Consider the following 72,089-nt stretch of genomic DNA (forward strand, 5'->3'; position numbering starts at 1 on the left):
CACATGATGGAGACCAAAAGGAAAGAGAGAAAGAGAGAGAGAGAGAGACGAATGAATGTATGATTCATACAACATACAACGGAAAATACATGAGAAAATCATCAATAGTAGAAAATACAACAGAAAAATCATCAATAGCAGTAAAAAAACTTCAATATAACTCAATGGTTTTTCTTGGAGATGCAACAGAGTGGGCAACTGATGGTGGATTGAGTAGAGGTCAGATAACTCAGCGGCTGGCATGGTTCCCTTTTCTTCTCTGAGGGCTTTGAGATAGCTCAACACCTCACTTTTTACGGCTTTCAACTGGTGTGATCCTCTTTCTTCTCTAAGGGGTTTAGGGGCTCTTTGAGATACCTCAGCAGCTTACCTTTTAGGGTTTTTTTGTTGGCGAGAGGGTGGGTGTTATTTTCATTGAAACTTGTCGTGTGAGGCCACCCATGATCGGCAACTTTCCTTCATAGAAATAGTGATTGGGGAAAATTTTGGTTCTGACTTTCCTCTTTTTCTCGGTTTCCAAACGAGTTCAATGAACAATACAAGGGAAAGTCAACAACTTTCTCCCCTATTATGTAGTTATCAAACGCCGCATTAGGAAGGTGATGACTAACATTTAGGATTTATTTTCAATTTTGTAAGAAATTATTAGTTCTCAATACTTTAATCAGCAATTATTTATAAAATACTTATGGTACACTGTTAACTTATTACAAGAAAGGAAATCAACATATGTCCATGCTATTTTGATTTTGTTTTACTCATGTCTTGGCACTAACAAAGTGGTATTAACATTTCGATTCCCATGAGATTAAAAGTTAAGATTGAGATGGATTATTGTCATCAAGGGATTAGGATATACTTCTTAAATTGATGGGAGATATCTTTCTCTTAGTCTCTATGGGGTGAGAGTTTATAATAGATATGGATGGTAATAGCTATATAATGCCTTTGTCTATAAATGACTTATTCGCTAGTGGCTTTAAAGGATTGAGATTCTAAGGAAATGTAACCCTCCCATTGATCAATTAACATGGTAAAAGTTTTTTCTTTCTTCCATGAAGTACGAGACAACCCTGGTTTTTGCCTAACTTAGGACCCAAATGACTTTCTAAACTTCTAAAATCTAATTCCTTCTCAAATTCATGAATTTGGACTTTTGAAAATTGTGTAGAATTGTAGATAAAGAAATTCCTATTAAAAGTTTTAAATCTATTAGGGTTACTTAGAATCAATTCAGGACAAGAACAATCAGAACTCATATGAGATTAGAACTATCATGAATCCAAAACACGTTAGAAATCTATCCAAAATACATCCGTGTCGTGATAGAATTCATGCTTCCCACAAAATGAAGAGAGACGTAGGAGCAACACAAATCGCATTGCAAGTGCCAGAGAATCGGTGATGCAAATTGCATTGCTATCTATCCGACAATCCTGATTAATTCTAATAGTGATTTGAAGAGTAGTTTAGTCTTCAAAATGAGGCCCAGCCTATGAGATTGGATAGTTTAGATGTAATAAAGGTTGAACTTGTTATAATATGAGCAGTGCCAGAGTTTTAAAAATTGGACCGTCACCCACCGGTCCGAGTTGAACTGGATGGGTCATTAAATTGGACCAAGGCAACTTGGCCAATTTGAAAGAAATAAACAAAAATAGAAAAAGAGAAAACAAAGAAAGAAGGCAAGAAAAAAGGAAAAAAAGAAAAAAAAAAAAAAAAAGATATAATAATGGATTGAAAGCCAAATATTTAATACGATTATATACAACGAGACCATTACTTTTGGTATAGGGAGGTCACAATTACTTACAACCATCCTATGTGAAATCTAAAAGCTTGGGTATGTCACAAAGTTTCAAAAAATTTCTTTTGCACTTTGAGCTTGGTCAATGAAATGCATCCATCAAATTTCACATCTAATAGTCAAGATTAATTGTGACTACCTTGTACCAAAGGTAAATGGTCTAATTATATACTTTTTCTTTAGATAATTACAGTTTGGAGATTGTATACTAGCTATTAATGTGAAATCCAATACCAACCCATAAATTTTACTTTGTACTTTGTGATCAGATAATGACACATCCTCAACCGCTGGTTTTTAAATCTAACGGTCAATGATGATTGTGACATCTCTCTATAAAAAAAATATGATATTATTATATACCTTTCTATTTGTAAAACTTGAAATTAATTTTTTCCTACTTCCAATGAGATTTGTCTTTGTGGGTTTGGGAGAAAGAGGTCCAAAAACCAGCTAAAAACTTCCAATGAGATTTGTCTTTGTGGGTTTGAGAGAAAGAGGTCCAAAAACCAGCTAAAAACTCTTAATCGATCAAGAGATAAATATGTGGCTTGTGGTTGGTGATTTAGATAGATTTGAGGCAGGCGATTCCAAAAGGAGAATAATGGTTGATGGTGGATCGAGAGAGAGAGATGAGAGAGATTTTTTCCTACGCGTTAGGTGTTGGTACGTATGTGGCCATGGCCTTTAAACGTGTTATTTTTCTCTATCTTATAATTTAATGCTTATCACTAAAATAAATATGCTTATTAGAGAGAGAAAGTATCGTTATCTAACGAGTAGAAAATAACCACCCACCTCCCAGGATTATAGGGCCACGTTTATCAGAAATTTCAGGAGGAAAGCCGAACGTTAAAGAACGGCCTCCTGCCATCCCTCTTTATGAAGGGTTTCATGATCATGGAGAGATAGATCACGAAATCAATTTTGAGTTTTCATTGTTCTGGGAAAAGGCCTAATCTCTGCTATCTCAAGTCTCGCGACACCGTCAATAATCTTGGGAGAGGGGTCCATCTCTTCCCTCAAGATTTCAACATTGGTATCAGAGTGAGGCAGCTGTAAATTTTCTACTCTCAATTTTGGCTCTCTACTGCTGTCACCTGAGTTGTGAATCACGATTGCCTGAGTCGTAATTTTTTCCATTGTGAGTCACAATTGCCTGAGTCGTAATTTTTTCCTTTGTGAGTCACAATTGTCTGAGTCGTAATTTTTCCATTGTTAAGGATTTTTGGTGCACGGTACTTTACTACCCCTATCTTGACGCTCATATATATTGGATGATAACTTTATTGATAATTTTACAATCTTGATGCTCTTATTGATAAAGTTATTGATTCATATATATATATATCTTTTTTGTTTTTTTTTGTGCATAATCCTCTACTTTATTTCACCTTCTTGCCTACGTGATTCATATATATCTTATTGATAAAAATTATTGACACTCATACATATATAGCCATCATATCTGAATAATTCATTGTTCCCATATGTATTAAGTCGGTGACTGATAGAGTTATTGCTAGAATTTTTAGAAAGTCAAAACTATAGATATTTTTAGAGGCATTGAATTGTTGCTGGAATTTTAGAGACAAGACAAAGACACATGTAACTGCAGCCAATAATTTATTTTTATTTTTATTTTGCTGCTACATTTTTTTTTATATGCTTTAACTAGGATTTAAGGATATTTCTACATATTCTATTTGCATAATAATTGTTATTGTTTAGCACAATTATCATATGCTTTGGTCTCTTTCAGTGATAAAATTTTATGATTTAGTGAGCACAAGTTTTTGTGATTATGTTATGTCATATTTTTGTTGAAAAATATTAAATATTATTGTAGAATCTCTCTCTAGAGCTAAAACATATATTTATTAAAATTAGTCTTTTGCAAGATTTGAGATAAAGTAATTGTTGCCTTTATTGATTTTTTGTTGCATCACAGCAATGCGAACATAAACTATTCGAGAAAATTTTTCTTTGAGGTTATTGCTCACTAAGAGTCGACAAACTTATTGATTTAGCTAGCAGATAACCCTTTCTTAAACATAATTAAAATTTTGAACTTATGTATTGCCTAAAAATTCAAAATGATATCTAGGCTAGTCATGTCAAAACTATCCAAACTTGAAAAACTCAATGGGGCCAATTTTTCTATATGGAAAAGAAAAATTGGATATATTCTTTTTCAAGATAGGGTAGATTACGTCCTAGAAACATAACCACGAGTTTTAGAGCCTAATGCCAATGATCAAGCCAGAAGGCGACTTGAAAAATGGTTAGAAGATGACAAAGTAGCTAGGACTACTATGTTGAGCTTTATGAAAGATGATTTGATTAGAGTCTTTAAGGATCACACCACAGCTCAAAGCATGATGGGTATTCTATCTGAAAAATATGAGGCCACTACTGAGACCCATGTGCAATTATTATTAGAAAAATACAATTCTTGCAGAATGAAAGAATCGGACTCAGTAAACAAGCATGTCAATAAAATGACAATGCTCGCAAATGACCTTGCTGCAGCCGGGAATCCAATCACCGATCGCATGCAAATGTCCATTGTCCTCAACAGTCTCCCTCCATCTTGGGAGTATGTTGTAATTGCATTGAACCATTTTGCACAATGGATAACCATGTTGAATATTCTCATGCATCTTTGTATTGAAGCTGAGAAAAGAATGAGGAAGAAGTCAAATGAGCTGCACTTTTCCCAAAGTTCATCTTCTCAGATCCTCAGGAAACCTTACAATAATAAAAAAAATAATAGATATAAAGAAAATGGAAGAAATTTTAAAAATCAAAAGAATAAGGTTGAGAAAGCATGTTTTTATTGTAAAGAAGTTGGGCAAATCAAATTTAATTGTCCTAAGAAGAAAAGCAAAAATAGGAACCAGAATAACAATCATGCTCGAAATAATCAAAATACGAGAAATTACTTGATATGCGTAGTCTTATAATCAATAGTTGCCGACCATGACTTGAGAAATTGGTAGGTCAACTCAACCTCCACTCGACATGTCTCGAAGACTACGGATGGATTTACAAAATTAAAGGAGATTGCAGTCGGTAACCAGCGGATTTACATGGGAAATGACACCTACTGCGATGTACTAGATATCGGTACTTTCAAGCTGTGTTTACCAAGAAGAACAAATCTCTTATTGACTGATACATTGTATACGCCCAATATGAGGCGTAATTTGATTTTTGTCCCTAGGCTAGACGACAAGGGTTATGAAATAAGATTCAGGTCTGGTTAGATTACCATTAAGAAGTATTATAGAGCATTGATGTACGATACTAAAGTTGACAATTTACACCGATAGAATATTAATAAAAGTTCATTTCTTTGATGCCTCTTTTAATGCTTATGTATGTATGGATGATCCATATTTATGGAACTTAAGATTACGACATATAAAATAAAGACAAAATGAACCAAATGGTTAAAAGAGGCTTGCTCCCTAATTTAGGAGAAATTGTGTTCAAAACACGAGAGTCATGTATTTATGGTAAATTAACTAAGAAGCCTTTCGCTGAAGGGAAAAAGTCTAGTGAACTACTTAGTATTGTTCACTCTGATATATGTGACCCATTAAATGTGAAAACACATAAAGGTATGGAATATTTCATAATATTTATGAACGATTATTCACGTTATGGATATGTATACCTAATTAGTAAGAAATTAAATGCATTAGAAACATTTAAAGAATATAAACCTGAGGTAGAAAATCAGTTAGGTAGACATATTAAAATTCTTCAAATAGATAGGGGAGGTGAATATTACTCCGCCTTATTTAACGAATTTTATAAGGAGCATGGTATAATTCATCAAACAACTATGTCATATACACCACAACAAAATGGCGTAGCTGAAAGAAGAAATAAAACTCTAATGGACATGGTTAGGTCTATGATGAGCCATTCAAATTTATAACTTCGTTTTTGGGGTGAGGCTCTCAACACTGCAATGTATATAATTAATCATGTTCCAACTAAATCTATAGACTTAACCCCATATGAATTATGGACAGGTAGGAAACCTGACTTTACTATCTTGAAAGTTTGAGGTTCTTGGGCACATGTGCTTATACCACCACAAAATAGAGATAAATTACAAAGTAAAATTATAAAATGCTCTTTTATATGCTATTCAAAAAGTTCTAAAAGATATAGATTCTATAACCATGATACTAGATCATTAGTAGAGAGTCGTGATGCTCATTTCTTAGAAAATATAGATGAAAAAAATATTTTAAATAAGCCTGTTGACTTACATGAAATTTGATAAACATAAGGGTATGGAAAACCCTGTTACTCAGACTCCCTCTACATTTAGTGATAATGATTCAATTAAATAAAGTATACCTGACAGACTTAAAAGAACTAGAGCCTCATGTACGACTTTAGAAGAATTTTATGTATTTATGAATGAAGATAATTATTTTCCTTTGAGTGAAGATACAATAGATGAACCTCAAAGTTACAGTGAAGCTATTAGCTCACATGACTCAGCTGAATGGACTAAAGCCATGGATGATGAACTTGATTCTATTGAAAGAAATCAGTTTGGGAGTTGGTTGACTTCCCTAAAGATAGAAAAGTCATTGGTTGCATATGGATCCTAAAGAAAAATCTTAATGTAAATGGATCCATTGATAAATATAAGGCTAGGTTGATAGCTAAATGATTTAACCAAATTGAGGATATAGATTATGTAGAGACTTATTCTCCATTTATAAAATTTTCAGCTGTTAGGATTATCTTGGCATTAGTTGCATATTATGATCTATAATTATTTTTTATGCATGTCAAAATACCTTTTTTAAATGGAGAATTAAAAGAAGATATATATATGAAACAAGTAGAATGATATGTAATTAAAAACCAAGAAGACAAAGTATACAAACTTAAAAAATCTTTATATGGTCTAAAAGAGTAAAATAATCACTGAAATTGGTCATATAGCCAAAAAGTTAGACCATTGTGTATATGCCTAAAATAGTGGGAGCAATTTTGTTATATTATCACTATATGTGGATGACATTTTGATAGCCGATAATGATATTGGCATGATTAATCATACCAAATCATGGCTAAGTTTCTATTTTGAGATGAGAGGTATGGGAGAAGCCTCACATGTATTGGGCATTAAGATAACAAGAGATAGAAGTTCAAGGCTTCTATGTTTTTCTCAAGAAAATTATTTAGAAAGTACTTTAAAGAGATTTAAGATGGAAAAAATTGCAAGCCCATAGATACACCCGTTTGTAAAGGCTTGAAATTATCAAAGAAAATATGTCCATTAAATGATAATGATAAAGCTGAAATGCAAAGAATTCCATATGCTCAAGCTATAAGATGCATAAATTATACTATGTTATGTACGAGACTTGATTTGAGTCATGCATATGGTTTTGTAAGTAGATTTCAGAGTAATCCTATGATGGCTCATTGGCAAGCCAAAAAAATGATACTTAGGTATATTCAGAAAACTAAAAATTACAAATTGTGCTTCCAAGCTAACAACTTAGAGGTTCTTAGTTACTCTGATGCATATTTTGCAGGAGACCCAGATGATAGAAAATCAACCTCATGATTTGTATTCCTCTTTGAAGGTAGATGTGTTTTTTGGTCTAGCAAGAAACAAAGTTGTGTAGCTCGGTATACTATGGAGGCTGAGTATATTGCTTGTAGCATTGCTACAACTTATGTCGTATGGATTAAACGCTTCATAAATGATTTGAAGCTGGATATAATTGACAGACCTGTTAAAATTTTTTGTGATAATCAAACTGTTATTTCATCAATTAGAAATGAAGCATATAGTTCCATGAGTAAGCACATTGAAATTGATTATCATTATATTTAAGATATTATTGAAAAGAATGAAATAACTGTAAGTTATTTGCCATCTTCAGATATGATTGCAAACCCTTTAACAAAGGGGTTGAGTGCAGAAATATTATCAAAGCATGTAGCTTAGATGGGACTTAAGAATATTTAAGTCTGGAACTCACAAATGAGATCTTTTTTTTTGATGTCTTGGTCATGTGAGGAAAAACCGCATTAGTGTGAGAAACCCCATGATATGACTTTAGATATTTTTTGTTATGACATGTATAACCGCACTAGTGTTAAAAGCCTTATGACAAAAATATGCTCATAAATTTTAAACTCATTAAGTGGTAAAAACTTTATGATATTTCAATATATGTAGCCCTCATGGCCAAGTGGGAGATGTTGATACGTGTGTGTGCCCATGGGGCCTTTAATCGTATCATCTTTCTCTCTCTTATAATTTAATGTTTATCACTAAATTAGGGAGGCTTCTTAGAGAGATAAAGTATCGTTATCTAATGGGTAGAAAATAACCACCCGCCTCTTATGATTACAGGGCCATATTTCTCAGAGATTTCAAAAGAAAAACCGAACGTTGGAGAATAGCCTCATTTCATGCCACTGTAAGATGGGTTTCATGACCATGGACAGGTAGACCATATAATCAATTTTGAGTTCTCATTATTCTGGGAAAGGACCTGATCTCTACAATCCCAAGTATCGCGACACCGCTAGTAATCCTGAGAGAGGGGTCCATCTCTTCCCTCAAGATTTCAACATTAGGGACTAGTAAGCGGATGAGCGCCAATTGCATTTCTTTTTAATTTTGCTAATATTCTTCTATTGACATCACCTTGCACAATTTTTGTTTTTTTGTTTTTATATTAACCTTTAGAAAAAAGTTTATAAACAGTCGAGGCTCTAAACAATCAAATTAGAGCCCACCTCAAAAATTGCTTTGATGCCCAATGACCTCAAATTAATTATCTGAACATTAAGATGCATGGACATGAGAAAAAAAAAAAATGGATTTCAAGTTTTGGAAAAATGCATCTTATAATACATTTTTGGATCATCAATTTTCAAAATTTTCAAGGTTTCATAGATCTGCTCGATCTACACTATTTGTTAAGCTTTAAATTTTATAATTAAAGATGAAAATATATTTTAAGGCTATCACAAAGATTTCCAGTTTTGAAACTACATTTCTCGATACTTATTAAAGGTGCGCTTTACTTTGATTATTTATAGCCTCAGCTATGTACAAACCGCACATACATGTACATATGGACATAGAACTATAAACAAGTGTTCTATATTTATCCATTTCGCATCACAACAAAGTAGCTTTCAATGTTTCATCACAACGGTGTTTCTATCACAATAGAATATGGAATTACCAACCAAAAAAACTATTATATATATATATATATATATATATATATATATGAGTAATGATCCTATGATATCCTCCCACACCCATGTGTGTAAGACCTCAAAGGATCACCATTAAATGTGGCACAGATCTTTAGAAAAGTTATCACATGAGTGTGGCACTTTACTTTTCTAAAGATATGTGCCAATTTTAATTGGTGATCTTTTGGGGTCCTACACATATGGGTATGGGATATGGGAGGGTCTTACAAGGTCATTTCCCTATATATATATATATATATTTAGGGCAGTGATTTTATGCAACCGTTGTATAGTAATATGATGCAACTTTAAAAAACCATCTTATGGCCATTTGTTTGATCCAAATTTTGAAATATACACTTTTTTCATTCTAATGAACAATTACAAAAATAAATAAATTTGAAAACACAACATAGAAAGTATTTTATTATCCCAATTAACATAGGCCGTTCATTTTTGTGAGATGCTTAAATGTAGGCTTTAGAAGGGTTTTTTCATGTCTAAATTTTTTGGATGGCTTTCTTATTATTAGATGAACAATGTTAAAAAAGAAAAAAATGATTTTGAGTTTATAAAGGCTAAGATCTTGAAATTCACAAAATAAATTGTCTAAATTCGTTTTTTTTAAAGGGACTCATTTTGACCATATTTAGGGTTCAAATTGAACTTTTCTTTTTTGGGGGAATTGATTATTGAGATGAAGAGAGTGTGTGTACAAAATTTGAGGTCATACAAATACCATAAACATGGTTTTCTAGAAGTGTCGTTGCATTATACTATCATACAACTGTTGCATTGGATCATTGCTCATAAATATATAAACTCATATATATATATATATATATATATATATATATATATATATATATATATATATATATATATATGAAGGCCATTGAACAATAATTTTTTGGCCTTACCTAGTGTCATCAGAGTAATACTTGATAATTTTTTGTCTAAACTTTCAATAAATCCAGCAACAATATTTGTCATAGATTTATTGGGAGTATAAAATGAAACAACAACAATAATACTAAACAAAAAAATTGTATTAGTAAATAACAAAAACCATAAACCAAGGTATATGATTATTTAAAAAAAACAAAACAAAAGAGACCCTCAACGTAGGATTGCAGTTAACTAAAACAAAGCATAAAGACCAAATATATAAAATAGTGGTCCATCCAAAATGCTATGTTGTTTTCATCAATAAAATAAAAATAAAAAAATATGAAATTAATGAAACTCGTTTATCCATAAAGAACGCAACAAAACGTATACACAAATTCAAATCTCACATTGAATTCTTAGATGCCTAAATCTTTAGTGTCACCGGATCTCTCTCTTGCTCTTTATAAACACGCTATAGGTTTAAAGAGAATAAAACATTTTCTTTTGGGCTACTATTCTTCTGACTTTATCTATTGTTTTGAGATATAAGATTGTTTTGATATTATATTATTTTAGAGAATATATTGTTTGTATTTTTTCATACATTTTTTTAAGGGAACCTATTGATGAAATCTTTGATGAAAAGTTTTTGTTAAATCAAGATTCTTAGTTTTCTTCCATTGTTAATGTGTTTATCTTTTAACCCAAATTCAATAATATAAAATAAATGAAGAACTAAAGTTATACAAAACAAGTTCTTTTTTAATATTTTTTGAAAAAATAATAAAATACATATTTATATCAGTCCCATTCAAAAAAATTGATTATTTGAATTCTTATGAGAATCCAAAAAAATCAAACACTTCTTTCATAAAATCCTGTTGTAAATATAGACTTGTTAACTATGCTAGTGCCGCCTAGTACTCGATCTATAAGAGCCGTTATTTAATGACCCTAAACACATTTATTTTCTGAGACGTTAAAAGCTAATAAAGGAGGTCCTACCGGGAGTCGAACCCAGGTCGCTGGATTCAAAGTCCAGAGTGCTAACCACTACACCATAGAACCTATCAATATCAATGTTGAATACAAATAGATATTTGTATAAAAAACTCGATGCTGTATAACTTTTGTTCCTTTTTTAGCATTTCATCGTTTTGATTTTTCCACGAATGCTTAACATTGTTTTTAACATTTCCTTAATTTACTCATGATTATTTTAGCCATCCCGGTTTTTTCACTACTACTTTAGCCTTCGTTTTTTTTTTCAAACCCCATCCCCCTCCACCCCAAAAAGGCCAAACAGGCAAAAAAAAAAAAAAAAAAAAGATAAAAAATAAAAAATTTAGGCCCTCTTCCTTTTTTTTGGTTGTAACCTTTAAAAAGGTGAATGTGGCCTGTGTGTGTGTTTTTTTTTTTGGATGTCTTCATCGTTGTACAATTTTTTTTTTTTGGGAAGCTCGAGGGACCTCCAATGCACTATTAGTATTTCACAACTACTTAACTTTTAAAATGTCCACAAAAGAGGAGTATTTTGAAATTTTAATAATAATTAAAAAATATGTCACGACCCCACCCCCTACCGTCCTACCATACTTTTCGGAGGGTAACAGAGCGTGGGATTGCGACCAAAGGCAGCGAATGCCACTCAGGTGAGAGTGTGCTCAACGCTTTTAAGACAATGAATCAAAGCAAACCACGAAAGAAGAATAAAACTCCAATCACACGAACACAAACTAAAACTAGACAACCAAGCTCCAGACTTCATATATATACAAGGAGATCCAAAAGTATTACAAATAAATCCAAAGCTCCAAAGGCCCAATAACATTTACATGATTTAAAAAATGGACATTGACTATATGGCTACTGCCATCCAAAACGGACAATTGAAATTAAAAACTTCCACAAAAGCACGGAGCTCCAACCGCAGGCCACTATCGCTAAACTATCCATCTTCCACCTGCGGCTCTCACTCTACAAGGATGAAAGATGAAAGAGTAAGCTATAAAGCCCGTTAAATAGATCAAGTTGTCATGCCCTCTTGCCAATTAACATTTTCTTTTATAACAATACACAAGATGTTATGCAATTCTTATCAAACATGAGCCATGTGTCGAAATCAACTCTACTAGTGTGTAGTGCAAAATTCATACTAAAACAATGAAAAATCAGAGCAATCATATATGATACTAAACAGAGGTTCATAAAGTTATTCCGCCAAGCAAGTCTTAACAGAATCGACATATTTAGGCAAGTAACAACAATTTACAACAAACTCATTCCCTGGTTTCCTCTACTCCCGAAGTAGAAGCCCTATCCATCTGACTAAGCCAATCACATTGCTTAGGACTTCTACCATCACTCAGGAGAGAAAACAATAGGAAATGGTTTACCTATTTTGTAATATCTTCACACACACAGTCCCCTAGCGCGCTTTGGGGCTTTTGATAGGTTGTAGCCTTACAAGACACGACGTCCTCCTTACACCCTTTTGGTGATAGAGGTTATACTACCAAAGGATGACCCAATGTGTAGTGCCCACATAAAATTTGGGGGGTGCGACCCTCCCAATACACACCATCCCAACTCTCGTCCTATCATAGGGAGTCAGGAAAAAAAAAAATTCAATTGTCGGCACAAGGTCTGACCACTCAGGTCTTGTTCATCACATAGCACTTAGCACCTATCACTTATCACATAGCAGACCACACAGGTCTTATCACATGGAAATTATCACATATCACTTAGTGGGTCTCAAAATCATGCATACATATCACCATAGAACATGTATTATAATCATTTTCACATCTCATACCTGAGCATGTCTTACTATCATGCTCACATATCTCATTAACAACACATTGCCATGCTTACGTAAAACATCGGCGTGTCATGCATACAATCATATTATTATGCTTATTAGTTTGAGAGACATCATCATGTCGTGTCATGCACTTAATTGATCAACAAGCTCAGTAAAACGCAACTTTCGTGAAGAGAATAACCCTTAAATATTGGCCTAGCGTTTGCCGAACTGTTGGTGATTTCGAGTGAAACTTATGGTATTACACAGCAGCAAATATAGGGTGATATCTTAAATCTGACATAATTTTCAAACTACAGAGAATTTCATCATGCTTCAAAAACCATTTTTGAAATAGACTCGTTTATTTTTCATTTAAAAGTAATTTGACTCCATTCTTATATATTTGGTCAATAAACAGTTTCACACAAATACTTACAGAGTTCCTAAAAAATCATTTCACAATCCCAGCATACCACAGAAAATGACTCATAACTTTCAAACCAAAATAGATATTAGGAAGAAGTCTTTTTTATCTTAAAATAGACTCAAAGAGGTATTTTCCCACTAAATTTCGTGATCAACAGAGATATTTTTTATACTCAATTAATCACACAAAAGGGAGTCAGAGTTCTAGAAAATTTATGTCTTCACAGCAAAATTTTCTAGTGTGACATCCTAGTACAAAAATGGAAATAACTTCCAATCCATAAGAAATTTTATCATAGTTCCAAAACAATTTTTATATATTTCATTTAGAAGTAGTTTGAGCTCATTTTGATATATTTTGATTAGTGCACAATGGTACACAAAAACACACAAGGTTCCTAGAAATTTATTTCACACTTATGGCATACTTCAAAAATGACTGATAATTTTCGAACCAAAAGAGATATTCACATGAGGCCTTTTCCATCTTAAAATAGATTCAAATGGCACTTTCTCATTAAATTTCATGATCATCTGAGATATTTTCAATGCTCAAATACTTACACAAAAAGGAGTCATGGTTATGGAAAAACAGAGCACATACAACCAGATTTCATATTCTCTATCACATCCCTATTCTCAGTTACATCCCTATTCATGCTTGAAATTTCATACTTGTAATAAGGTAATTAAACAAAAGTATGGAACATAGAACTAGATCCACTTATAATACTAAATGAGACGCCCAAGTGCTTCACACAGGTTTCTCTTCAAAGGCCAAACTCCAAGAATGGCTCAAGCTCAAAGCTCTAACTTGGAGAGAGGGAGGATGTGTGTGAGAGAGAGCAAAAGTTTCATGGAGGGGTCTGAAGGTGAGGTTTAAATAAGCAAAGAGAGCTGGCGGCAGCAAGCAATAGACAAGTGGCAAACTAGGGGCATACAAATGCCATAGGGCACGCAAGAGGCATGCAAACATTCATGGACTGTCGCACACTCGGCAACGTCTCGAGCTCGGCAACGTCTCGAGCTCGGCAGCGTCGCGAGCTCAGTAGCATCACGCGCTTGGCGGCGGCAACGTGCACGGCGGCATCGCGCACGGCGGCAACGTGCACGGCGGCATCGCGCACGGCTGCAATGCGCACTACAGCGTCAGCGTGCTAGATCACCCTTGCTGATGACTCGCCAGCACACCACCATTACACCGAAAAAGTCCGGGTCCTTACAAAATACTTGTGCTAAATATTTGTTAAAGGGAGTGATATAATGAAACAATATTAAAAATCATTTTTAAGGTCATTTGTTTGACTCAAATTTTTAAATATAACTCTTTTTTATTCTAATGAATAATAGTAATAGAGCAAAATTTTAAAATACAACCTAGAAAGTTTTTTTTTTGCCCATAGCCCATCAATTATAGTAAGATGAATTGATCTAAGGCATAGAAGGATCACTTTCCTTTCCAAAAATTTTAGATAGTTTTATTGTCATTAAATTAATAATATTAACGAAGGAAAATTTGATTTTAAATTCGTAAAGACCTAGATTCTGAAATTCATCAAATGGATGATCTAAATTTATTGTTCAATGGGATTCATTTTGACCACATCTAGAGTGTATATTGAATTTTATTATTTTAAAATTTAATTATTGAAATAAAGAGAGCGCGTGTGCAAAATTTGGAGCAAAGCATAGAGATTTAAGTAGTTCAACAAATGTCTACATCCACGGCCAACAAACTTCTCTTCGACTAACTATATTTGCTGCATGGTTTCTTCGATCAATCTGTAGAGCATTGGCATCTTGCTCTAGAGACTAAATAAATATCACCATTTTCATTTTCTGTGGAAGATCATTTGGATGCAGTTACAAAGTTGCAGCACCAAGCAAATGTCTCATGTGCCATTAGAGCAAAATGATGCTTTTGAGTTGTAACCCCATCCTTGATAAGCAGCATGTACCATTCAAGGGAATTCATTTTTTCATGCTATTGTCAGGCATGAAATAATGGCCTGTTTGTGTATAAGGCCACCACATAGGTGGCTTGCATATAATCGAAACAGGCCCTTAGTTTTAGTTGCACCTACCTCTTGGATCACCTGGCAGTACCTTAAGGGTTTTTTTTTTTTTTTTTTTTTTAAGGCTAACAATACCTAACTTTAAAAATAACCAATTACATTTAGGATAAACCTATTGCATTTATGTGGATTACTTTTGCCTTGGTAATAACATAGTCAGGTAACCAAGTGCTACATTTGTAAGTGACATGTTGAAGCGACATTTCTCAGGCATCTCATATTATCCTATAGAATATGAAAAATATTATTAAAGGGATTAAAATGTTCCAATTAATATTAGATGATTTACTTTTTTTAGTTTCATTTTGCCCAAATATATCCTCAAAAATATTCTTGAAAGTAACCAAATTGCACGTGTTTAAGGTTGGTGAATTCTTAAAAAAAATAGGGGCATCTTAATATATTCTGATGCCAAAAGAAGTATGCAATGGACTTGATACACAAATTTGGAATGGAGAACTACAAAAGCAATCTCTGTTGAAGTTAATGGGAAGTTGAGAAATAATGCAGGAGAGGAACACGCATATGTACAAATAGCTGGTAGGGAGTGCAATATATTTGACTTGGACTTGTACAGATACCTAAAAAGCCTCATCTCGAAGTAGATCGGCATATTTTGCGGTACGTGAAAGGTAGGATTGACGATGGGATTCTCTACTACTGGGGTTTTGCTGAGTGAAGTAGTTGGCCTTTGTGATGCAAATTATGCGGGTAAGTCGACGATTCGGAAATTAACTACAGGGTATGTGTTCAGGCTGCGTCCGGAGCGATTCCTTTACACAGTAAGAAGCAACCTATGGTAACCTTATCTACGACAAATGTTGAGTAGTGAGCAGCATCTATGGCGATTCAAGAGAGTGTATGGTTCGTGCAGCTTATACATGACTAGCAGCAACATACAGAAGTTGGACACTGAAAATGCCATACGACATTGGGAGAATCTGGTGTTTCATGCATGGATGAAACACATTGTGGAGCAGCATCACTTCATTCCAGAAAAGGTGCAAATTTGATAGATTGATGGAGGCCTAGGGTTGGGAGTTCGATCGGATCAACCAATAGACCTGAGGGTTGACTGGATTGGGCCCTAGTTTGGACTTAGATTTTGGACCCGACGGGTCAGGTTTGGGTCTATTTGACTTTGATCCGACCTACGTTGGGTCCGTGTCTAAGTCTTCATCCAGCTTAGACCTTGTTGATCAGGTCGGGGTCAACTCGAAAACCATTTGTTTCTTTTTCATCATTGTTTTTCTAACGATAAAGCCATCTAAAAAATTTGGAAAGAAAAAAAATCTTTCTAAAGCATAGATCTAAGCGTTGTACCGTACTGGACGACCTATGTTAGTTGAGCTAAAAAAAATACTTTGTAGGATGTATTTTCAAATTTTAGTTTTTTATGATTATTCATTAGAATGGAAATTATGCATGCTTCAAAATGGCCCTAAAATAGTTTTCAAATATTGTTTTATTATATTATTACAAAACAATGCATGATATCATTTTCCAAATAAAATAGCTATATTTTTTTAAGGAAAGTATAGAATGAGATCATTTACCTTTTGTACAAGGTGAGATATTAATCTTGACCATTGGATGTGAAATTGGATTGCTGCAATTATTCCATTGACCAAGCTCAAACTTCAAAAGAAATTTTCTCGAAGTTCATGATACATTCAAGTAATTGTGACCATCTTATATCAAAAGTAAATGATCTCTTTGTATATAATCCTATTCTTTTATATCTTTAATTTATAGACCAAAAACCAATCCAACCCAGTGGGTCGGATCGGGTCAACCTAGTACCGACCAAACCCATTCCCACCCCTACCGAGACCGTCCCAAATATCTTTTGAGCCCACGAAGCCCAGCTCTCAGGTCTTAACATGGGGCCTAAGTCTGTGGGCCCTACCTCGTATACAGATCTTAGGACACGGACGCATTGCGTCGTGCGATCGCACCAAGCTCCCAACGGCGGCAAAAGGGGCACCATTGACACATTGAGCTACGTTAAGACAAACATAACCAACATATTGAAGAGGTGAAAATGAGATAAAATCCTCCATAAATTTGAAATTTTGGATAAGGAATTGTTTGGGGCCATTAGATTTTATCCTCTCATTGGAACATACTATCCATTTACTCCATCGGATAAAACCCAGGACCTCCATTGGATAAAACCTAGGACCTCGAATTTTGGGATGTAACCTCTTCGAACAATATTCTATAAGGTTACAATTATATTTTGAAGGTGCACCTAAAAAATCAATATGCTATAAAGTTACAACTATATTTTGAAGTAAGGTGCACCTAAAAATCATTATACTATAAAGTTACAACTATATTTTGAAGTAAGGTGCACTTAAAAAATCCTACTCGAGAGTATTTCAGCATAGGAGAACCCTCCGACTGATTATCTAGACCTTGAGATGAATGGACATGAGGAAAAAAAAAAAGAATTCCAAATCCAAAAATAGTGCATCTTGTAACAAATTATTTGGATCATCTATTTTTAAGATTTTTAAGTATTTCTTGATCCGCTCAATGTTATACCAATTTTTAAATTTTATAATTGAGGATAAAAGGAGATTTGAAGCCCTCATAAGGTTTTTTATGCCGAAATGACGTCTCTAACTAAATTTTATAGGTATACCTTTACAAAAATTTCTAACTTGTACTATATGGTCTTGAAACAAACAAGGAAAATGTTTATATAAACGTGAGGGCCCTAAATAATCAACTGAAGGCATACCTCAAAAATTCACTAGAAGAGGTTGTTTTGATGCGAAGAGGTTGTTTTGATGCCCAAAACTCTTCAAATCGACCATCTCAACCTCAAGGTATATGGATATGAGAAAAATTGGATTTCAAGTTTTGGAAATAGTGCATCTTATAATATATGTTTTTTACTGTCAATTTTTAAGATTTTCAATTGTCCGTAGATATGCTCGATCTACACTTATTTTAAAGCTTTAAATTTTATAATTAGAGATGAAAATAAATTTTCAAGCCATCCCAAAGATTTCCAGCGTTGAAACAACATGTTTTGACAATAATTGAAGGTGTGCCTTACTTTGATTATTTAGGGCCTCATTCTCTTACAAACCGCACCCAACAAATAATGCCTCGATAATGAATAGAAAATGTTCAATTTTCAAATGGTAAGTAAGATCTAAATATTAGAATACTCAAAATTCAACTTTTTTTTTTTAGACATAATCATCCAGTGATTCAGGCGGTTTCTGAAAGTTTAGATTAAAAATGTCTTCCTTTATTTTATACCGTGGGAGTTGTGTAGGGTATAAGCTCCCCCAATTCAATTTGACAGCTAATGACTGGTAATGATTGTGACCTTCATGTGCAAAAGATAAAAGGTGTGGTTTGTATCTGGCCGAGGCCTTAAATAATCAACATAGGGTGCATCTTCAAATAGTGCCAAAATGAGTTGTTTTACTATTAGAAATTCTTTATGATGACATGAAATTGTTTTCATTTCTAATTATAAAATTTATAGTTAAAAAATAGTATAGATCAAGCAGATCAATGAACGCTTGAAATTCGTAAAAATTAGCAGTCTAGATTTTACATTACAAGATGTACTATTCCAATATTTGAAATCTATTTTTCACATGTTTCTACATATTGAGGTCGAAATGATCGAATTGAGGGTTTTTCAAATCGAAACAACCTTTTCGTAATGAATTTTTGAGATGGCCCTTAATTAAATTGTGTAGGGCCTCACCCTTATATAAATTTTTTCCACGGTCTCATATTTCTTAGCCCTTATTTGTTTTGTAAAATTCTCGGTCGATTTTTTAACATCACACAAATTTTCTTCAAGACTGGCCACTCGATTGGTTTTTTTGGTCGCCGTTAATTTCATGTGTCTCGGAGTATTCGAAGTTTAAACCACAATCTCACTTTGAAACAAAAAAAATCTGAAACAAAAATAAATGGCATCTTTTGCTTTACGTTTTAAAGGCTGCTTTTGAGACACGAAACATTTTGAAATGACTTTTGGTCGCATTTAACATTGCAATGCCCACTTGTTTTTGTTGGTGCCGAGGCCTTTTCAAAAGCATTTCCAGGGCCGGGAAAGGGGTCACTCGGATTTTGATTTGCCTCACCTTGCATGGAAGCATTAAAAAATAGGGTATGTAGTCTAGTAACTTCTAGTTCCTTTCTCCATAAATACAATACATTTTTAATACGGAAGTGCATATGATAAGATTATTTATTTTGATATAGGGAGGTCACAAAAGAAGAAGAAGAAGAGGAGGTCGAAATCGGGTGGATGAAGATGTGTCATTGTTTGATAACAAATTTCAGAATCAAATTTCTCTAACGTTGTGAAACACTTTCATCTATTAGATTTCATATACGATGGCTCAAAGTAATTATGACCTCTTTGTATAAAAAATAAATAATTTCATAATATATATAATCCCTTTTAATATTTTTTTCTTTTAGAGTCTCTTAAGTCCAGTTTGGTTGTCCATGCAGCTTCATCTATTACTGGTTTTGTGGACCAACATGCACTAGAAAATGATCATAATCACCACTACCGCCAGCACTAGTGGGCAAATATGTTTTTCATGTCTTGACTCTTTTGAGAACGACTCTAGTAGTGTTTTACAAAAATAAGAGTTTTTTTTTTTTTTTTTTATGGTTAGAGTTGCAGACATAAATAGTTGTCAGGAACCACTTTCATCAAGCTGGCACACTTCCCATTCTAGCATAACACTAGGGGAATTCCATGCACATAGTTTTGTTCCTTTTTTTGGCTAAATTATTTCCTTTATTAATCACTTTTTGTTTTTTAAGGGCAGCCAGTTCGAACTTGGGATAAGGATTTAAAAGTTTAATACCAAAATTCAGTGAGAGTTACCATTATGATACTATAGGTGGGGAGTTATGTTGTGATATTACTCTGTTTGTCTTTTTATTTGCAATTAATCAGAAAATTATTAGGATTTTAAAGTATGAAATTAATGTATGATTTTAGTACTAGTATTAACATTTTTATTTCAGTTTAGTATAATAAGTACATTAAAAATTTTATAAATGATAATGTGGATAATCAAATAAAACAAAAAAAATCTCCATTCCCAGTTATTAACAATTTTGGTTTGAAAAGTAGTACTGTTATTTGACAATAATATCATTTTAAATTGTTCATAAAGTGCATAGAGAGTGAAGCATTGGGTTTTTAGTCCCACAATTGAAGAATAGAAAAAAAAAGAAAAGTGGTGTATTCATATGGAAATACTCTTTCTATTGTGTTCATAAAATCAAAGAGAGGGGGGACTTGAGACACTTTTGCATGTTGCACGTTTATGAGGGTGTAAAGACAGCGATGCCCGAATGTGAGCGGAGCCGCGATCACAGTCTTTGTGAGTTGTGATGATGCTCACAGTGTAATGAATATCGCTGCTATTCAAAATCACCATCAGCGACATTGCAGGGCGAGTATACGTAGCCGTTATGTACAATGCCCATTGAGATGACGGTTGGGTGTAGTAAATGATTTGAATTTCCCTTTTCATTTTTGGGGTCCATCAACATGGAAAAGATTGTTTAACTGTGGTATAAATAGAACTCAAGATGTCATTTTGTGGCTTTCCGCCACCTTGATAACCTAGCTTTGAACTTTTGTCTCCCTAAAAGTCTAACATTGATGTGCTATACTAGTGCATAGAGATCTAATGCATGCACACAGTATGGTAAGCAGCTGCTAAATCATTAGTCAAAGTCGTTATTAATGGCATTGCTAGCATAGTCCCTCTTAGGGACATTCCCAGACGGCTATTACTATACACTACATACTTAGGGTGTTGAGGCAACTATTGGGTGTAGTGATTGTTGAGTGTTAGTTATAACACTTGCAACAGTGAATGACTGTTAAGGGGTTCATATCATTCAAATGAGGAGTCGCCTTGTCATTGATAGATAGGGTTCCAAATTGTCTTTTCAACTTTTTCTAGTGCATGGTGTAATTGCTATTGTTTTGCATTGGACATGCGAGATATAATATAGTTCTTCAATTTTTTAAGTATAGCCAGGATAAATTTTGCTGAACTATTTTTTTTTTTTTTGGGTAAGTAAAAAGAGGCAAGTCACTAGGGGTTTGGGCCCTGATAGAGATCTTATGGGACTCGACATCACTACCGTCAAAACCGCAGCCATTCTGAAAAAGTAAAACAAAAAATAAAAAAAAAGGTAAATCAGTGCAGATTTGAGCCCCTAACCTAACCTAACCTTATGCCTACTATAGAGGGAAAATAATGTCTTAAGACAATACTCCTAGGATGCCTAAAAACAGGAAGGTCATTCTCTATGATCTAATTTTTGCAAACCCTCATTTCACTTGGCATCTGTAGTTTTCTAACAAGTATTTTGCTTTTAGACTACATGTATTGTATTATCAAAAACGGATTTTATTAAGAAAATAACCAAAAAACTTAAAATTTTGTGAAAATTTGAATTCTACTGAAGTATTACCAAAGTTATTATGGTCATAGTAAATTCATTATCGTCATCATTCGAGCCTTATCCCAACTGTAGTTATAATAAATTATCATGAGTAAATGGAGATAAACTGAATCTAGAAGAGATAATTCTCACTTAAACTAATTTACTTGTGTCTTTGATTTTTATTGTGGAAATATTCATGTTGTTACTACTCTCAATTTAGTCATAATGTCATGCGTAACACTGTTTTATTTTTATTTTTTCATATTTGACATGAAATTAGTGGTACCACTTCTTATAAAGGCACACCGAAACAAATAAAAAATATTTATGATAAAATATTTTCATCATAAACTTAATTGGCCTCATTTACATTTTCATTCACGATAAGATGTAAGTTGGTTTCACATTTTCATTCAAATAACCCAAAAAAAAAACATTTTCATTCAGGATTATTACCTATTGTTTTAAATATGGGTGTGGGTTTTATAGAGCCAAGGCTCTAATAAATCAAAGTAAAGTGCAGCTTCAAATAGTGTCGAGAAATGTGGTTTCAATACTAAAACTATTTGTGATAGCCTTAAAACATATTTATATCTTTAATTATAAAATTTAAAAGCTTCAAAAATAGTGTAGATCGAGCAGATCTATGCAAATTTTAGAATCTTGAAAATTGACGGTCCAAAAATGTGTTACAAGATGTACTATTTCCAAAACTTGAAATCTATTTTTTTTGTCGTATGCCTATGCATCTTGATGTCAAGATGATCAATTTGAGAATATTTGGGCATCAGAAAAACATTTTCTAGTGAAATTTTGAGATGGGCTCTAATTTGATTGTTTAGAGCCTCAGCTCTGTATAAACGTTTTCCTTCTTTTAAATATTTCAAACAATAATTAGAATATTTCATAATTCCAGATGCTCCCATTCCGGAGCAATGAGTGGAGTCTTCCAAATCTCAGATTTGACCTCATCCCAAGAACCAAATGGAATCCAAGCCAAAAAGCGAAAGGGCAGCCACCTTTCTAAGTGGATTTGGACAACTAAGTTTTAAATCAAATTCCGCCTAAGATCTATCCATTTTCTTGAGTTTCAGCCAACAAGCTCAATCCAGAAATAGAGCAATTTACACCATCGAATATTAAACTAAATTACGAATTAGAGTCTTTTTTTACTAGCGCCAACTCAGCACTAGTTTATTTATTAAATAATTGATAGATATTGGTGATATCCAAAATCTTGTTTTTTTAGATATATGTAGCATCTATGATAAGTTTCTATTTAATGGGGATTCCCAATATTTTATATATAAAATAAAAGAGAAAAGAATAGGTGTGTCTTATTTACGTCACCATATGAAAATGTGGCTTCTTTTAGAGAGACAAAGAGAGCCAGGGGCCTGATGTGTACGAGAGGCAAGACCTCCTTTTAAGGAAAAAGAGCGTGTGCATGAGAGGCAAGAACTCCCCTTAGAGAAAAAGAGCGTCATATGGAAATAAAGGTTGTAATGTTGCTTCGTACAGACTAAGAGGCTAGTTTCTTATAGAGAAGCGGTTTTCATGTAGATTTTTAGTGGTTTCCCCTTTTAATAAGATAAATTACATGTTGCTCTCAAAGTTCTCATCCTGGACAGTGGTTTGATAGTGGAATAGAGGCATGAGATCAACGGGTCTAAAAAAGTTGCCCGATGGGATTTATCGATCTTATGTGCCCCCAAAAAGTAACTATGTGTTCCAAAATATGTGATATAATTTGTAGCCCTTTTGAGATGAACCACCTAAATTTGTGATTCTTGTAGCATATATGTTTTATGCTTCAGTTCTCGTATTATGCTCGTATTCTTGCTTATTTTGTTTTTAGTTGGATAAATATACAATCCTAGTTGTATCCAACTTTTGGGGTTCTTGTTTCCACATCTTAGAGTATTCTTAAATCCTAACAAGTTGTATCAAAGTGCATTGTTCAGTACGAAGCCAATGTTTGTGCATTCGGTTGAAGAAAAATAAGTGGCAAAGTTTGCAATTGTTTCATTTGAGGACGAAAAATATGATGGCCAATACAATCTTTCAAACAAGAATGATGAAACAATTTATTTAGCCAAAGATGAAAAATTAATAAAGTTATCCAACGGATGTTGGCATGGTGAGCAGGTAATTTTGATATCAAGATGAAGATTGTTAGATATTGGTGATATCCAAAATCACCCAAAACAAGAAAATCTCATATTATGTAAGATTGTGATTGATATTGAAATTAATATTGACAAATTTCCCAAGGGAAATAGAAATCTAAAAAGATTAGGATTCTTGGTTACATTGCTTGGTTTATGATATGAGTAATGATCCTATGAGACCCTCCCACACCCATGTGTGTAGAACTCCAAAATATCATCATTAATTTGGCATAGATCTCTAGAAAAATTATCGATATCTTTGGCTGCCTTGCAGTCAGTTCTGATAAGAAAATGTTGATTTAGAATATCACTTTGAAATTTGGAAACACAATGAACTATGGCTAATAATTCTTTTTTAACCATGGAATAATTTAATTGTGTAGTATTCCAAGCTTTAGAAGTATATCTGAGTAATTGTTCTTGATTATCAATTTTCTGTTTGAGAATACCTCCTAATCCTTTGTCAGAAGCATCACATTCTATAATTTTGAAAGCAGTGGGATGTGGAAGGGAAAGACAATCAAGAGTTTTTACCTTTCGCTTGATTACCTGTACTGCTTGAGTATGGATATGGGTCCAAGGTGGAGGATTCTTTTTGAGTCTATCATATAGAGGCTTAGAATCGATAGCAAGATTAGGATAAAAATCACTAACATAGTTTAAACATCTTAAGAACCTTTGGAGTTCTTTTTTATCAAGTATTTGATCAGGAAACTTATCAACAAATTGTATTGATCTATCTATGGGAATAATTGTTCCATGATGAATCATATGACCAAGAAACCTAATATTGGTTTTGAATAAAGTAATCTTTTTTGCTGAGACTACCAATCCAGCATTCCGGACTGCATGTATGAAAGTATTAATATATTTAATATGTTGATCTATTGATTCAGAGAAAATCAAGACATCATCTATGTAGACTATCATGAATTGATGATATGCATTAAAAACATCATTCATTATTTTCTGAAATTCAGATGGAGCATTCTTTAGACCAAATGGCATAACGTTCTATTCATATTGACCAAATGGGACATTAAATGCTGTTTTATATCTATCTTGTTCTTGGATTTGGATTTGCCAATATCCAGATTTCATATCAAATTTAGAAAAGATACAAGCTTGAGCAACTCTATCCAATAAATCTTTTTTATTAGGTATAGGATATCTTATTCATTTTAAAACTTTATTTAAAGGTTTATAATTTATAACTAACCTAGGAACTCCTCGTTCCTTTTCAGCATTCTTATTAACATAAAAGGCTGCACAGCTCCAAGGTGAGGAGCTTGGTCTTATGAGCTTTTTATTTTGGAGATCAGTAATCTCTTTGCGACACATATCTAATAGGATAGTATTCATTTGTATTGGTTTAGCTTTTGTAGGTATTTGTTTATCATCAAATCCTTGTTCATATGGTAGACTGATATTATGCTTTTTTCTTTCCCAAAAAGCATTGGGGTGTTCACTGCATATAGAAATTTCTATATGGTGTTGTATCGATTGGATTTTTTGTTGAATTGAAGGAGTATTTATTTGTTCTTCAATAGACTTATATTTAAGTTCTTGTTTTAAGGTGCAAAGAAATCTTTCTTTATTTTGTAACTGACTTTTGACATTATTTAACTCTTTTAATTTTGGTTTATGGATAAAATTAAAATGTATTGGTATATTTTGAATAGTTGAAGATATTCCTATTTGATCTATGGTCAAAGGATATAGTAAAGTAAGGAATGAGACTCCAAGTATTACTGCTTGGCTTAATCCTTTTACCATGATAAATGGTGTATCAAGGCATTGATGATTATTACAAACAGAAGAATTAGATAATTTATACTTGATAAATAATCTACTTCCATCTGCTGTATTTAATATTTGAGTAGTTTTATCAAAATATTTGGAAGGTACTAACCTTTCATTGATACAATTCAAGTCGGCGCCTGAGTCTATTAAGGCTGATGTTTCAAAACTATAATCTTTTGCAACTATAATTTTGACTTGGACAAACCATTTTTGAATTACTATTTTGTCTATTAAATTGACAGAGGGAATTGTTATTATATGTGGTTTGGCTTCTGAAGTTTCTGGAATATCTGATGGTGGATCTGGTTCATATGTCATAAGTTGATCGAATTCCATTTCATCAGTATCAGTAAGTTGAGATAGTTGTTGTAATTCTAAAGATTTAATCCTATTTTTTAATTGGAGTACTTCATTTTTTATTTCTTTAATTTCTCTTTTGAGATCTGAAATTGTAGGCTCTTTTTGAGAAGTATGTTGTTCACTTACTTTCTTCATTATTGAAGCAAAATTGCATTCATTACTCAATTTATTTCTATAATAAAAAATAAAGCAAAAACACCTCCCATCAATAAATCTCCTGATGAAGGCTTGATTCAACCATGCCAAGTAGTGAATCTGTTATTTGGATTAAACCAATGTGTAAATATTTGTAATTATTTTCTTTATGTTTTTCAATAACTTTTTTCGATAGTAGTTGAAAGTCTTCTTGATTCTGAGTTACAGATAAACTTTCTTCTACTGTCTTGATGGCATAACCCATCTTGAATTTAAATGATCCCTTATGATAAATGTCATGTATTGGTACTTTTGGTATATTCCAATTTGAAATATGATCTTCAATATCATTTATTATAATTTGTTCCTTATTTTTCACTCTAAGTGTTTGAGATGAAGTTGTACTGTTACTTTTAAGATTCCTAATTAAATTTTTCATCTGTAGGTTACGGATAATGGCAATCTGGACGTTCAAGAATCCAGCGTTTTCCCTAAGCGGCTCTTCCTGGCCTTGGCGGTACTTTGCAATAGATTTCTTACGTCTCTTGTCTTAACTCTCGAACCAACTTTCTTAGTGGTAAATTTAACTAGGTTTCCTTAGTAATAGTATAACTTGTACTCTAACAGAACTAGTGAATTATTGGGACAGTGTATAGTTTACTGTTCATGTACTGTATAAACAGATTTTACTGTTTGCACAGTTTTTACTGTATGGCTCTGATACCACAAACGCCCAGGATCTACAGTCTGATCCTATTTATCGTATTGGTTAAGGTGATAATTGAATTTAGAGTAGATATGTAAATATGAGGCTATTATATTTAATTAATTCTTGCAGACTTTTATAGTAATTAAGAAGGAACAAGATTAAGCAAATAAGAGGGATAACAGATATGTCTATAACTAACCATTGAGCATAAGTAAAATCTCTAATTTTTATGCTAAATAGTATTTTAAATTGCATCGTACAATTTATATCAAACTTTATTACAAACAACTTGCAGCACACTATTACAAACTATTGTAGCACTATGTAGCACACTATTACAAACTATTGTAGCACTATGTAGCACACTATTACAAACTATTAACAAACGTTTACAGATTACAGAAAGCAGAAAACAAAAAACAAAAAATAGAAAACAGAAAACAGGAAGTAGAAAACAGAAAGCAGGAGACAGAAAACAGGAAGTAAAAATCAGAACGACTTACTGGGTGCATATACAGTAACTGGAAAATAACTTCCAGTGATGCGGGCAATATGAGGGAAGAGAGATAAGATTGCAGTTACACATTTAAGTATAGAGAGAGAAGAGATGGAACCTGGTAATTGAGATTTATAGGAAGCTATGAAGGTCAGGATAGCTTCGGCTATTGTTGTATCTTCGAGGGATAAAAAGCAGCAGAGAAGAATTAAGAGAGTGAGAGCAGGTAAGAGCTCTGAGAAGCGGGGAGAAGCTTTGTGAGAGAGGGGAGAAGAGCAGAGGAACGAGAGGGAGAAGCTGCGACCCTGCATCCAACTGAGGGGGGAGGCCTCTTTTATAATAGAGGTTGCTTCTCGAGGAAGCAAGGAATCAAAGGAAGAAGACAAACGAAATAAAAGAGATGGGACTTCAAAGAGAAACGGACAAAAAAGGAAAAGGAGTGATAAGACCAAAAAGGAATAAAGCTAAAAGAAAAAGAAGTGGCTACAGTGAAAAGCCAAAAAGTAAAAGAAGTGGCTACAGCGAAAGCCAAGTGGCTACAGTGACATTCTGTCGTATATGTCGGTGATCATTGTTCATGATGCTTTTTGTCGGTGATGCTGTCGGTGATCACTGTTTATGATGCTTTTTGTCGGTGATGATGGTGACAACGTCGGTGGAGTTTCTGGATGATTATTGTTGGTACAGTCATCAAGTGTGTGGTGAGAGATATTGGAATCTTTATCAATTATTTTGATTCTTTATGGAATATCCTTCAGGTTCTCTGACTGAATTTGTCCGAGTCATCTTCGTCTGGATCAGTTTCTTCATCTGGATTTTCTATGGGGAGATTGAGATATTGGTTGGTGTGTAGAGGAGATGATTGTACGGTCTCTTCAGAGGAAACTCGTTTTTTCCCAGCTTCAGCAAATATTTCTCTCATTGTTTTTCTAATGTCTCTTTTGAGGCATTGGGGTTTGACTGGAGCATATTTCTGAGATAAGTTGGGAAATCAAAAGAAGTATTAGTTGTATTCTGGCTTGGTTGTTTTTCAGGGGTTTTCTGAGGTATTCTTTTAGGTGTGAGTGTTGTAGGGTCCATATTGAATATGTCCCACCACTTGACAGAGATAGTTTTTCCAAGTCTGGGGATATAGGAATAGTCAGCAGTGGTATCAACTAATATTGAATAATCTCATTTCATTAATTATCTTCTTGGGTAAGTGTATGTACATTATGTGTAGGTATTGGACAACTACAATCATTATCTTTTATTGAACTGGATGATTCTGTATCAGAAGTATTGGAGGAATTAGAGGATTCTGTCCAAATAAGAACATCATCCTGAATATGGTCTATATGGGAATCAGTAGAGGTCGAAGAAGTAGAATCATAATTGATGATATTATATAATTTTGATTTTATTGTTTCATCTAAATGTAATGAATCTATTTTCTTTTTTAATTTACATTGATGTTTATAGTGTCCTATTTTACCACACTTATAACATACTGGTAGTTTTCTCTTTCCTTTTGTATTGGGAGAAAATTTATTGATTAGTTTTCTTTTAGACTTTTTATAATATTTTTTCTTATCTTTATTTTTGGATTTATATTTTTCCCTTTTATATTTTTTCTTTTTCTTATATAATTGTTCAAGCATATTTTTTCTATCAAGATAATACCCAAATTGTTCACAAAAGTCACCAAGTTCTTTACGCTTAGTGATTCTTTGTTTATCTAATTGCCTTTTGAGTTTCATATATGTGCATAAGGCTAAACCCTCAGCACATATTTCTGCTGATAATTCTCCAATTGTATATGAGGAATATATTATGATTCCATTATGTTTCTTTCGCAGTCTTTCTTTGACTTTTTCTGCGAATAAATATGGTAGACCAGCTATAAATTTTTCTTTCCAGTGGTCTAACTGGCAATCTTCTCTTATTAATAATCTTGAGAAAAATACATCCTTATACCATTTATAATGCGATAGGGTAGGACAGCGTAGATTTGAAAGCAGATCTTCCGATCTTACTGCTAATAAAGCTGTACTGCCTATAAAGTGTAAAGTAATGGTATATATTAATGTATTTACTGCATCACTTTCAGTATATATAATTTCTTGGTTTTGTTCATTTCTGGGCGTCCATTGTCTAGTATTTGTGAGGATTCTATTCTTGGTTTCATCATCTACATAGAAATCCCACCAACCTCTTAACCAGCCAGTAAATCCATTTATTATTGCTTTTGCAACCTCTTGATTTGGGTTGCCTGCCATTTTATTTGCAGAGGCAAACATTGTCATGTGTCTCATGACATCTAATATTTTTAATTCAGATAATCCATCTATTGTCCAGTTTACTATTGATCTTCCTGAATAGGATACTACTTGTTGTATAGCTTCTTCTTCCATTTGTATATCAACAGGTGTAGGTCTCTTGTGATATGGTAAAGCTGTTATTGGTTTCCAATTCTTTCCATAGGCTATTCTATTGAGATCTATGGAAGTGGTATCCATAAATGCATTCTCTTGATTTTAGATAGTATCTTTTATAATTGGTTCTTCTGGGAGCATCATTGTTTCATGCTCAGGTAACTTTGCTTTTCCTTTATCAGAAGATTCAGGTGTTGAACTAGTAATGGATGGAGGAATATTTATCTTGGGAGAAGATATTCCTTTGATTTCTAATTGGGATAATTTTGCTATCAATTGATCCATTAAGGATTTATTGTTATCACCAATATGGAATTTATTTTTATTTAACTCTGGAGGTGGTTTGAACATAACTGCTTTAGGGATAGGTGTAGCAGAAGGTTGTTCCTTTGAAACAAGTCTTTCTATTCGTTCTGCCTGTTTACCTAAAGATTGCATATATAAATTTGTATAATTATTTTGTTCCACAATATGAGGAATCAATTCTTGTTTCTTATATTGATTGTGGATGTGGTGGTTCATCCTTGGATGGGATGACTGCTTTCAGTATTAAAATTACAGATCCAAATGAAAAAAGATCTGCCATTACTCAATTTATTTCTATAACAAAAAATAAAGCAAAAACACCTCGCATCAATAAATCTCCGGATGAATACAATTTTGCTTCAATATTGAAGAGAGTAAGTGAATAACATACTTCTCAAAAAGAGCCTACAATTTCAGATCTCAAAAGAGAAATTAAAGAAATAAAAAATGAAGTACTCCAATTAAAAAATAGGATTAAATCTTTAGAATTACAACTATCTCAATAAGATACTGATACTGATGAAATAGAATTCGATCAACTTATGACATATGAACCAGATCCACCATCAGATATTCCAGAAACTTCAGAAGCCAAACCACATATAATAACAATTCCCTCTGTCAATTTAATAGACAAAATAGTAATTCAAAAATGGTTTGTCCAAGTCAAAATTATAGTTGCAAAAGATTATAGTTTTGAAACATCAGCCTTAATAGACTCAGGCGCCGACTTGAATTGTATCAATGAAGGGTTAGTACCTTCCAAATATTTTGATAAAACTACTCAAATATTAAATACAGCAGATGAAAGTAGATTATTTATCAAGTATAAATTATCTAATGCTTCTGTTTGTAATAATCATCAATGCCTTGATACACCATTTATCATGGTAAAAGGATTAAGCCAAGCAGTAATCCTTGGAGTCTCATTCCTTACTTTACTATATCGCATATTTCTAAAGATCTGTGCCAAATTAATGGTGATCCTTTGGGGTCCTATACACATGGGTGTGGGAGGGTCTCATAGGATCATTACTCTTATGATATATATGTAACATCTACGAAAAGTTTTCTGTTTAGTAAGGATTCCTAATCTCTTAATCTCATACATATATATATATATATATATATATATATATATATATATATATATATATATATATATATATATATATATATATATATATATATATATATATATATATATATATATATATATATATATATATATATATATATATGGGAAAAAATGGGATTAGCCCACTAGGTCATATGAATATATGAGCTCCACATTCCAGATTGAATCTAGACCGATCTGACGATCACGAATGTCTGGTAGTGTTTGAATTAAGTTTTTTTTCTACAAATCCAAATCACTTGAAATTTTAAGTGAATGTTCATCAAAAATAGGTAAATATTAAAATATCAAAAAAATATTTTACATGAAAAAATTAACTAAAATACCCCAGAAATGTTTTGAGGGGTATTTTGGTCATTTTGTTTCTCTCATATAATTTTTTTTATATTTTTATTAGGTGCGCCTTGATGAGAAGAATATACACCTAAAATGTCAAGTGATTTGGATCTGTATAAAAATAAATAAAATTCAAGCACTACCAGACATCCGTGATCGTCAGATCCGCACAGATTTAATCTAGGCCGTTGGGCTCATATGTTCATAGGAGCTAAAGGGCTAATCTCATCTTTTCCCATATATATATATATATATATATATATAGAAGATACTACAAAATGCCTATAAGCAAAAATAAACAGTGATTTGGCCGACCTTTATCATCGTCCAAAATTCATCGCACGATCACGATTGTCAGGTAGTATTTAATTTTTTTTTTTTTTTTTTACAAATCGAAATGAACTGAAATTTGAAACCTGTGTTCATCAAATAGACAAATCTACGAAAAATATCAAAAAAATATTTTACATGAAAACATTAACCAAAATACCCCAAAAAGTTTCAAAAGTATTTGGTCAATCTATTTTTACGATTTTTTTTTTTTTTTTAAAGTGCGCCTCACTATGATGCACACACGCTCAAAATTTCAATTCATTGCGTTTTATAAAAAAAAAAAAAAATTGAAACACTGCTGGACAATCGTGACTGTGCGATGGATTTTGGATGGTGACGAGGATAAGCAAAATTATTATTCATTTTCGCCTAAAGGCATAGGGAAGACTTTTCATATATATATATATATATATATATATATATATATATATATATATATATATATATATATATATATATATATATATATATATATATATATATATATATAAGATGTTAGGGTGAACTCATAGAACAGTGTAAGCCTAAAATATATCGGTAATATAATTTTAATATTTTTTTATACAAATTCAAATAACATGAAATTTGGAGGATAAACTCTTCTCATAAAGATGCTCCTAATAAAAATATTAAAAAAATAATTCATATAAAAAAAATTAACCAAAATACCCTCATAATTTTTTAAGGGTATTTTAATCAATTTAAATTATACAAATTATTTTTTTGTTATTTTTATTAAATTCAACCATTCTTGATTAATAAACGCTTCAAATATCAAATAATTTGGATTTATAAAAAAAATTAAAATTCTATTATGAAATACAATTGTGATCATTGGATCGATCTAGATTCAACGAACCTATGGGCTGACAGGAATTTTTTCTCATATATATAAACAATTATATAAAGAAGGGTAAGGGTTAGTTTATTATCATGCATCCTTTAAAATATAAACAATTATATAAAGCATCAATCTCATACAATGCCAGAAATGCAAGGCATGCATCCTAAACTAAAAAAAAAAATTATTCCGAGCACAATAGGAAAACTTCGTTTTAAGTGACCATATGTTTTATTGAAAAAAATTATTTCTTTTAATTATTTATTTTGAAATATTTGCCCGGATTGATAACCTAGATTGCCCATTTAGATTCTGATCTGTTCGAGAAATTCGTGATCCCAATTGACTATCAAAAAAAAAATTTAAAATTAAGTGGCATCAAAATTGGTTGGTTATTTGACAAAACTGGTCGATTTTGCCAAAATACCCGTCGTTGTTCTCTAATAGAACTCGTCAATTCTATCAAAGAATCAATTGAAACCAAATTGGTTAAGTGATTTAAAAAAAAAAAAACAATGAGGAGCCAATTCATAGCATTTCGTCAGTTTGTCAGAGAATCGATACAAATCGATCAGAATTGGGTAGTTCATATAATAAAGGGAACCAGCCGATTCTTAATTTTATAGGATTTGGATCACCCCAATTGATTTCTAATTCAGATTGACCGGCTCCAATCCAAATCACCTGGTTTGACTTGTAACACGTGTTGCGTACCCAGCGATAGAAAGCAAGGAACACGTCGGTTATGCATGTCCTCTAGAAAGTTATGTAATCACAACCTAGACCAACCAATTACGTCAAACCTAACCAATAATTTAGTTAATTAAATCCAAATAATTGATTGGAATAACAATTTAAAAACAAAGCGAAGGCACTGAGTTCACTAACCCACCTCATAGCGTGTTGGGCGCTGACAAAGATAGTGGAAGCCCCACTTTCTGCGCCAAACGTCTCTTTAGAGAGAGACAGAGGAAAAGCGTGGCGACTATATTATAATAGAGAGAGAAAGCATTTTGATATCTTTTTCTAGAGAGAGGGCATTATGGGCTATTTGTCTCTCAACTCACTAAAAACGCAGTCCACTTTTGAATCACACGTGAAGGCCAAAAGCGCAGCCAAAATCACGACAAACAAACACGTTGGTGCAAAGGTACAATACGTTTTTTTAGTACTTGCAATCACCAAACAGGAATATATATCAAAGGTATAGAGTGTGCGATTAAAGTAAAGAGGGAGAGTGTTGTCCAAATGTAGGGAGGGAAGGAAGAAGATAGAAAGGATGCGGTTTTTATTTTTCTATGTGATTGGAAATGGGAGCTTAGCGTCCAACCTCGGCAATGCTTTGTAAAGCAGGGCGCCATTGGCCGTGCCTCGCCACACGGGTACCGCTCTTATGCACGTCTCTCTCCGGCTGCACCAAAATAGGTTACGCAACTAGTTACATCTCCTCTCTCTCTCTCTCTCTCTCTCTAAAATGCACAAACGTAGTATTTAAAAGTTAAATATCTCCTTTCTCTCTCTCTTAAATGTCGAAACCCGGTAATACAAGCTATACAAGCAAATTCAAGGAAACCATCTCCATATACGTACATGTATACTCTCTCTCTATATATATACATATATATAGCAAAATATTATAGGAAAATTGATTAAAATAAATAGTACTTTTAAACAATCTAACAGTTAATTTAACATTTTACTCCTTTTTCAACTATTACATGGTCTAAAAAAAGTGAGGATCTTAATCTTTTTCAACTATTACATGATCTAAAAAGAGTGAGGATCTTAAACTTTCTTTTAACTTGCTCCAAACCAGATTAAAGGTGGTGGGTTGTGATACGCCAATATAAAATTTTATCAAAAATTTTCATAATTCAAAATCTATAAAAAAGATTATTAAAACTTACAATCACATATATTTCGTTTCGATGAGTCTTTTGAAATTCAATGAAAAATGTGTGATAAATAGTTAATCTCTTATCTTAGAAAAATAACCCAACGTTGAACAAAGAGCCCATGCCCCTCTCTCTCCACCTCTAAAACGATTAAGACCCTAAACGGGCTTAAACCAACTAGGGCCAAGGATCTCATCTCTCTCTATCTCAATATCCGTTGCTTTAAGAAAGGATTAACGATTGTTATCATGAACAAAACTTTAATTACATTCTTAAAAAGGGATTGAATAATTTAAACATAATTGAAAGCATTGGCATACATTAAACGTTACTTTCCACAATCCCCAAAACCATCCGACGTTTGGTAAACGTTTGGTAGTTGGAAGTTGAGAGCTATAAGTTTAAAATGTTGTGTAAATGTGGCCGCCAGGTGGTCAAGGTTGGCGAGTGAGCACTACGACTTTGGGTCGCAAAGGAAAACGTGTTGAGTGTTCGAGGAGGACTCATGCTTTCACTCAGATCCCAAGGTGCCACGGCCCACGTGTTTTCATAATCACACAGCAGGAGTTTCAGGAATAGAAGATGAAAATATGACATAAGCAAAGCTTCTCAGAAAATGTTTACTCTCAGTTCTCTGTGTAAAAGCATTTAATAACCTGATAATGGATCTTGCGTTTCTTAAAAGCAAAGCCTATAATAAATATATGAATCTTTATTGGAAAGAAATAGATATGGAGAGTACAGCTCCTGCACCATGAAATTAAATCTATGATAGGAAAAGGCTAGACATTATCTAGTCCATCAAGTTACCGAAGATATTAAAGGTCAGATATTCTGAAAGCTTGGGGAAAGGAAAATATCCCTCTCGTCTGGCTATATGGATTCAGATTTTTGGAAGTCGTTTTTTTTAAAAAAAAGATATATTTTTATTGAATTGAGATTTTTTTTGGGAATTTTGAACGCTCATTTAAGCCAAAATTTTAGAAATCTCAAATCCATCAAAATAGATAGAATTGATATTCAATAGAAATGACCTATTTTTGCTGCTGAAGAATATAAAAAAACTATTAAAATTTTGACAAGAGAAACTATATCAAATTTTTAACAGAGAAAACATATTATTAAAATTTTAGATAGGGAAACTGTATCAAATTATAGATAAAAAAAAGATACAAAATTTTTTTTTGAGAAAATATATGAAATTTTTAGAAAGAAAAACTATCTCGAACTTAAAGTTTTAGGTTGACCATATTAAAATTGTAGAGAGACTATTTGAAAACTTAAAGAAATGAACTACTTAAAATTTTTTAAGGAGAAATTATCACAAATTTTAAGTTTTAGAGATAGAGCATATTAAAATTTTAAAGATTAGAAATTATACCAAATTTTAGATAGAAAAACTACCAAAAAATTTGTAAAGAGAGAAACTATCTCAAATTTTAAGTTTTAAATAGAAAAAATATCCTATAGAGAAAATATCCTAAAGCTTTAACGAGAGAAACTATATCAAATTTTATATAGAAAAAGTACTTGAAATATTTAAAGAGAAACTATTTAAGAAAAATTAGATAGAAAAAGTATCTCAAATTTTAAGTTTTAAAGAGAAAAAGTATATTAAAATTTTAGAGAGAAACTGTTTGAAAATTTTAGAGAGAGAAACTATCTCAAATTTTAAATTTTAGAGAAATAAAATATCTTAAAAATTTTAGAGAGAGAAACTATATCAAATTTTAGATAGAGAAAGTACCTAAAATTTTTAGAGAGAAACTATTTGAAAAATTTTAAATAGAAAACTATCTTCAAATTTTAAGTTTTAGAGAAAGAAAACATCTTAAAATTTTAAAAAGAGTAACTATATCTAATTTTAGAGTGAGAAAGTACCTAAAATTTCTTAGTGAAAAAAACTATCTTAAAATTTTTAGAAAAAAACTATCTCAAATTTTAAGTTTTAGATAGAGAAAGTACTTTGAAAATTCAGAGAATGAAACTATATCATATTTTAAAGAAAGAAACTACTTGAAATTGTTTGAAATTGTTTAGACAGAGAAACTATCTACAATTGTTTAGAAAGAGAAACTATCTCAAATATTTTATGGAGAAACCATTTCAAATTTTTAAGTTTTAGATAGAGAGTATCTCAAAATTTTAGAGAAAGAAACTATATCAAATTTTAAGGAGTGAAAGAGTATAAAAATTTTAGAGAGAGAAACTATCTCAAAATTTTTAGAGAGAAATTATTTCAAATTTTAGGTTTTTAAAAGAGTGTATTAATATTTTAGAGAACAACTATCTCAAAATTTTTAGAGTGAGATAGAGAGAACTTGCATTTCCAAAAAAGAGACATTCAGACAATACAATCCAAACAGGGAATTTCCATCTTGTTGATTTCTATCGTACGCTATCCAAACAAGAAATTGACATTTTCAAGAAATCTCAATTCCAAGATTGACTTTTGCCAAGATTGAAAAATCCAAAGATCCAAAAGTCCCAGTATTATAATTTACTAGCCCGTAAAAATGGCTCTCTCTCAAATTGTAAAGGTAAAAGGTCATTCCATATAAGGTTGCTATTGAAGTAAGGTGCACATCTCAAGTCTTCTAGAAGGGAGTGTTCCCACGTTGGAAAGCCCTCCAATTGATCATCTCAACCTTAGATGTGTAAATATAAAAAAAAAAAAAAACTCAAGTCCTATGAATGGTTCATCATGTGACAAATTAATTGAACCATCTATTTCAAGTGTTTATGAATTTATGTTATTTGTAATGTTTAAAAATTTTAAATTGGAAAATGGTTTGATAGAGCTGCAAAACAAGGAAAGCCTCACTTCACAACTCATCCAAAATTACAATTTCAAGCATTGAAAAACCTTTACATTGATATGGACTTTGATCATTATGGTTGTAAAAAAAAAAAAGATTTCAAATTCTGAAAATAGTATATACTATAACAAAGTATCAAGACCATTCATTTCGCCCTAAAAATAAATGTTTACACATATGCAAGATCTATATCATGTTTTTAATTTAAAATTTTATTGTTGGTGTTGAAAATCAATTTTAGAGCCATCATGAAAATTTTTTTTTTTTTTTTTTACTGAAAGTACTTTCTTACTTTTTGAACTAGGATTTGAGGTGAGGCTTTATTTTCCTTTCATAAAGCATAGGTCTTATAGAAACCTCATCCTTTTAAATTTCATAGCTAAGGAAGAAGATAGATTTTCAAACCATCATATGGTTTCTACACCAAAAACACATCTCCAATCAAATTTTAGAGGTGCACATTACTTCTACATTATAGAAATGCCTTACGAACATCACCCAATCCAAAAAGGAGCTACCTAAAACGGACAGAGAGAATTAATGACGATGAATCTGACAGAGAATGATATAGAAACCTGGAAAATGACGGATATCCGTCTCTATAGAGAGCAGCTCTGCTATTAAACTCCAAAAGGATCATTCATACTTGGCATTGAGAAAAGAAGGCTAGAGCCAACAACCCATATTCGGAACTTCCAACTCCAGGACTCATTTTATCCTTTGTTTATTATATATGGGTGCCGTTTGTATAGAGCCTAGGCTCTAGACAACCAAATTAGAGCATACTTTCAAATGGAGTCCAAATATGCGATTTCAATACCAGAAATCTTTGTGATTGCCTTAAAATGTATTTTGATTTTTATTTATAAAGTTTAAAACTTAAAAAATAGTGTAGATTGACATATTTATGAAAACTTGAAAATCTTAAAAATTGACCGTCCAAAAATGCATTACAAAATACATTATTTCCAAAACTTGAAATCCTTTTTTATCATGTCCATGATGTTGAGATGACCAATTTGAGGATATTTGGATATCAAAATGACCTCTTCTAATGAAATTTTTGAAATAGGCTCTAATTTGATTGTTTAGAGCTTCGGCTCTATATAAACTTTTCCCATTATAAATTTAATGAAAAAAAAGCTGGTTTTATCCCAGAAAATATGGTGCACGTATAAAATTTATTTAGATATACGGCGCACCTATAAAATTTATTTAGAATATCCTTTCAGCGTGGAAAACCCTAATATGGCTCCAAAATCCCTTTTCATATAAAATTTAAAATTTCAAAAATTGTACAGATCGCACAAATCAAGAAATGCTTAAAAATCTCAAAAATTGACCGTCCAAATAACTTATTAGATGCATAATTTTTCGGACTGAAAATTTTTTTTTTTTCCATGTCCATTCATCTAGATGTCATGATGATCACTTATCACTCAGAGGATCTCCAACACCTCAACGCCCTCCACGGGATGGTGCACCGTACATCTATATGGTTACAACCTTATATAAACTTTTTTTAGATGAAGTTTCTATAAGGCACAGGGTATGTAGAAACAAAGAAATGCGCACCTTAAGTCCTTGTTTGGAAAGCACTTTCAGCCACATGGGTCTAAAATTAATTTCCACTACCAATAATAAAAAATAAAACTCAAAAGAATCATACAAATCTTATGGATCTTTGAACACCTTATTTTTTAGGGAGAAATAGAAGATCTAGATAATTTGTACTATACACCATTTTTTAGAGTTTGAAATCCTAAATTTTTTCACAACCCTAATGTTCAAGTTGAGATGATTGATGTAAAGTTTATTCGATGCTTGAATTACAATTTTCCTTGAGTCCATCCGGCGAGGCTTTATTTATTTTGATAGGGCTGCAGCCCTATCAAACTATTTTCCAAAAAAAAAAAAAAGAAGACGCAGAGAAGAAAAATTTCTGACAGAAGGAAAAATTTATGACAGGGGAGAAGGGCTCGTGGAGCGTCTTTTGCAGAGGGCTCAGAACACGGCTTTGGGGTTTCCCCACATGAAAGATTCCCTTTATGCATTTCGCCATTGCACATCTCAAAAGACATCAAAACCTTTCAAAATTCAAACTCAACCAAAATTGCTAGGCTACCCTCTCACGAATTTATAATATTTTTCATGAACTTTTCATGAATATATTAAAACAAGATCACACAGAAATTTTGAGTCAAAACCACAGATACGGCTTCAAATGTAAACTTCTGGAGAAAACAGTGCATTTAGAAAATTTGCACATTTCAACGAAAGCACGACAGAACAAATTATAGAGAGGGAGAGTGATTTACCGAACTTAGAGAGAGAGAGAGATTTACCGAACTAACAGAGAGAGAGAGAGATATTTACCGAACTTAGAGAGAGAGAGTTACCTTTGGTAATTTTTCAGAATCGGACCTGGAAGAGGTCTCCCTCCTTTCACCTCCACCGTTCGATCTGGGCTTCTTTTGCAGTGATAGCAGCCTGCTAAGCCTCGCGTACTTCTTCCCCGAAAACTCTTTCAAAACCTCTGCAAAGCAATTCCAATGTTTGCTTAAAGTCTCACACAAAGTACACACGAAATAAATACTCAAATTTTACAATTAAAGATAAAACCTCTGCATTATATACACAGAACGCATCATGAAGATGATGATAAAAATGATAGTCGAAAGTATAAAATAGAGATGAATCAGACGAAGAAACATGAAGAAAAACGAATAAACACTATTGAAATGAGAAAAAGGAAACCTATAATCAGTAAAGGCGAAAGAAAACCAAAGAAGAAATCATCAGAATCTCATTTCCACACCTTCGAAGCTGATGAGGCGATAAACATGGCCGATATGCATGGTATCATCAGGTCTCAGAAGCTTCAGCTGCCTCAGAGGAGCCCCATTCTCTGACTTAGCAGTAGGGGAAACCGTGATCGCTGCAACGTAATGGCCAGGATTCAAAGTCATGATCTCATTAGCACTCACTGACCAATAAATCCTCTGTATTTTACCATCAGGATGTTCTATAACTACTGTTGCAGCTTCAGCGGCTTGACAATTCCCCATTTTCTCTGCTCTTGAACTAAAAAATTAGGGCTTCTGTGAACAAATGGCAAAAACCAGAGCTTCTTAGAGGGAACCGATGGCTGTTTAATGGATTCCTGATCCTTTATGGTAAAAATGGCCGATCATTTACAAAGATTTCCCGGAAGCCATGGTGAGATTCGGGGATTAAGCCCACTTTAAACAAAATCTTTAGAAGATGACCTATTTGGACATATATCAAACAAAAATCACTGCCTTAGGATTGATTTTTTGCCCTAATCTGAAGATTATAATAAGAAACTGAAGCTCTACAGCTTGGATACTTATCCAAACACCAAATTCTTCTGATTCATAAGAGCTTTGCCTTTTTGAAGCACTGGCAGGCAGTAAAAATTAACTTACTCGGCCTCTTATCCTCGTCCACTTAAAAAGGCTTACACAAACGAATCGGCGATTTTTCCGTGTCTTCAAACTATATTTAGAACTATAGTACAGAGAAAGCGGCGGAGATTTCCAGGTTCTTTCCCTCTATAAAAGGACAAATCGGCAATTACTCGTATTTAAAGATTTATTACGCGAATAAATCGTCAATTCCTCAAGCACTAAGCTGTATATATATATATATATATAAGGAAGAATATTACAGAAATAGCAGTTTTCCTCTTACTCAAACAGTCGATTTTCCGTCCCCTTAAGCTCCAAAGCACGAAATAATCGTCATTCCCTGAGGCTTCAAGCTCTTAATAAGAAAAAAGGCAGCATATATAGCATCAAATCGGCGATTTCAATGGCTTTTGAGCTCCAATCCAAGAAGCAATCAGCGATTCTCGAAACTAGAAGAATCCAGAAATGGAGCCTTCAAGCTACGAAAATGGAAAGAAATTGCAGAAATGGAGCATTTAAAATACAAATATGGAGAATCATGGCAGAGGTAGCAGTGGTTCTCTGTAAAAAGAGGGAAGCGGAAACATGGGCTTGGTGTCTCCGCGATAAAATTGATGAGAGGTGATGGGCTCTCAAGAAATAGAGCAGAGGCGTGGGTCCTCGTTTACTGATTGGGCCTCCTAAACACTTTTAATACCTGCTTTGCCCTTGACCAGAACTTAACCCTAACCCACGCTAAGTCTAACCATGGTGGTTACCATCTGATGACGTGGTAGACAACGGTGACGTGACTGGCTTTGGTGAGTCCGGGTAAACACCATGGGCCCACTACATTGGTCCGTTGTTCACCCTCTAAAGAGGACATTAGTTCGTTTCTGGGGTGCTTTTTTTAATAGAAAGTTGGAAATGGACTTTGTAGTCTGATGGGAACAAATTGTTTATTTGGTCCCATGGCCCGAATCACTCAAGGAACGTTTGGTTCTCGTGAAAGTGAAAATATTTTCACACAAAAATATTTTTTATGTGGCTAGATGTGAAAATATTTTCACATCAATTAATTTCAATAAACCTTTTTACACTATTTTAGAGTGGTGTAAAAATATTTTTACACCTAACTGCATAAGAGAATATTTTAGGCTTAAAATATTTTGACATGAACCAAACCTGCCATCAAGGTGTACTGGTTTATGGGAAATTTCTCTTTTGGGAGACAGATTTTTGAGAAATCGCATCCATACCTAGCAAGGCATGAGCCTGCTTTCTCATGGAACGCCAAATTTGCAGAAATTCTGCTCTCATTGGGGTCTGCTTTTGTGATGAAACAAACAGGGGAAGCAGCTAGGACGAAATATCAGTCCCCAAATTCTTGACTATTTGATGACTCAATGCTGTAAGTAGATTTTTTATTTGATACCGGGAATAAGGAAAAACAGGGATCAAGGTTGGAAACTGATATCGGGAACAAGACTATTCTATTAGGCCCGTATTTAACAACATAGATCGGTTACCCATGTCGCCCGTCCACAAAACTAGTTGGGATCGGCAGTCCGAGTTGGTGGATCATGCGGATCCGTTCGATTTGGGCTTAAAAAAAATATAAAAATTTACACATTATTTTTTGGATATCTACCTTCTTCACAACAATTTAGTTTTTATGGGATGAAAAAAATATGAAAAATTTTCAATCAAGATCTACAACAAGGGAACAAGTTGTCAAGCGTATCTGTTCACATGTGAAGGAGTTAGCTCATGTCAAAAAATAGACATATCATTTGTCGAATATGGGCAATTATTGAAAATTATTGTCGAATATGGGCAATTATTGAAAATTTTAAGATCACCTGGCGCCATAAAAAATCCAGATCTTTTATTCAAATAGCATGGTCATTTCCTAACGACCAGAATTGCAAGTTGAATATAGACGACGCCTCAATACAGAACCTGGGGTTAGGGTGTTATCAAAGATAGTATTAGAGGTTTTATTGCTGCATTTGTGAAGCCCTTTGGTATTTCTTCTAATAATCAAACAGAATTCTTGGCTCTTGAAGATGGTATCCAACTCGCTATACATGAACGTTGTTTTCCCCTCCAGAAAGAAAGTGATTCGTCTTTGGTGGTAAATGTCATCCAAGATCGCTTTCGTGCCCCTTGAAAATTACAGACGGTCGTAGCCAATTGTCGGAGCACGCTTTCTGCCCACATGTGGTCCATTTCAATATCTTTCACGAGATGAATATAGTAGCTGCTGCCCTTGCTAAGAGAGCATCTTCTAGCTCTGATGCTACTGTGAGGTGCTATCGGCATCAAATTTTATTTCCACGATGTTATTTCATGACTTTACGCAATTGTCCTACCATAGAGTTGTAAAATAATGCATTGTTTTTATTCTTATCTATTATTAATGAAAATCGGTTAGGGGGCCTTCTCCACTTACCCAAAAAAAAAAGAATCCAAATAAATAGGGGTGGCGCATTATAGACTTTTCATTGTATTACAAAAATACGTAAATATTGAGATATCATTTCCCTATATGAACGTCTATTGACCATTATATTGAAATTACATGAACAAAGGCGTATATAATCATTATGACTATGAATACACGGTTTAAAATAAAGCATACAATTTTGAAAATGCAAAACTAATGCCAAAATGAAATCAACATTGCTCTGCTTCTTCTTGATCACGTTGTTTCCACTCATTGAATTGATCATACAATTCACTGAATTGCTCAATGTGCGACACTGCCTTATTAGTATCTATTTGACTTATCCAAATCCCTCAGGCTTGGTAAATTGTTGCGCTCCTAGCCCGAATATAATAAGACCAATTTAAAAATTAAATAAATTTATATAATCATACTTGACACTATAATACTTTCTAAAAAGGTATTATTCACTTACACTCTATTGTAATAAATCATAAATAACAATTTTTAAGAAATTTATTTATAAAAAAAAGTACAACATGAAGTAAAATCAATATAGGTTAGAAAAAATTGGAAAATATAACATAGACCTTATAAATTACAGCATATGCATCAAAATCCCTAAGAAAAATATAATACTTTATTGACAAGTTTTTCAATAAAATAGAACGAATCAGGAAACCCTAAAACCAAACTTATTTTGAGCTAGATTATATAGTAATCAGTACATCCATTAAATTGGAGAAATATAATCGTAAACAGATTCAATCGATTCATTTGAACCAAATTTCACCATTTGCTTCAATATTGAAGAGGAAATCCATGTTGAGGTAGATTTCAAGAAACCTCAATACATATAAATTTCGAGCAAAGTCAATGTAAAAAGAAAAAATAAGTTCATAAATATATTTCCCTCTTGCATAAGAAATATATACGCTTCTATATCCGAACGCCAACTTTGATTTCAAGACACCCTCTTCAATTTTCGACGGATTTCACTATTTCTGTAATACTAATGCATGAGAACCCGAGGATTTTTTGGGCAGATCGACACAATTATGTTGGTTAATCATAAAAATTAAAACAAGTTCCTTGTAGAAGGTTTGATTACTTACATTTATTATCAAATTTCAAAGAATTTGGTTCTAAATTGAAGCTGCTTTTTTTCACAATTTTGGGTAAGAAAATTCGATTGGAAGTATGTAGATGAATTTTACCTTCTATATAGGGCTTCTTATAACTACATTTATGTTATTGGTGTCAATTATTGGTTTGAAAAAGCCAAGAAAAAAAAAAAACTAAAACTTGCAATTTTCTATTTTTGGTACCAAAAGAGAATGAATGGCTCTACTACAAAGAATTGTCGATTCCTCTGACAGGAATTAGATTTCTATGATAAGAATCCGCTATTCCCTTCTGAAATCCGGCAATTCTAGATATATTAAGGGAACCGACACAATGTCCATGGTTCTAGGTCGAACCGAAGGGTTCTCATCTAACTTTTTAACATTGTGGAACCACGTGATCTATCACCAAATTCCCACATATTTTATTATTATTTATTTATTATTTTTATTCAATTTTTATTTTTTCGACTGATTCTAACCAAAGAATGATCATACCAGCATACAAGCATACAAGCAGGCGTTGGTGCACAAACAACGACCAAAAAATTGGGTCTAGAAGATTGAGAAAACAAAAGCCAAAGATGAGAAAAATCAAATGAAAGGAGAATGTGGAAAATAGGAAAGCTACGAAGTAGGTGTTGGAGAAATTTGGCACTTACACCTTCCCAAGGAAACTATATATCGTCACAAATATAAGACATTGGACACCCAAAGGCAAGCTCCACAATAGGGCTCATGAAGACCTATAACTAAGCTAACCTTATCTTAGGTGTTAATCTACAATAGTCAGGGGATTTTTTCGGCCTTGAGAAAAACTCAAAGACCCTAGAAAATCCTACAAACTCTAGCGTACAGCAAATCTAGAGGGGCAACAATAGTAGCAAATATTGGGATCATTTACCTTTGGTACAAAGTGGCCACAATTAATCTTGTCCATTGGATGTGAAATTGGGTGGCTGCATTTATTTCATTGTCCAAGCTCAAAGCTCAAAAGAAATTTTTTCAAACTTTATTGCACACTCAAGCTATTAAATTTCACATCGGATGGTTATAAGTAATTGTGACCTTCCAGTACCAGAGATAAATGGTCTTTTTTTTTTTTGGTAATTCCGTATATAAATGGTCTCATTGTATACAATCTCTTTAGTTTATGTTAAATATAAAATTTAAAATAATAGCATATGATGCATACTTTCGTGCTTAGCAAATAATTTTAGCCAGGGTTGTGGGCATGACCATGACTTAGACGTTGGTCAAGGGTTGGCAGTAGTTATGGCTAAGTAGTTTTTTGCTGCGGTTTTTCCCACATCGACTTGTTTTTGGTAATCTGGAAATTAAAAAATGAACAAGTGTGGCTCTTTGGCAAACTGGATTTGTGAATCGTTGCAACAAAATTTGACAATTAACAGTTAAAAGATATGATTCATCTATGAACAATTACATTGAATGGTCATGTTCCAACAACTGAAAGAACATTTAGACGCTCTCTACATAAACGACTCAAAACTTTCAAACATATATACATTTTTGTAACAATATCTCTTTACAAAAGAATTTCGCTCTATAAAAAAAAGAATTACCTATGCTTTCCACATTTCTCTATCCTTGTATGTGCGATTATTTTTAGATCTTTTGTTTCATTGTATCATGAAAATAAATCTGTTAGCTATATACAATAGTTTATGTGAATGGAGGACAAATATTAATTTAAGCTCGTGTGGTCTACTTGGAAACGAGTACATTATTGTTTTTCTCCAATAAATATTTTATCATCCACTTTTTTATGATTTAAGAACCCTGTTATATGCAGAAACATGAACCCCATAAGTTGGACCCAACAAAAATTGTATACTTAACTGGCTTAAAACAAAATCTACGAGAGTACAAAATATAATATTATAAATAAATCATATAAAACAGACACCTCAAGAATACAAAGTTATTTACATGGTTTACCCATAAACTACTAAATCCATAGGCACAACAAACTATCAATCTCCCATCTCTATTTTACGGCTAAGCTACTATCTAGGAAGAAAACATTGTGAGCATTGGAAGTGCTTCTTTATAAGAAACTCACTTCTCACTTTGCAAATAGTACATAGTTTCTCTCTCAATAGGAAGCTCACTTCTTATTAAGAGGATGCCTTGTCTTTCACGGACAGGAGGCTCTTGCCACACTTTCTCTAGATGAAGCCACTTTTCCCATATGATGTCAAAAACCAAGGACACAATTTCTTGTCCTCTTATTATATATATATATATATATATATATATATATATATATATATATATATGAGGTTAGAAATCCCATACTAAAGAGGAATATGCAACTTCACATAGATGTGACCTATATTCAATACTCAATATATACAACAAAGAGTTGTAATTTATTTTGATTTGAATGAATACCCCAACTAACTCATAAACTTCTCAATATCATTATCAATATCAATTTTATAACATGGGATGAACATGTATACTACTCCCTTTAGAATATACTGTACATTTGCTCCCATTGGCAAAACAAACTTAGTAGAATTTTTTTATTTGAAATTTTGGAATCCATCTAATTATAACTAGATGATTATTTTCAAAGAAGAAAATTTTAATTTTAATTCTTGAACATCTAGATCATTCCCTCCAAAAATTAGATAGTACTATTGCAATCTTAGGATGCCCTTTTTTCTTAGGTGCATAGAGATTGAGATTTATTTATTTTTCCTATGAGGTTCGTTGCTGGGTTCTAAAGATCACATCCTAAAACTTGGGATCCAAAAGATATCTCAAGGGTAAATTTGTTGGGTGTGTCCTTTCAAATTTTGCCCAAGAGAGTAGATGAATACTATACTCTTGTGGAAGTAGGAAATCTTTTGCCATATGACTCTTACAGGGTCATTTTAGATAGAAAATTGTTTTAGGGCTGGACTGTATTTTTACATAAGCAGTTCGTAAAGCATTCATTTTAAAGATGGATGCAAGTAAGTGTTCCATCTAAAAACAATGAAAACTAACAGTCCAAATGTTTTCTTACGAGAATTATTATTTCTAGTTTTAAAATTTATTTATTTTTCATATTTATAATTTCCATGTTAGAGATTACACGGCCTTAAAAATTAAGTCTTAAAATCCATCTCAAAAATAGATTTATTAAGAAGCTTGCATTTCTACATATGCGGGCTTGGCTGCATAGAAACCTAATCCTTTTGGACAACACTATATCCAATGCACTTATTTGAAAATTTGAGAAATATTTTAATTAAAAAAAAGGGGGGACATTGTCAAAAAAAAAAAAAAACTTTTGAGTTTTGGCATTCGTTTCACCCACATCCGAAATCCAACATCTACGAAAAAAAATACGGTCGAAAGTTTTCTTTCTCTACCTCCAATTCAACATATGTAGAGACAGATCTCTAATTCAATGTGTTGAGAGAGACAAATGGGATTCTAATTTCGTTGTTTATTTTCTATGTCGTTTTCTTGTTATCCATCAGGCCACACGGCTACTATCGTACTTGTTTTGGGTAGGTTAGGTGCGACCAACAACGCCCTAACCACCGAGCCAAGACCCCAAATCCGGGCCAGTAAGCGCATCTTCCGTCACCAAAAAAATTAAAATAGCCCACCAACTACTATGCCCCATAAACACGAAATCGATCCATATTGAGTGGAAGGGAGAGAGAGAGAGAGTCGCAAAGGCCCTCACTAGCAGTGTTCGATTCCACGAACCGGAAACCGGCCAAGATTGGGGTTTGAATAACCCAGAAACGAGTCGGTTCAGTCCACCTAACCAGGCAAGTCCCGTATAGGTCAAAAATTGTCGAAAACAAATACAAAACATTCTTAAAAAAAATTGTAAAAAGCATAACTAAACAAAGCACCCCCAAATGAATTTGAAATGTAGTAAAAATTTTATTTTAAAAAATTTATTTATGCCCAAAGGTATTTTTTATATGATTTTAAAAAGAAGATAAAATGTAGAATAAATATTCATGGCTAACCCACTTTCCGATCTTTGTCAAAATGATAAAAAGACAATTTCAAAATACATTACAAACAAATCCCTTATTTTTGAGGATTTTATATATATTTTTTAATTTTTTAAAAATATTGGGCCAAACCACCTAAAACTGGCTCGGTAGTGGCCGATTCCAATTTGACCGGCTGGTTTCGAGTCAACCCGTCTGAGTTGTCGGAAACTGCTCACAAGAGAGACATGCTAAGGTGGTCCACAAGAGAGAGATACATCCTTAGGCCCTCCACAAACAGAGTGACGATCACTACGAAGCAACGACCACAGCTTTTGTTAACAAGTTTTCAAGGGATGATATCCCCTCAACAACACCATGTGAAGATGGGTTCGAGGGATGTATGTCCCTCAACAACCTTTCTTATGGGTTGCCCCCACTCCCACAAATGGCCATACATGTCCATTCTCACATGCATGCATATCATATGAGAGCTCCCCTCCATACAATATGTTCAATACTCATGCGAATATCATCCACATCCATGTCATGGCAACCTCAGTTACCAACCCCATGATGTCATATGAACCCCTATGCAATGCATGAGCGCCAAAGCATGGCCATGTGCATTTAACACAATCTCTTGGACTGTCGTCCAGGATTTATCATGGGACCCCAACAATAAATCCTAAGACACACAATTGTGAACTGCGTACCCCAAATGTGGGTAACAACTCACTGCCCAAGGGCAGGGCAGATTTGACAATCTGCATTGCTTTTCGAGTTGGAAAATGGTTCGATAGGGCTGCGGCCCTAAGTAAAGCCTAAGCTCATAATTCGTCGAAAGTCACAATTCAAGTATTGATCCTCTCGACTTGAATGTAATTGTTGTAAAAATAATAAGGATTTCAAGCTTTAAAAAAAGCATATAGTGTAACAAATTATCTAGATGCCCATTTAGTACTAAAAACAATTGTTAAAGAGATCTGTAAAATTTATATTTTTTTTGAGTTTCAAATTTACGGTCAATGTTGAAAATTGATTTTAGAGCCGTCTTGGGGATTTCTGTTGTCGAAAATAATTTTCGGACGAAAATTTGAGGTGAAGCTTTATTCTATTTTCATAAACCCTAGGCCTTATATAAACGTCACCCTTTCAAGTTTGTGAGGTGGTAAAATGCGATATTTTCATACCCAAGTGGTTCAAGGTTCAAATCCTCTCATGAAGTACTTTTTAACTACCCCAAAAAATGATGTTTGGGAAAGTGTCCTCAAATGATAGGATGGAGTTTTTATAGGGTTGCAGCCCCATATATTGCAGCTAGGCGGCAGCCATTTGTATCGGCGCAAATATCGCACACTTCGCGAGTTGAGAAACCGGTGCTTCAGTTGGCTCACTTTGTTGTATTAAAAAAAAAAAATAATTTCAAAAAAACTTCTAATACTACATTTTTTTATGCAACTTATCCCCAATTTAAATTTTTTTCATTTTTTTCCCCAAATTACTTTTTTTATAAAATATCCCTTCTCGAACACAAAAAAGAATTTTGATCAGATATTAACGTTGACTGACCGACTCTAGTAGCACATTGCAAGACCGGACCAGTAAACCGCAGGACCTATGTCATTTATGTTAGACTGAACTTGTGAACAGCGAACCCCACGTAGATAAGAAAACATCTCCCGGACCGAACTTCCCAATCGCCGGCCCCTTTTTGATCCAGTAATTTCTACCGCCAGACCGCCACAGTGACCTACCGGACCGAAGCTGCACCCGCCTATAGAACATGAGGAGAGAGGCAAAAAAAAAAAAAAAGAAACGCCTGACAAAGTCAAAAAAAGATTTGAGATCATGGGTTGCATTGGTGAAGAGAGAGGAAGGAGAGTGGCTGAAAATCGGTGAAGAGAGAGGAGAGGGAGAGAGAGAGGGACGGAGGTTAATTATAGAACTCTGAGACAGAGAGGTTAGGGAAAGAAAATGGAGGAGCCCAGTGGTTTGGAGAGAGAGAGAGAGAGAATACATGATGAAGTTTTAAAAAACAAAGTTTTGGTAAAAAAATTAGAGCTAACCGGTATTTTGGTTGTACCGATACCCTAGTCGACTTGGTCAAATTATCTCATCGTCTAAAGTAGTGGATGGCAAGGAGGGCTGCAGGCCTAGTGATTGCCATAGGGCTGCGGCCCGATGAAATCATTTTCCTATGCTTCCAAATAAAAAATAGCAATATCTCCCTCCTTTCCATCCTTGAGTAACCGTTACATTCCGTATCAAGCGTTTCACAAACAAAAGGGAATCTTGATTATTGTGGAATTTATGAGACGAAATATCGTCAAATGCAAGCGATGTTTTTAAAATCGCGTGCGTATTTATGATAGGGTGTGGTTTCAGAGGTTGGAATCTTAAACAATCCAATTAAGGTGCATCTCTAAATTTTATAAGAACATGTAATTTTGGTATAAAAATTATTAGAATTTTTAAAATCTATTTTTATCTCTAATTATAAAATTTTAAAAATGGTTAAAATCAACTAGATCGATATTCATAAGAAAATCTTGAAAATGAACGGTTTAGATAATGCGTTGCGAGATGCATCATTTCTTGGACTCAATTTTCTTTTTGTTTTTTCATATTCATATATCTCGATGTCCAAGTGATCAATTAGATGGTTTTTCAATATTAAAACAACTTTTTCTGATGGATTTTTGAGGTGCATCTATAATTCTACATTTTAAAGTTGCACCCTTATATAAACTTTTTCCTTTATGATATATGATTTCCCTCCATATTTAGGGATAGTTCAAAAATCTTGTGGGCTATTTATGACTTCTCATTTATAATCATATATTTAGGACTGTGAAATTTTTTCATGGATTATTATCTCAATGGGCACATTTGGTAACATAAAGTTTGGATTTTCTAGGACTTGGAAGTTCTACTTTTCTCGAAGCTAGAACTGTTGAGATCCGATAGTTCTAGAGTATTTGTTTAATAATTTGTATGGACGTTCTCAAATGTAGGGATCAGGGTTCACACTGTTCTAACAAAGCTTTACACATAGAGAAAGAGGGGGAGAAAATAGTAAAGTGTTGAGAGTCACATACTCTGGAGGGACGAGGCCAATAAGTTTGTCTAGATCATTGGTTTTAGAATTAATTTAGCAATCTCAAGTCTATTGTTTTCTCTTATGCTAGACCTTGTGGCTCTACCACGGTTAACCAGGCTGAGATTGTTTCTTTACTCCACGGTTTGGAAATTATTGTCACTAAAGACATTGTGGGAGTTATTTTTATTAAAGGAGACTCTTTCAATGTGATTAAGTGGTGTCAGTTCGAGCAACAAAGCCTTTGGATTGTTCATACCTTTTGGTTGAAAATCAGGGATCTTTGGTCATCTCTTGGGCTTTGAGTTTATTTCTCTCGTATCTTTCGTGAAACCAATGATTCAGCGAATGTATTTGTTAAATATGGCATCTCTTTATTTTATTTGTCAACTTTTGATACTTTGATTCCAAACATGTAATTGATGCTTTTTAGGCACTCATTCAATAAAAGTACTTGATATTGTCAAAAAAAAAAATTGTCAACTTTTGATACTTTGATTCCAAACATGTAATTGATGCTTTTTAGGCACTCATTCAATAAAAGCACTTGATATTGTCAAAAAAAAAAAAAAAAAAAGAAGAACCTTATATTTGATATTCTATAGGATAAACATTAAGAGTTATTTTTTTAGATAACACATGGATAAACTTGAACCTTTCGTGGTGTGCCTTCATGGGATAGAGGAGAAAAGTTCATCTCTATGTAGTTCGCGTAGGGAAAGGGCTGGGGTTTTGGTAGTAGTACCTCCACACCCTAATCACTAGATTGTAGTTTTCATTTAGTGTGTGTGGATGCTCTAAATCCAACAGGTTGATTTTTTGGTAAATAAAGTATGAAGAAAATAAAACATGCAACAAACAAGAAAAATAAAGTTAGAAATAAATGACAGAAAAAAGAGAACACCATAACTTATATGGTTTGTCATATATGTGACTACATCCATATGCGAAAACAATCGATATTTTTCCACAAATCAAATAAAGAAAATTATAATGCACTTACTTGAAAAAACGAGAAATATATAACTCAATCTCCCACAAAACCTTATTCTCTCTATAATTTTCTCTCTCTTAAAAACCCCAAATTAGATATATAACTCAATCTCCCACCAAGATTTTTTCTATCTGCAATTTTTTTTTTCTAAAAAACCCCAAATTTTTCCTTTTTTGCTTTATACTTTCTCTCTATATAAAATAACCCATTATAAAGATAAAAGTACAAAAGAGCACCACATATGTCCATTAACTTTTTTTCATAGTTTCTCTCTCTACGGTACAACTTTATATAGAGAAAGAAACACCATATGACAAGAACTGAAAGGATAACTTTATCCTTATTTTTATGAAATCTATCACTATCCCACCAAAGATAGACTCTCATGATCATCTTAATCTAATAATACCTTATCACATAAAAATAATTCCTACCCAATAGGAAATTGGGTTAATGATAAATCTCAAATTAATAAGAAACCAATTCCATCTAAAATGGAATCAAAATAATTATCAACAAATCTCTATCTTGGCTTAAATTCCAAAAGAGATTCACATCAATTGCCTTCTCTACACGCATCCTCACAGGTGCTCACATTGGTAACACATTAATCAAATCTAAGCATAGCTTGAACTTTTGTAATGGAACCAACTTTATCAGTATATCCACGGCGTTATTTTTAGTGTCAATCTTTAATAACAAGATATCACATTCAACTATTATCTCACAGATAAAATGGTATCTGACATCAATATGTTTCGTCTTGGTATGATATATTTGGTTCTTCACCAAATGTATTGCACTCTAACTATCACAATAAATAATAGTCTCATCATGTCGTAAGTCCAAATCATTTACAAGTCTTCTAAACCAATGGACAAGGCATCCACTGTTTGTAGCATCAACCTCCAATTGATTGGAGTTCCTGCAAATGTAAACACATAACCTGTAATAGATTTCCTACAGTCTAAATCACCTGCAAAATCAGAATCAACATAACCAATAACCTTGTCACCAAATTTGTTTTCTCTATCAAATACCAGACCCACATCTAAAGTACCCCTTAGGTAACACAAAATCCATTTTACCGCATGTCAATGCTCTTTTCCTAGATTAGTCATATACTTGCTAACAACACTAACAATATGAGAAATATCTGGACGAGCGCAAACTATTTCATATATGAGAGACTTACAACTTCACTCATATAGGGAACATGCAACATGTATTCTTTTTTAGCATCTGAACTTAGAGATAATGGTGCCGATAATCTAAAATGTGCAGCAACGGACTTTGAATTTTCCCTCTTGAATCTAGTGAGGACTTTCTTGATGTACTCCTTTTGAGATAGCTGCAATTACTCAACTTTCAGTCTCTACGTATCTCTAACCCAAAATGTTTTTTGCTGGACCTAGATCTTTCATCTCAAATTTTTTGGCAAGCTAAATCTTCAATTTATTGATTTTTTTTATATACCCATATCCAGCACATTATATATTCTACTTACCGAGCTTCCATCAACTATATTGGTTGTTTAAGTGTTCGTCTTTCTTTCTCTTTGAGTTTTTGACAATATTTTTTTATATGCCTATTTTATTTGCAATAATAACAATGAATATTATCTTTTCTTTATCTGGATTTAGATCTCAACCTGCCTTGCCCTTCCTATCTCTTTTCACTTCTCTCAACAGATCTCCCTCTAGCCACTAAACAATCTGTATGTGGTTGAGCATTACCTTGTCTCTTCCTCAAATCATTCAAGAGAATAGTCGAAGTTACATCCTCCATCTCTATGGTATTTTTTTCTTAAAGCAGTGTTATGACTAGATGTTCATATGAATAAGGGAGAGAGGATACTAGAATTATAGTCTCATCCTTATCATCCATTTTAACACTAATATTTAATAATTCATAAATAATTTTATATATTTGTCGGGTGTACAATTTTTACTTAAAAAACAATCGATTTTGTAAGGACTTCGTCATAGACAAACTCTCAAGCTTCGACCAAAGACTGGATACCGAAACGTCATTGACGATATTAAATAACACTTCACTCGATAAGTACAATCAAATAGTGCTTATAGCACTCAGATCTAAGTCTAAGTCTTCTCAATCCTCATTAGACATGGATTCCAGTTGCTTCGACTTTCCTTTCAAATTTTGTTGCACTAGCAAATCCCGAACATTGATTTGCCAAATTCTAAAATTATTTTTGCCATCGAATTTTTCCACCTCGAACTTTGCATTCGAAATCTTTATTGCCATACCGACAACCCAAAACCAGGCTCCGATACCACTTGTTGTACACAAAAGCTCTATACTCGATGGGTTGATTTTTTACAAATAAAGTACGAAGCAAAATAACCAAAAAAAAATAAACAACAAACAAGAAAGAAATAACATAAGAACAAGAAAAAAAAAAAAAAAAAAAGGTCGGTACATGAGATTCGATGTTAATCCTATTTTATGAGAAACCTACTTTATCCTTATGACTCATGGTCCTATCCTACTCAAAGTAGGATTCACCCAATCAACTCCTAAGAATATCTAATTGTTTAATAGCAATCCCAAAAATATAAGAAACCAATCCCTTGGTAATAGAAATTGAAGACAAATTATCAATAAGCTCTTCATCACACCCATATCCCACATGTGAAAATCAACTAGCATGGCAAGCAATAATAATGTTTGCATGCATATGCCACATAGTGGTCACTGCCTTTATCTTGCTCCACTTTGGAGCACAAAGCATGTGGACCTGGAACGTGCCTGAATAGGACACGATATGTTTCTCATTGCACGCACAAAGGGCAGGATGAGTGGTATCAAAAAAGCAGTCCTACTTCTAATGTTTCCATATTGCACATCTTTCTTTTCTCTTAAAGTGTCGGAGATGTTTGCATTTGGGGCATGTTTTTTTGATGTGGCACTAAAATGGGATGGTTGTAGTGCTTGGAGGTACAAGTTAGTGGATTTTCCTTTCTCTTTATTAGGTAAAGCTTGGGGGTTTTGTCCATTTGGATAACTATGTTTTTCTGGTTATTTTTTCCTTTTTTTTTTTGTTGGTTTCAGGTTTTGTTTTTCTTTTTTTTTTTCTTTTTTTTTTTCACTTATCTACTTCTAAGCAACCTTATTTCTACAAGTAAGGTTGTAAACTTATATAAACTTTTTCCTTTTGCTTTTAAAAAAGTATTTGGTGTGTGAGCAGATTCAACTATTTATGTAGGATGCTGTTTGTATAGAGCCGAGGCTCTAAACAATCGAAGTACATCACACCTTCAAATAGTGTCGAGAAATGTAGTTTCAATACTGAAAATCTTTTTGATAGCCTTAAAATAAAATTTTATCTTTAATTATAAAAATAAAGGTTCAAGAATAGTGTTGATCAAGCATATCTATAAAAACTTCAAAAACTTGAAAATTGACTATTTAAAAATGTGGTACAAGATGCACAATTTCCAAAACTTGAAATCCATTTTTTTCTATGTCCATGCATCTTGATGTCGAGATGATCAATTTGAGGATATTTGGGCATTAAAACAACCTCTTCTAGTGAAATTTTTTATGTGGGCTCTAACTTGATTGTTTAGAGCCTCAGCTCTATATAAACTTTTGGATCTAAAATTTTAGGATTTTCTAATTTCAAACATGAAGAGATAATGAAAGAGAATAACAATGGAGTTTCCCATAGCTCTATTTATGGCAGATTAGTGCAAGAAAATTTGAGCCCGTTTGGATAACATCTATATGCGACCTGCGAAATACATTGCTACTGTTTTGTTATGTCTGGAAGAAATCTAGAAAATGCATTATGGTCATTTTGGCTTCGAAAATTTGCATGAATTTTATTTCTAGTCATGCGATGTTTTTATATACAGATCGTAATATTTTACTTTTTTTAAGATAAAATGTCATTTGAAACTATAGCTAAAATACTTATGTCATGATTTAAATATTTTATTTCAAAAACTCAATCTATGTCATGATATAAATTTTTACTTAAAAAATCTCTCACGCCTTCTTTCTTCCCAATTTGTTTCTCTCTCTCTCAAGAAATTTTGAAGAGAAAAGAGGGGTTTTTCATGGTTTTCAACTCTATAACTTATTCAATTGAAAATCTTTGGAGAAAGAAAGTCTTTAATGGCTTTAGCTTAAGAAACTTTTCATATCTTATGGATTTTAACTTATGAAGAAAATTTGAGAAAGAAAAGAGGGGCTTTTCAAGCTCTAGTATCTCTTCAATTGAAAACCTTTGGAGAAAAACAGTCTTTAATGGCTTCAGCTGATGAAACTTTTCATATCTTATGGGTTTTAACTTGTGAAGGGAATTGCAGGGAAAATGGATCGTCTGCTCAGGTTTTAAACTACTCAGACATCAATTCTTCTGGTTCTAACCGTAGATTGACAAATGCAAGAAAATTGGTGGGCCTTCCATGGCTTGAGCTTTTGCAATGTCTGATTTCCAGGTTTTTTCTATTACCCATTCATCTTTTACCTTTTTTTAAGCTTACTTAATATTCTCTTATGCTCTTATTTGCCCTCTAAACCCCCACCCCGTAAAACTTTATTTCAATATTTAGTTTATTTCATTTGCTTTTTAATATTTTTCTAAATCATTAATTTGGACTGATCCATACCTCCCTAATCTGGATTGCCTATCCAATCTTCTAACAAAGATCTTCTTTTTTTTGTACAGTAGATCTAACAAATATCTATGGGTGAACAATACATCTCACCGATCTAAGTTTTAAAACGATGAATTTGGGTGTAAAAACATCTCAAGCACCCCCGTACCTCGTTACCATGCTGTAGTATCCAATCTTGTTGACACCACCTACTATCATCTTCAAAAAAGCTAGTTCCCTAAGTTTCTTCAAAAACGGGTAGGGCCCGTTTCACCCACTAGATTAGCTAAAAAAACAAAAAAAAATATCCATGCCTTTCAACAAATACAATTGGACGGTGATGGAGAGCATGAGGATCTTGTGCCACATTCCGCATACTTCTCTTCTGTTACCGTCCGAACCGTTGAGTGGACGTTGATGAGCGCATAACCACAAATATCCATTGTAGTCGGGAGGATTATGACTCACACAGCTCATCCACGCAAGCAGCATGACAAGGAATCGGATATAAACTCCGTAATTTCGGCCGCGAATTTACGCGACTCCGCTAGTTGCCGAAGTTTCGCTATTTTCTGGTCTCCAACGAAATTAAGCAAAGTACATAAAAGAGGACGTTAGCGTGCTTCTCCCAAACCACTCTGTCCGGGTGTGCTGAAATACGTGAATTGGCACGTGTCATGGGTCATAGCGTCCCTAAAACACCAGCGTCGTCGCACGTGTGGTTTGGTGATCCTTTGACCAATCACGAATCCACTTTTTTAAAATTTACAATTTTATAATTAAGGTTGAATGCACATTTTCAAGCAATCGTAAGGTTCTTGACCTCGGAATTATATTTTCCAGAAAAACTTAAGGTGTGCCTTACTTGTTGCATAAGTTGCACACCTGCTACAAACCCACCAATAATTTTTGAAAAGTGCCATGCACCTCGGTAAGAATAATATATCAGTAAATCAATAAATTGATAATATAAATTGGAGGAAAATATAGATATCTAAAAATTAATTTAAAAAATAATATGTACAGATGATATAAAATAATGAAAAAGTTTATATAATTTGTCAAACGCATACTATAGGTTCACCTAAAAAACCCACTAGAGAAGGTGGTTTCTATGCTGGAAGACCCTCAAATCGATCGTCTCGGCCTTGAGATTCATAAACGTGAAAAAAGGAAAATTCTAATCCTAAAAGGAGTTCATCTTCTGACACATTATTTGGATCGCCCATTTTCAAGATTTTCAAGTATTTGTCTGTGTCATCGTTATCATTTTAAAAATTTTAAATTTCATAATTAAGAGCAACAATAGATTTTTATATAATAAATAAACAATACTACATTTTCAGCATAATTTGAGATGCACCTTACTTCAACTTGAGGTTGACACCTTATACAAACCTCACCCATAAAATAAAGTTCCAATTTGTAGTTATTGCGAGGATATAATAAATAAACAATACTTCTATGACATGACTAAGTAGCATTTATCCTATTTGATAATTTTTTTTTTCTAAATTTTAGTTCACTGCAACAATATGGTATGATCTTTTGCTCAAACAATAATTTTACTGAAAATAACAACATCAATAAATGTGACAATTACATTAATAGTAACAGGAACAGCAATTCGAGGTGCATGATTGCCGTTAGAAAAAACGTAAAAGAACCTCAGCACAGTATTGCAGTTAGCAAAAACCCAAAAATCTAAATGCAGCAAAAATCCAAAAATCTAAATATGCGAGTAAGTAGTCCATCCAAATTTTTGTCTATAGTATAGGGCTTTTCAATATAATAAATATCGGACAACCCCACGAATGTCAAAAAATAAAAAAATGAACCGTCGAAACATCAAGTTGGGTGTAAAAATTGAAAAAAAAAGAATAAATAAATAAAGAAGAAAAAAAGATGAAAAATGGGGGGTAGGACCTCATGGTAAAATTACAACACTCATGGGCCAAAGGTAACTTCCGTTATTTTTACACGGTTCATACATAAAAACCCGTTCTAATTATGATAAATAATTGCCTAATTGCCCATATTAGGCATTGGGAACCATAAACAATTAGTCATACTTTGGAAATTTCTACCTCTTTAAGTAGCCCAAGTAAAATATGACGATTATTCAAGATTAGTAAGACTGAGCTCCCAATTGATGTTAACACCCCTACTCTTTCAATAGCAATACGAAACTCTCTTTTTTTTTTTCTTTTTTTTTTTTTATTGTAAACCCTTATTCCTTGTTGCTAACCCTATACAATCAGGGGTCCTTCTGTTATTTAGCCCATTGATGATAATATTCCAAAGTCAAAGAAATTAATACCCACAAGTCCTCAACATGCAGTTACTATAACTATAGCATGGGTATTTCATTACCAAAATTGAAAGGACACTTTAATCCGTCACCAAAATTCTCTTGCCAACTCCACACCATTCGATGGGGATTCGGGTCTAAGGATCCCCATTTTGCACAATTCCCACTTGTTTTTTTTAGCTTTTCTCTCCCCACTATGACTCCCTTGAACGAGCACGTATACTATTCCCTATACTATTCCCTCAGGAGCATAATTTACTTCTACTCCCTTAGGGGACCTATTTGAAAGATTTTTTCAATATGAAATTATAACATCTTAGAATCACTAGATGATTATTCTCCAAAAAAAAAAAATTGAAAATTTCAGTTTTCTAACACTTAGATCTCACCCTCTAAAATTTGGATGATTTCTATTCAATCTTGAGATATTCGGGTCTAAGGATCCCCATATTTGCACAATTCCCACTTGTTTTTTTTCAGATTTTCTCTGCCCACTATGATTCCCTTGAAAGAGCACGTATACTATGCTCCCTCAGGAGCATAGTATACTTCTACTCCCTTAGGGGACCTATTTGAAAGATTTTTTCAATATGAGATTATAACATCTTAGAATCACTAGATGATTATTCTCCAAAAAAAAAATTGAAAATTTGAGTTTTCTAACACTTAGATCTCACCCTCTAAAATTTGGATGATTTCTATTCAATCTTGAGATATTATTTTTTCCAAGTGTATAAAGGCGTAATTAGAAAATATTTTTATTGAGGTTAATCTATATATTAAAGAGTTTATATCCCCAAAATTTAGCATCCTAAAATAAATAGACAGTATACTCCACAAATGTCTTTCGGCCCCCTGAAAACCAATGTAACATGCTGGCACATCCGAAAGGGACTGCTTATTGTGATACATGTAACACCACAAAATGTACAGTAAACCTATCATTTTTCTGTCAATTAAAAGGAACCGCCAGATGATTTCTTTAATTTTTCTATCCAATAAAAAATGAACTGCGGGGATGATTTTTTTTGCTCGCACCGGACTACGAATCCTTTTATTTTTTTATTTATTTTTGGATATGTTAATGGTGGGAATGGAGGGTGAGATTTTATGTTGGAAGCTGATGCCCCCACACCATTTCCTTCTATTTTTAAGTATGGATGGTGGATATGACCTCTATCTGTGTCCTAGTATACACCTTCTCAGAGTGTATATTTCATTGGAAAATCTAACATTCGGGCCTAATGGTAGATGGTGAAGATTTATCTTCTCAGTGACGGAGCGTATATCTTAAACTGTTTATGTATTGTACATTTCCTAACACATTGTCCACCCTCTAGTATATCTTCCAAGAACGAGGTCGGTAAAAAGGATTTTGATTTAGTCTAACCAAAAGATCTAGCCAAAAATTTTATAGCATTTTATTTTAACAAATGACAAAAATTACCTATAACCAAAAGTAATTTGCTCTATATTATACTTTTTGTTTTGGGATTGTATAATACAATGAGACCATTTACCTTTCATACAAAGAGGTCATAATTATTTATAATCATACGATGTGAAATCTGATAGTAAGGGTGTGTCACAAAGTTCAAAAAAATTCCTTTTGAAGTTTGAACTTGGTCAATAGAATAAATGCAGCCATCCAATTTCACATCCAATGGTCAAGATTAATTGTGACTACCTTGTACCAAATGGTCTCATTGTATACTTTTCCTTTCGTTTTTTGATTTTTGTAGATTAGTGAGGAACACAAACCCCTACCTGATTAAAAATAGTTAGTGGTTTTCAAATGCGTACATAGGGATGAAAACATATATCAATAGTTATGGCTCAAGTGGTATTACCATCACGACCTCAACTTCATTCCTAGAATATCTCAAATATTCATTCTTACTGCCGCTCTTGAATATACTTAGGAGTAACAAAATAACAAAAACCAAATACGAGTATAATACCAAATTGAGCATTGGCACCGAAGCAATCATTTAACAATCAATTTGGGGCTCATGTTAAAGAGAATGAACCTCTCAAGCAATAGGTGATAAGATGGGAGAGCATAGATGAAAGAGAGTGGACTTAGGTGGGCTGGTTGTGTAGCACACATTCAATATAGCACCTGTTAAAAAGTACACGTTAGTTCAAGTAGAAGGTTAAAAAAAATACAAAAGGTAAACCCCAAAAGACAAGATTGGAAGTAGTGAGAAAAAATATCGTGACTTATAGCTTCACTGAGTGTATGGTCCTTAATCGATAAGAATAACATACTAAGATTTATGTAACCAACCCCAATTAGTTAGAAAAAAGCTTTGACAATGACGATGAACCCTCAAGTGTCCACTAAATCATCATAAAACATCCAAAACTTGGCCCCTTTTACAATTTCCACTGTAATTCATTACACCAAGTCATTCCAATTGAACTTTAACTGTCATTTTGTTTTAAGTAAAAATAAACAATTATATACAGCAAAATTTGAGTCTCGAAAGTCAAATTCAAACCCATGCGGTGGAAGACAACAGCTATATCATTTGAAATTTCAAATATGTTATATTATAGTTTCAGTTTCTTCAGACGGATGGGAAATGCTTGTTGAGGTTGAAAGGAAGAGAGTAGAATTCCTCGCTCCTCGAATCAGTCTTAAAAGAGTGGAATTTCTCCCACCAATGCCATCCTCTGTCCCTCCTCAATGAGCTCTCACCAAAGCGCATTGTACAGTCCAAAAACACAGCGACAATGGCCGCAACAGTTGCAGGTGATGAGAATATCACATTCATGCTATCATTAAACTGTCAAACAAAACAAAGAAAAGTAAAAATCAAAAAGAAAAGTCTACATATATATATATATATATATATAGAGAGAGAGAGAGAGAGAGAGGGGGGGGGGAAGGAGAGAGAGAGAGATGAGGAAATACCCATCTAGCTTTGGTGTTGACTGGGCCATGACCAGAAACCAATACAAACTCGTTGAAGTATTGGGGCACTGATAACCCAAGGAAGAGTGAGAAGCCGAGGATGAACTTTGTCCTGAAACTATTGAGGTTGCAGAACTGAAGAAAACCCAGCCCTGCAGAAGCTGCAGAGAAACACAACATATAGAGTTGAAATACCCCCATAATATGTGTGAGAGAAAGAGAGAGAGAGAGAGAGGTTCAACACAAAGCATATAGCCGAAAATGGTGACATGACCTATGCTGTGTGAACCTGTACATGATTTATAGAACGAGAGGGTGTGTGTGTGTGAGAGAGAGAGAGACAGAGACAGAGAAAGAGAAAGAGAGATACAGAGAGAGAGAGACAGAGCTTTAAGCTACAAACCGATCATGCTTATGCATTTGTGTGACTGCATATTAAGTTCAAATTCCAATATAACTCATAAAAGCACAAACTCTGAATTAGAGACTAAGCATTATGTCAAATTCACAGAACCAGATGTTACATCGCAACTTGTCCAAGGCAGAAACACATTACACATTATGTGGATGTATCATTCAATCTAAATATTTATGTTCTTAGAGATTCATGAAGGCTAAAAACTAATGAAAAACATGCCACTTTTCAAGCATACAATGGCACAACTGCATTCTTTTAGTTTTAATGATAAATATAATAAAAAATCTATGACTGCCATTATGCAAGAGGAGAGAAAATGTAACTACATCTATCTTAAGATAATCGGGAAGATGTGATAGTGAGAAACTTGTCCAGAATGCTAATAAGTAGCTCTCAGAGGAACGTACCCACATACGCAAAGAACACACAATACAGAGCTGCCACAATAGGTGCAGGAATCGATGCAAAAAGTGCTCCAAATTTTCCTGGGGAGAAAGAGAGAGAGAGAGAGAGAGAGAGAGAGAGAGATTTATTTAGTTCATATGAAAGTAAACAATGTTCATAATTTCAGATTTTATAAGCTAATATAGTGTGGGTGTAACATGCAAACCTACCAAGGATTGAAAAGAATATCATGAACAAAGCTGATATCTGAATCACTCTCCGGCTTCCAACTCTTGTCAATGCTAAGAAGCCAGTATTTTCACTGTAAAAAGTGGAATAAATCATAAAATCTTTTGTCTTAATGGGTGTTAAGTCAAACTTTCAAGCAAAAATCTACATCTTACACTGATGCCGTGGAGCCATTTCCAGTTCCAAATAAACCATCAAAAAGAATAGCCACTCCCTGAAAATCCAAAAATTAGAATGTAAGTTGAAAATAGTTAGTGCAAGAATGGGGGTAGAAAAATAGACTGGGGACAGATCATAAAAATTAGAGACAAAGAAAGAGGGAAATTCCCAGGATATCTCTAGTTCTATCAAAGAATTTCAAGGATGTCTAGTTCCACTACTATGGTGTACAGTACTCCAAGGATATATCCACTGTCTATTCCCTACAAAAGATGGTTGATATGAACTGAACTGGAGCTCCTAGGGAGTATCACCCAAGCACGTCAATCTCAAATCATCCATCAGATGGAACAGATGGTGAATTTGTCTCGCATTATATCATAGACATAGTCTATTGGACTATGGTGTATTTTCCCCCCTAATAAATAAGGCATTCAAGACAAATATTTATACGGAAGACTACTGGGCCAAGATGCCATTAAAAGGAAGAATTCTTCAAAGTCCTTACCTGCCAACCAACACCACGACTGAAAACGGAAGGTGGCAATGGGGTAGCACTCGCATAACGTGAAGCAGCAATGAATGTACCAGTAGACTGCAACCTAATAGAGCAAATTAGGATTTTGACAAGATATTGTGCACAGTGTGTGCAATCAAACCAAGTTAAAATAAGTATCTCAAAAATTAATTCACCAGTAGTACTAACTGGAAAAACATAATATTCTATTGTGGTGTTCAAAATTAACGACTGAATGTATTGAAATTTGATATGATCCTATTGTAGATTAGGGATTCCAGCTGGTAGGAAATTTATAAGCGTATCAAGTACGTTTTGCATTTATTTTTATGGGTTGGTTGTCCAAGTTAATAGGGATTCATGGTGAGATAGATTGGTAGGAAATTTAGATGTTGAAAAGGTGGTATTATGATGGAGTCGGAAGATAACAAACATTTGAAAAGAAGAAATACAAGAGAGCTTAAATATTTAAAAATAAAACTCCAATGAATTGGCCCCTTCAAAGTGGACTGTAAGGAGGTTTGCCTCCTCAAAGGCTATTTCCAATAAGCTTATTATTTATTTTTATTTTTTATATTTGTGCGGTATCATATAAATTGGTATCAGAATACTTTCGTCGGCTACAAGCAAAAATTAAAAAGATCAATCAAAAGTGAGAGGAAATCCAAGATAACATCGCCGTTCATAGATGTCAATTCTTCAATCAATGCACTAAAACGTAGCAATGAGGGGCTACGATCGACTCACTACGACACAGTAATGAAGCCATGAATCTGCTCAATCAAAGCACTAAAACTTAGCATGAACACCATTACCATGGACACCATGGATTTTGCGGAGTAACACTGTGCATTGTCAAAGTGAGAATCCCAACATATAAAGAAGTTCAATAAGAGAAAGAAGAGGATGAGAAGGTGGAACTATCAAAATAAACAGAAGTATGGAATGAGAAAGCCACAAAAGGGAGTGAGGAAAGTGAAGTTGCCAAAGATCTGTAAGGAGCACTGTAAGCAGAAACCCCCACAAGCAAAGTGGCTTTTGAAAATGTAGAACTGGTAAAGAAGATATCCATAGTGTGGAATTGGGAATATCAATAGGGAAAAGAGAAAAAAAAATATCATCATTGATAATAAGGTTGTTTTTAAGTGGGGTAAATGATATAATCCTAGTCCAGATTAGGGATTTCAGGTGGTAGGAAATCCATTAGAATGGTAACAATAAAGTCAAGACAGTTTATGGATATCGTTTATAAGTTGGTTTTCCTAGTTAATAGGGATTTATGGTGGAGTAGGTTGGCAGGAAATGTAGATGTTCAGAAAGAAGGTGTTTTGGTTGGGTTGCGAGATATGGAAGATTTTGAAAGGAGGAAGAATTGAAAAGGGAGAGAGTAGAATGTAGAATAAAATGGAAAGTTGAAAAGAAACCCTAATGGAGAACCAGTCCCCTCAAAGTGGCTTGTAAGGAGGTTTGACCATTTAAAAAATAAAATAGATACTGACGTTTGATAGTTTTTATTTATATTTGCGTGGGATCATTTCAGAATTATTCCTTTCACTATTCAATTGTGGCTGGTTGCCAAAAGTCATTGATATTTCAGATACCATCCATAAATATTACCATTTGAGAATTGGAACTGGTATAGATAAAACAGTGCAGGTTTGATTGTTTAAACTGGTAGATGCACACCGCTCTAGAGAATAAAGAGATTATCTAGAGGAGATTGAGAGAACCTATCTCAATTTGAATGAGAGGAAACAAACACTAAAGCTTTAATTTATTTTGAAGCATTACACCCCAACCTATGTAGAAATATTAGATTACGACAGAGTAGTCCGAATGAAAATTGGATCTGTTTCATCCTAGGAAAGGATGATGTAGACCCAATTTTCATTCGCACTACTACTTCGTAATCTGAATTCCATTCAACTATTCCAATGAGGATAGAATTATACCTCTATTCACTGCAAAACCACCAACAGAAAAATAAAGGTATGCATGACAATAAGAATGGTGTAAGTTGCAACTTCTCCTTTGAATAAATCAAATTGATAAATTTGAAGTTCTGAACCTTAATTGTAATAACAAATTCTCTAAGAGTAAATAAACAAACCTCAATAAGAGCAGCAAAGGAAGCAGCCATCATGGCAAAAGCTTCACCGCCACTGAAAGTAGGTCTTCCCCATTGGAATGGATATGGAATCCTAATCCTGCAGAGAATTTGAAGAAAGATTATCTGAATACAACTTTTCTGAGAGGTCCCCCTTTGCAAGAAAGATCCAGATTGAAAAGCTAATCTCAGGTGAAGTTGACATTAGGCAATCATTTGTTACGACTGATGTTAACTCTCCCTGTAAAACTTGTAACCAATATTAAACATTCAAATGATGTCAATACAGTTTTGTGATTGCCAGATGGATAATGTTTCAGATTAATTACATTTTTTATCAGGACAATAAATTCCACAATACATGGCATGGAGGCTAGTAAAGGACAAGGAAACATCATATAAAACGGAATCATATAAAAAGGAAAAGCAAATGTCAATGTGACCCACGATTAACGGTATTTATATACATATTACATAATGTTTGGCTGTGCAACAAAACCCATCTATATAGTTGAACTATGTTTGCATTCAAATAGGCCAAGAAAGTTCAAAGAATCTGTTAACAAGATTAGTGTCTTCACTCAAAATTCTTGAATATGTAATTAATTTTACAAGAGAGAATTGTGTGACCCTGAAACATCAGATAAATTTTGTGGCTGGTATAACATATCGGAGGCTCTGAGCAGCCAAACAGCCAGCCACAATACAATAGAATTAATGAAAACGTAAACGTGAAACTTAATTCATTGAAATGGACCAAATCAAAGCAACAAGTGAAACAAAAAACCAGGGACGTCATCAACGAGAGGCCCAAAGCCAGGAAGGTAACTATAATTTTACTTTTCATAAGTATAGTTGAGCATCCATAATTAGGCTAACATCTACAATAAGACTAACAAGTATCATTAACTTGAAGTACAACAAAACTGAAAAAACTAGAGATTGACAACAACATCGAAACAAGAACATTACCATGGTGCGGCAGCAATAAGTCCACTAACATCAGTACGACAATGGATCTGGGTTGTTACAGGTCTATGCTTATATGCCCCACCAATAGTAAGGAAATGTGCGTAAAGCCAAACAATGGCTACTGAAGACAAAACAGCGATGCGGAGGAAGATTTTGCACCTTCCACCGAATAAATGTGGAATGTACTGCCATATTAATTGGTAACAAAACATCAAAACCATTAGCATCACAATAATCCTGGAAAAGAAGGAAGAGTTCCAATGAACTAACCAAATTAAACTAGTACGATTCATAACCCAGAAATATTCCATAATTCACAAAACAGAGAGAAGAAGAAACACATAACAAGACGAGTATTATGCCAAGAATTGAGCATTAAATAATTTAGAAGAAAAAGCGAAGGAATATTAATGGGTCAACCAGAGTAGAAAAGAGGTCCTTACTTGAGAAAAGAGAACCAATACAATTAGTTGGATGAGCCCAATCTCAACACATTTTGCTACCTGTAGGCAGGGCCCCATGGAAACCACAATAGTTGTAACAGTTATTTTGTGAAGGCCAAAAACAGAATGTCTCACCTCTACAACCCGAACAACTCTCTCTCTCTCTCTCTCTCTCTCTCTCTCTCTCTCTCTCTCTCTCTCAATCAATCAAATGGGAATCCAAAATTTTCACCCATCCCATTCTCAAATTCACTAACATTTTCTTAACATCATGATATAATTAACTCCCAACGTAAATCTTTAACAAAGGATACAAGTCAATTATTCAAAACCCAAATGCATTTGTGAATCCTAGTTTTGCTACAATGGATATTTGATTTGAATTATATTACACTTGCTGTAATAACAAGGGATTCATAATACTTACCCCAGGAAAACCAAGTAGATAGAGCCCAAGCCCAGCAAGAGTCACCAGAGGAACAGCTGAAAGAGGACTCAAAAGCCTGAGAAAGTACAATATCCATCAGACAAGTTATACGCATGGACAATTAAGAATCAGATTGCAGCTAAATCAATCTCATTTAAGACACTAAGACCAACCTTACTACAATTCTCCAAAATCCACTGAACCCCACAAGAATCTGAAAGGCTGAAGCAGCGATAAGAGCCCCCTGTATCCCTCTCATAGTTTGCAAAAACCTCTGATAGAGAATTAAAATGAGGAACTCTCAATGGAACCAATTCCTCAAATAAATCAGAGAAGTTTTTAAAGAAATAATGCATTGATGGATTCCAAATCCACAAAATGACTAAAAATGATTTCACAAAAACACTAGAAAGTACAACTGCATAAATTAGGTTGAAAAAAGAAGAAGAAAGATACAAAGAACTTAAAGCCCACCTGATGTGGATCAGGAACATTGCTGTACCGGTTGGCAAGAATGATGGAAATAGTGGGAATTACAAAAGTGTAAGACCCTCCTATCACGACAGGAAGACGAGTGCCAAAATAAGTTTGGAGTAATGTGTTGATTCCCGCCACAAAGAGTGCAGTTTGGATCACCCTAGCCTTCTCTTCCTAAAATAACAAGAGTAATAACATTAAAGAAAATATTTGTCAAAAACATTTTTTTAAAAAACAAGAGCAACCCGTTGAAGGAAGAAAAAGAAGAAGAAACAAGCTTTCGTTGATATCTTACGTTTCCTCCTCCCATTTGAGGAACCAAAGCAGTTTGGATTATGACAATTGTGCCAAGCATCACCAAGTAGTGCTGAAATCCCAGTACAAATGCCTCAGCTGCAATGAAATACAAATAATTAAAGGAATGTTTCTCAAAATGGAACAACCAAGTTGAAATTAAAAATGATCCTTGATAAGTTTAATGAAATCACTGAAAAGGGAGAGAAAACGACCAAAACAATCAAATCAGAGTTGGATGCAATAATATGTTCATAAATAGATTGAAGAAAAATGGCTTCATTTTTTTACTTCCTTTCTTTGTAAAAGAATGGTTCAAATAATGCATAGAATGGAAGATAAAATACCATAAAATCACCTACGAATGGTAAACATTTTAAATTAGCAGCTTTCCTTTTCTTTTTTTGAATAAGCTATACTAGCATTTCATTTGAAGCGTATATGACCACGGACTCAGGCATTGAAATGGGCAGGGCCCGTGTCCGTCATTAGACTAGGCTGAATCTCAACAGGACTTGACAGAGTCTTGTAGAAAATAACACAGAAAACTTGGGAACCATTGAGGCAGAAACAGAGCACAGTTATAAATTTCAGCCAAAAAACAACACCACGAAAAACTCAACACAAGAAAGAAAATGGTCTACAAAACAGAGGAATCGATTAGAAAACATTGATAAACACATGTAGAGTATTAAAAAATTATGCTTAGTGAACAAAGTTTGATTATCTTCTTTAATAACAGCACAATAAAACAGAAATTAAACAAACCCAAACAAATAAATAAATCAAAAGACAAAAATTGCACTGTGCTGCTTCATATGAACTAATTATTTTTCAATGAATTTCTACAATCAAAATTGTTAAAAATTTCCATTAAAAATCCAATGTTTCATAGATCAGTTTTTTCTTTTCTTTTCTTTTCTTTTTTTTTTTCATTTTTCTCCTGTTGGAGGCTGGGGTTGGGGTGGCCGCAGCAGAATAGTCCATTAATCACTTTCAATAATAAGAATATGGTCTAGAAAACTGACAAAAAAAAAAGGAACAAAATGCATAGGTAATTCCGATAGATAAATAAATGTAAACTAACTTCTTTCTCAAACGAATTTCTACGAAAAAACAATTAAAAAATCCATCAAGACCTAATCTTTCCTAAACCATTTTTTTGGTTTTGGTGTGAGGTATTGTTTGTAAACACTTTCAGTGAAACGAACACGACATAGGAAAACCAAGAACTCGATAAAAAACAATCTATATGAATTCCTCCTGTAAATCGATATATGTTTGAAGCACAAAAAAATGACTAGAAAAGCAAAAAATGCAATAACATTTTAATAAAAGCAAAATGCAACACTTTGCCTATTTCCAACTGTTTTTTTTTTAAATATTTTAATAGGTTTGTGAACGTGAAAAATACTACCATACCAAATTTGAGCTTAATCAGATGTGTAGAAAAGGAGATAAAATTAAAATATGATTTATGCCATCAAAAAGTAGGACTTGTGTAAAATATGAAATACATAAAATTATTTTGGATTTCTGAAGAAAAAAAAAATGAAGTTTTCTGTAAATTTCCCTAAAATAATTATACTTTTCAAAAAAAAATCTACATTAAATGGTCAAGAGAACCGTCAAAACCCGATACTCCATAAACCACTTTTTTTTTCATATGCCTTTTTCATTTATTAGAAAATGGTCCAGAAAAAAGAGGAATTCCAGAAACCACAATGAAGTTCAGTAAGCAAAAATAAATAAAAGAATTCCTATAAATAAAAAATTGTTTCAAGCACAAAAGAACTCTGATTATCTCATTTAGTAATGCAATAGAATTTCAACAAGCAAGCCAAAAAAAAATTTCTATTCTTGAATCGCATTCTTTATCTTCTTCTTTTTTTCTTTCTTATGATTTCGAATAAACCACTTTAAGAAAATTCCATAAATAAAACACTTAAAGATAATTGAAAATGTTTCCATTAACGCTTTAATTCCAGTGAAACGGCATAAAGAATAATAAATGTAGAATGCCCTAAATTTCCGCTTTGGATTAAAGATGATGTTGATGAAGGCAATAAAGAAGAATGCATCAACCGCATTAAAAACCGCATTACTAAAAAAAAAGTAAAGTGTAACATGTTGCGATTTTGGTTACAGAGAACACCAAACGAGAGAGACGCTTGAGTTACACCAGGGAAACGCCTGAACAGACTAAAATGCATGCATTCATCGCCAAAAAGAAAAGACCATAAAACTTTTCCAATCTCTCTCTGAAAGGCCGAAGAAACAGGGCAGTAAGCTAGACGAGCGAGAGAGATAGAGAAAGTGTATCTAAACTTCTCCTGAGAAAAGCTGAAATTTCAGCAATAGACAGAGAGAATGCAGGAACAGACACTCTACATCACCATTATTTCACGGGATGCCACTATTTCACAGGAAGAGAGAGAGGCTGTACTCCTACAGAGAAACACTGAATTGCGGCAAGAAGAGAGAGAGAGATCTAATTCAAAGAAGTATGACTTCTATGACAATAAGATTGGAACTATACAACACTCCAGAAAAAAGAGAGCTCCAAAACCAGAAAGGCACTCCAAATTGCTCCTCAAACTCCAAAATGAAACAGGAAAAGGAAATACAGAGAGAGCAAATTACAACAGATAAACTCTAAAATAAGAGAGAGAGAGAGGCCTAATTGAGAAAGAAAGTGAGAGAGGCCTAATTGAGAAAGAAAGTGAGAGAGGCCTTACGCCAAGGGGGTGGGCTAGTGAGACAATAATGCACGCCAGGAAGCTGGTCTTTCACTGGATGAGGCTGAAAGTCGTCTTGTTTGGGTTGAGCTCCTCCTCCTCCGCCACCACCCGCCATTTGCCTTTAAAATCCGTCAACCCACAAAAACCAGACCAATATGAATCCTATAATTCACTTTTCTCCCTCCATATGACCCGAAAACCAGTTTTCCCGCACCAAAATGAGACCGAAGCTCACCGGAAAATTGAAGCTCCAACTCAGGAAATGTGTTCTCTGACCAAACAACGACAATAAATAGCACTGAAAACGGCGGCGTATAAAAGGTCGGAAACCAATCCCCAATGGAAGAGGAAACACAGAAATATGGCGCGAAAACAATGATATGGCCGGAAAATGAGATTTTCCGGCCACTTGAAAACGGAAAGAGAGGGAAGGCGACGCCGCCTGTTGAGGAGAGTGGCCCCCTTTCTTATCGTGGTGGAGAGGTACAGA

The 72,089-nt window shown here is 33.5% G+C and overlaps 2 protein-coding genes, 2 long non-coding RNA genes and 1 other non-coding gene across 8 annotated transcripts in view; 1 reads left to right on the top strand and 4 right to left on the bottom strand.

Annotated features, from left to right (window-relative positions):
* The first annotated feature begins 2,702 nt into the window (after positions 1-2,702).
* Positions 2,703-20,940, top strand: LOC148779587 (uncharacterized). 3 transcript variants are annotated; one of them, XR_016045841.1, is made up of 4 exons: positions 2,703-3,045; positions 8,217-8,311; positions 13,965-19,427; positions 19,523-20,940. It is a non-coding gene; the product is annotated as an uncharacterized LOC148779587 (long non-coding RNA). The 3 variants fall into 3 exon arrangements; XR_016045840.1 differs by having other exon boundaries at positions 2,703-2,951; XR_016045842.1 differs by having other exon boundaries at positions 2,703-2,865.
* On the bottom strand, positions 10,964-11,035 carry TRNAQ-UUG (transfer RNA glutamine (anticodon UUG)). Its single transcript has one exon. It is a non-coding gene; the product is annotated as a tRNA-Gln (tRNA).
* Positions 11,724-31,249, bottom strand: LOC148779588 (uncharacterized). Of its 2 annotated transcripts, none has more exons than XR_016045844.1 (2): positions 27,541-31,249; positions 11,724-11,944 (listed from the first exon to the last, which is right to left on the bottom strand). It is a non-coding gene; the product is annotated as an uncharacterized LOC148779588 (long non-coding RNA). The 2 variants fall into 2 exon arrangements; XR_016045843.1 differs by having other exon boundaries at positions 27,430-31,249.
* A 2,680-nt stretch (positions 31,250-33,929) lies between these two features.
* Positions 33,930-41,542, bottom strand: LOC18446971 (uncharacterized). The gene is made up of 3 exons (XM_006857073.4): positions 40,323-41,542; positions 39,904-40,040; positions 33,930-34,201 (listed from the first exon to the last, which is right to left on the bottom strand). Exons 1-3 carry the CDS (start codon positions 40,570-40,572, stop codon positions 34,109-34,111), a joined length of 480 nt encoding a protein of 159 aa, XP_006857135.1. The 5' UTR covers positions 40,573-41,542; the 3' UTR covers positions 33,930-34,108.
* Positions 41,543-61,847: 20,305 nt separating this feature from the next.
* LOC18446972 (nucleobase-ascorbate transporter 6) overlaps positions 61,848-72,089 on the bottom strand; it is a 10,547-nt gene continuing 305 nt past the window's right edge. The window contains exons 1-14 of the mRNA XM_006857074.4: positions 71,597-72,089; positions 68,860-68,957; positions 68,562-68,738; positions 68,261-68,361; positions 68,088-68,163; positions 67,661-67,720; positions 67,218-67,402; positions 66,249-66,345; positions 64,130-64,216; positions 63,618-63,676; positions 63,444-63,535; positions 63,237-63,314; positions 62,412-62,572; positions 61,848-62,283 (exon numbers count right to left, since the gene is read on the bottom strand). The exon at positions 71,597-72,089 is cut by the window's right edge and continues 305 nt beyond it. Coding sequence (XP_006857136.1) covers positions 62,065-62,283; positions 62,412-62,572; positions 63,237-63,314; positions 63,444-63,535; positions 63,618-63,676; positions 64,130-64,216; positions 66,249-66,345; positions 67,218-67,402; positions 67,661-67,720; positions 68,088-68,163; positions 68,261-68,361; positions 68,562-68,738; positions 68,860-68,957; positions 71,597-71,714 — 1,608 coding nt within the window. The 5' untranslated portion in view covers positions 71,715-72,089 and the 3' untranslated portion in view covers positions 61,848-62,064. The remainder of the gene's footprint in view (positions 62,284-62,411; positions 62,573-63,236; positions 63,315-63,443; positions 63,536-63,617; positions 63,677-64,129; positions 64,217-66,248; positions 66,346-67,217; positions 67,403-67,660; positions 67,721-68,087; positions 68,164-68,260; positions 68,362-68,561; positions 68,739-68,859; positions 68,958-71,596) is intronic.

The sequence above is a fragment of the Amborella trichopoda genome, chromosome 12, assembly GCF_054954075.1.
Source record: "Amborella trichopoda isolate Santa Cruz 75 chromosome 12, AtrichopodaSantaCruz75HAP2 v2.0, whole genome shotgun sequence".
NCBI classification, from domain to species: domain Eukaryota; kingdom Viridiplantae; phylum Streptophyta; class Magnoliopsida; order Amborellales; family Amborellaceae; genus Amborella; species Amborella trichopoda.

Coding starts and splice junctions, on each gene's coding strand:
- LOC18446971 (XM_006857073.4), bottom strand. CDS start 40,572: ATGGGGAATTGTCAAGCCGCTGAAGCTGCAACAGTAGTTATAGAACAT. Junction 40,041..40,322: donor TCGCCTCATCAGCTTCGAAG/GTGTGGAAATGA, acceptor ATTGCTTTGCAG/AGGTTTTGAAAGAGTTTTCG. Junction 34,202..39,903: donor ATTCTGAAAAATTACCAAAG/GTAACTCTCTCT, acceptor ATTTTGGTGCAG/CCGGAGAGAGACGTGCATAA.